Source organism: Hemitrygon akajei, chromosome 5, assembly GCF_048418815.1.
Source record: "Hemitrygon akajei chromosome 5, sHemAka1.3, whole genome shotgun sequence".
Classification (NCBI taxonomy): domain Eukaryota; kingdom Metazoa; phylum Chordata; class Chondrichthyes; order Myliobatiformes; family Dasyatidae; genus Hemitrygon; species Hemitrygon akajei.
In genome coordinates, this window is record NC_133128.1 from 40283466 (window position 1) to 40342028 (window position 58563).

Sequence of the window (58563 nt, forward strand, 5' to 3'; positions counted from 1 at the left end):
ATGACTTGCACTCAACAACTCAGGTTTTACGTGAAAACTCTAAATAATTATTAGCACCACCTACTCAGGTGGCTACAAATTAATCAGGCAACAATGAAGTGACTTATATCAAACACTAAGTCTTAAAATCATTCATTGAAATTAATTATTCACCCTTGCACTTTGTTATTAGTGAATTAATTTAACTCTTGCAGAGACTGAACTCTGCAGGGCTGGATGTAACTTGTGAAAGTTGATTGCTGGGCATTCCAGACCCTTTCCAAATGCAGACTGTTCTCTTGCTGACCAATCACAAACTGCCTATTTCTCTTTTAAGAGGGTTTCTAGAGGTTCACCTAAGTTTAGTCCAAGCAGGCTTCAGTTAGTATTTTGCAGGATCACCTGTAGGTTACTTAGAGGCATTTTTTAAAGTTTGATCATAGTTGTAGTCAGTGCACTGCTCTCTTCTCCACACTCATGACTGTGTACCTAAGCACAGTTCAAACACCATCTATAAATTCACAGATGCCACCACTATTGTTGGTAAAATCTCAGATGATGATAAGGAAATGTACAGGAGTGAAATGGATTGACTGGTTGAGTGGTGTCACAACAGCAGCCTTACACTTCATCATCAGCAAGACCAAAGAGTTCATTGTGAACTTCAGGAAAGGGAACTTGGGAGACCACATACCAGTGCTCATCGAGGGGTCAGCAATGGAAAGGGTGAGCAGCTTTAAGTTCCCAGGTATCAACATCCCTGTGCCCAACACAGCAATACAATCACAAAGAAAGAGCCCCAGTGGCTCTGCTTCATTAGGAGGTTCGGTAAGTCACCAAAGACTTGCAGATCTCTACAGATGTATGTTGGGGAGCATTCCCAACAGGTCCCATCACCGGCTGGTATGGAGCCTCCAAAACACAGGCTGGCAAGAGCCTGCCGAGGATTGCAGACTCAGCCAGCTCCGTCACTGGCACAGCCCTCCACACCATCCTGATGAGGCAGTGCCCCAAGGAGTCAGCATTCATCATTAAGAAAGCTCACCACCCAGGACACGTCCTCTTCTTGCTAAACAGGTCTCAAGACTTGCACTCAACAACGCCCTGCACTATCAGATTCCAGAATCGTCCATGAATTCATGAACACAGTCTATTTGAGCCATTTATCTACCCACACCTGATTCCAATTCTGATATCCTGAACATGTGGCATCAGAGCATGTGATGAGTGATCGCATTGTGTCCTCTAATTTTACCGCATTTATCTGAAAACATTTGGTCGACTTTATTTCTTTTTATTTCTCGTCTTGGTAGTTTCACACCAATAACTGACTTGTGAGAAATTCAGACAGAACTGAAGAAAATTGAAGTATAGGGAATAGGAGTGCATTGTATTCAATGTCTCTGGTGTATTGTTGCAGTATCATATAACTCACTTAAACCAGGAGAGTGAAATGTCTGTTTATTGAGGCCGTCAGCAAGCACAGTCCACCAGTAACCCATGTGACATAGTCCTTAAGGTGAAAGCACTTCAATTAAAAAAAACTACATAAAGGTGAAGAATCCATACCCATACAATGCTATCGTTCTGAAGGAGCCTCTGTGATCTCCTGATTCATGCTCCTAAATAGTGTACATGGAATCGTCTTCCTCTGGAAATCCCTGAAAGATGGCTGCAGTTATAAAGTCAGTGTCCAAATCAGGATACTTCAGCAAAAGGAATGATTTTGCAGCAAGCCAAAGCGACATTATGCAGGTACGCGTTTGGGAGCTGATGTTTCGTGAGCTATTTTTGCATCGAGAGGGATTAAGTTGACAGCAGAGGCCCCATCTGTTGCTAGTCTGTGGGTAAGTTTTAACAGCTGAATGCATGTAAATTCCACCCCGCAGATCAGCCTAGCTGTGATACTTAAACACTGTGTGGCCTTTCCTCTGAGAAAAGCTGCATGAAAACACTATTACCTTTTAAGTACAATGGAAAGAAATACCACTTTTGTGTTATTGAAGATGTCGCAAGAGACCACAAATGCAAAAAAAAAACACCATGTTCTTGGTTTGCAAGATCTAATCTCCATCAGGTCATGATGGTGTATATTTAGTTTAGTTAAGGACTTTATCCCAAACTGCTCAGTTTCGGTTTCTTAATGTGCTGGAAACACTGCTTGAAATAGAAGGTATATTGATGCAAATTATGGAAAATAGGTTATCTTAACTTTTCTGAGGTTCTCTTCCAGTGAAACAGGACTGTAACAAGGATCTTCAAGAAAATACAGGCATTCCCAATGTTTGGCATCTTACTCAAGTGAATGTTCATCATGAAGTTATTTTGAATATGGGTAATCACCTCATTACAGTCATTGGGTAACAGAAATTAGTTCTTACAGAATTCACAAATCACTATGCAAAAAAATTAAGAAATTTGCACTTTATTGACACATGCACAGATGATGCAGCTTTGCACTATGGCAAAGCACAATATGATTTCCTCAGAATGCTGTCCTACCACACAGCACACAACCCCCACCTGCCCCAGCAAAGCTGCAGTGAGGCTTGATAGGTTTTAATTTTTGGTTTAAGTATTAATTCCAGGTTTGAAAGCATTATCCGAACAAAGGAAATGGAGAAGAATAAGCCTCTCCTATAGAGCTCAGAAGAATGAAAAGTGATCTCATTGAAACATGTGTTTTTGAGAGGAACTGATAATTCAGATTTGATGAGACTATTCACTTTGGTTGAGGGTGCAGAGCTAAGGATGATACAGTTAAATGGTGTCATCTATATAGAGTTGAAGAGAAAGACTTTGGAATTCCTTAATGAAAAAGGCTGTGGATGCCTGTACTCAGGGCTGTGATTGATGGAGTTTTGAACATGAAGCAGATTTTTGTGTAAACAGACAATTGAGTCAATACTGAACTTCAGCCATGATACTAAGTGTTGGAGAAGGTTTCATGAACCAAAAAGCCTTCTTTTCATATTTCTATTGACAATAATGCTTTATTTTTATTCAAGTGAGCTTGTATTATAGGACCATAAGACATAGGAGCAGAATTAGGCCATTCAGCCCATCAAGTCTGTTCCACCATTCCATCATGGTTAATTTATTATCTCTTTCAACCCCATTCTCCCACGTTCTCCCCATAACCTTTGATATTCTTATTAATCACAAATTTATCAACCTCTGCTTTAAATACACCTAATGGCTTGGACTCCACAGCTGTCTGTAGCAACGAGTTCCACAGATTCACCAATCTCAGCCTAAGGAAATTCCTCCTCATCTCCGTTCTAAAAGAATATCCTTGATTTGTGAGTCTGAGCCCTCTAGTCCTAGACGCCCCCACTACAGGAAACATCCTTTCTACATCCACTCTATCTAGGCTTTTCAATAATTGATAGGGTACAATGATATTCTCCCCACCCCTCCAGTGAGCACAAGACCAGAGTCATCAAATGTCCTTCATACACTAGCCCTGTCATACCTGCAATCATTCTCGTGAACCTCCGCTAGACCCTTTCTAATGCCAGCACACCCTTTCTTAGACAAGGGAACCAAAATTGCCCACAATATTCCAAGTGCAATCTGACCAATGCCTTATAAAGCCTCAGCATTACATCCTTGCTTTTATACTGTAATCTAGTCCCCACAAAATTAATGCTAATATTTCATTTGTCTTCTTTATCACTGACACGACCTGCAAGTTAACCTTTAGGGAATCCTGCATGAGAACTCACAAGTCCTTACAGTCTATTCCATCTGCCACTTCTTTGCCCATTACCCTAATTTGTTTAAGTCCTTCTGCAGACTCACTGCTTCCTCTACACTATCTACCTCTCTACCTATTGTTGTATCTTTTGCAAACTTGGCCACAAAGCAATCAATTCTGTCATCCAAATCATTGACATATAACATGAAGCAAAGCAGTCCCAATACTGACCTGCAGAACACTACAAGTCACTGACAGCCAATGAAAAGGTCTCCTTTATTCCCACTCTTTGCTTCCTGCCAGTCAATCTTCTAACCATGTTACAAGAGAAAACTTACAGATGCTGGAAGTCCGAGGCAATGCACACAAAATGGCTGGGGGAACTCAGGCCAGGCAGCGTCTATGGAAAGGAATAAATAGTCGACATTTTGGGCTGAGACCTTTATCAGGCCCAAAAATCAACTGTTTATTCCTTTTCATAGATGCTGCTCAGCTTGCTGAGTTTCTCCAGCACTTTGTTGCTGTTGTCTTCTATCCATGCTAGTATCTTTCCTGTAACACCATCAGCTTTCGTGTCAAGAAGCCTCAGGAGCAGCACATTGTCAAAGGCCTTCTGAAAATCCAAGTGACCAACCTCCACAGACTTTCCTTATCTAGCCTTCCTGTTATTTCCTCAAAGAATTCCAACATGGTTTCCCCTAAGGAAACCATGCCAACTTTGGCCCATTTTATTATGTTGCTCCAAATACCCTGAAACCTCATCCTTAATAATATACTGCAACATCTTCCCAACCACTGAAGTCAGGCTAACAGACCTATAATTTCCTGTCTTTTGCTCCCTCACTTTCCTAAAGCATGAAGAGACATTTGCAATTTTCTAGTCCTCTGGAACTAGTGAATCTAGTGAATCTTGAAAGATCATTACTAATGCCTCTTCAGCTACCTCTTTCAGAATCCAGCAGTGTAATCCATCTTAGAAACATAGAAAACCTACAGCACAATACAGGCCCTTCGGCCCACAAAGTTGTGCCAAACATGTCCCTATCTTAGAAATTACTAGGCTTACCCATAGCCCTCTATTTTTCTAAGCTCCGTGTACCTATCCAAAAGTTTCTTAAAAGACCCTATCATATCCGCCTCCACCCCCGCTGCCGGCAACCCATTCCACACACTCACCAGTCTCTGCGTAAAAAACTTACGCCTGACATCTCCTCTGTACCTACTCCCAAGCACCTTACACCTGTGCCCTCTTGTGGCAGCCATTTCAGCCCTGGGAAAAAGCCTCTGACTATCCACACGATCAATGCTCTTGTCCAAGTGACTTGTCTACCTCCTGATGTTTCAGCTTCCCATCCACTTTCTCCTTTGTAATAGCAACTACACTCACTTCTGCCCCCTGACACTTGGATTTCTCACATACTGCTAGTGCCTTCCACAGTGAAGACTACTGCCAAATATTCACTCTTCCCTTGTCACCCATCACTACCTCTCCAGTGTCATTTTCCAGTGGTCCGATATCCACTCTGTACTTCACTGTATTACTGGTACATCTGATTTTAACTTCTCCCTCTCAAACTACAGGGTGAATTCTATATTATGATCGCTGTCCCCTAAGGGTTCTTTTACCTTAAGCTCCCTAATCAAATCTGTTTCATTACACAATACCCAATCTAGAACTGTCTTTTCTCTAGCAGGCTCAACCATAAGCTATTCGTGAAAAAACATTTCATTGGCATTCTACAAAGTCCTTTTTAGATCCAACATCAACGTGATTTTCCCGATCTATCTGCATACTGAAATCCCCCAAGACTAACCTAACATTATCCTTTTCACAAGCCTCTTCCATTTCTGATTGTAATTTGCACCGCATATCCTGGCTACTGTTCAGAGGCCTGTATATACCTCCCATCAGGGCCTTTTCACCCTTGCACTTTCTGATATCTGATAGCTACATGATATCTAATCATACACATTTTCCAGCAGCTATCGCTGGAGTAAATTCAAGACACTCCTTCGGATCACTCAAGGAACTCTGCTATTCTGCTGGCTCACTCCTGTGCTGAAGCAGGAGATACAGAAGCCTGAAGCCCCTCACCACCAGGTTCAAGTGCCATCAACCATTCTGCTCTTGAACCAACGAGCAAAGCCCTCATCGTTGCAGCACTATGACCAGCTTGATCATTTTGCAGCAAAATGGACTTTGTGTTTTTTTTTTGGTTTTTAGTTGTGTCCTTTCTGGCAAATAGAATTTGTAGGGTGTGAGATTCAAAATTAAGATGTGCGTTTCTGAAAGAGGTCTGGGTTAAAGTCAGAGGACAAATGTGATTTACCGTAGATTCCGGACTACAGAGCGCACCTGATTAAAAGCCGCTGGCTCTAATTTTAGAAATAAAATCAATTTTTTAATTGTAAAGGCCGCATCGGATTTTAGGCCGCACCGGATTTTAGGCCGCACCGGATTTTCGGCCGCAGGTGTCCCACGTTGTAATATGAGATATTTACACAGAAAGATATTACACGTGAGGATTTTTTTAACTTTTAATTAAATCCATATGGTAACAAAAACAAATACATATTGCAAATGCTTTTTTTCGAACCGTGCCCGTACGCGGCTACTTTTAAATATACGTTGCGTATACTTCTTTACTGAACAACATTCCAATATCTCCTAACGACTGGTAAAAAATATATATATTGCAGCCTACCAGGAAAAGTTATTGATCACCTTTAACTTAAAAGCAGCGTTCGCTCAGATCCAAAGCCGCTCGCGTAATGCGCTCCCTCCCTCCGTCCCGTTTCATCGCAAACCGGCATTTTCCCACAAGACACCGCGAAACCGGGTGTGACGTCATAGCATCCCGCGATGTAGTACAGAAAACAAATATAGTTAAAACTCTTCTAACTTTAACTAGAAAATGAATTACTAAGCGAAAATATTATAAACTAAGTAACTGCACAATGCTTCGAGTGTTTTCCATGTTGATGAGGGTGAGTACAAATGACTGATTTACAATAATTTAATTGTGAAAGTGCGCTTGATTTATCGTACAATTTCATTGGACCTCTGTGAACTACTCATCAATTTTATTGGTCTACTGTTACGAGGCAAAATGTTTACGAGGCGGCATGAAAAAAAACCATGTATTAGCCGCTCCGTATTAAAGGTTGCAAAGTTCAAAGCTGTTCAAAATGTGGGAAAAAAGTAGCGGCTTAAAATCCGGAATCTACGGTAATTATGTCTGGGTTAAAGTCAGAGGACAAATGTGATTTAATTACGTCTGGGTTAAAGTCAGAGGACAAATGTGATTTAATTATGTCTGGGTTAAAGTCAGAAAACAAATGTGATTTAATTATGAATGCAGAAGTCCTGACAAGATTAACTGTTTGTGGAATCATTGAAGTCCTGAGATATGGACTATTGTTTTACAGAAATGTGTAAAAAAACAACTCCAAATATGGAATGGGAAAACACTGTACCTCCCGAGTCAGGGAGGGGAGGGGTAAGGAAGAAGGATAAAATCTGCTGCCCTGTAAGGTTCAGGGTTCCCTTCTCTGAGGGGGCCCAGCTCTGCAGAACTGTTAATAAACTTTGTTTCCTTGAATTTGTCTTGAAGCCATTATTCGGGAGCGTGGCTCGTTTCTGACATAGGGTTTATGTGTGTTTATGTTTTCTTGTGAATGCTGCTTCCATGGTGCTATGTGACGCTGCTGCAAACTGTGCATTCATTTACTTGTACGTGTGACTACAACCTCATCCACGCGTATGATTTCCCTGGAATCAATCAATCCTGTTGTCAGCAATCACAGAGCTGATTTGTTCCGATTCCTGACAACTTTTCACAGAGTTCCCTTGAGGGACCCTGAGCTAAGATATCATCTTTGGATGTGTTTCGGGACTCCCTTTCGTTGCCATAGCAGTATTCCCAGAAGCCCACCATGTACACCGAGCAAGCATAAGCTGAGGAAAGTGGGTAGTGAATGTACATATTCCAGAGGGGGTGCATATAAATATAAATTCTAGCACAGCTAAACTTCGTCCCGAGAGATGAACCTGTCCATGTGGTCAGGAAAGAGGTTCAGCAAGCAGTGTTCAAATGGCCACAAAGTTCAATCCTGATTCCCAGACCAGTTCATTCATTCTCCCTGTAACAGCGCTGGGTTCCCCTGGCAGCTGAGGTTTCCTCCCACATCTCAAAGACATGCTTCTTGGTAGATGAATCAAGCACACTAAATTTCCCTTCGGATTAGCTGTGGAAGGAGAAGCAGGTTACAGAGGATTAATGGAAAGAATGGGGTTACTCTGAAAGCTGGCAGAGGGGCAACGAGTGAAAGGGAATCTCATCAGAAATATGAAATAACATGACATAAAACATGAAATGATATATTGACAGAATGTCAAATATATGCATTACTGATGTTGCTGCAATCTTCTTACAATGTAGGAAAGTATTTCTGTCCATCAAGTCTATTCTGGCTCACAAAGCAATCCCATTCCCTACTAATTTTCCCTGTAATCTATATTCCCCATATTAATTCACCAGCCTCCACTGGGGACAACTGACAATGGCCAAGTAACTTCCAAGCTGCGTATCACTGGGATGTGAGAGGAAGGCCGAGCAGCAGGGGAGCCCACTGCGGACATACAAATGCCACACAGACAGAATTAGAGGTCAGGATTGAAGCTGGGACACTGGGGATGTGATTTATCAGAAACATCCGCTCGATTCACTGCATGACTGTGCTAACCTTGTTTAGGGATTCCCTTGTTTTCAAGGACAAACTTGAAATTATTTGGCCATCATATAGAAAGTGGAACATGTTGGCTTCTGAGAGGTAAGTTCTGAATCTGGCTCTCTCAGGTGCTCTGTTGGAGTTAAGTTTTATTCTGAACTCGTCCTAATCTGGCACTGTTTGATGCTGACGAGTGGAAAAATAGGCTGAATATTCTGTCCTGTTGTACTAACATGCCCCATCTTGATGAACTAAAAAAAATCCAAGTATCAGCACTGATCAAGTATGGAACGTACTGTTCTGAGGCACAAAGGATTTTAATGAAAATTTGGATAAGCAGGAAAGGGAGAAAGTCCAATAGAGGATTAATCCAATCATGTTAGATAAAGAGAAATGGAAGGAGGCTGATGGGGAGAAAAAATGAACATAATGACTTATTTCTGCAATATAGTCTCTGATATTTTAGGGTCAAATTTTGTTCAGTGTTGCAGACAATCTACATGAGCCAGCCAATTCACTGCAGCTAATTCAAAAATACTTAAATTCATCAAACTCTACAATCAAAAAGGAAGTAGGAACACAACCAAGTTCACCACAAGTCACATATTATACCAGTTTGAAATCTGTCACCATTACCTCATCGTTGCTGGGTCAAAATTGTAGAAGTCCCTAAAATATTGTAAGAGTACACAGATGACGGTAACTTGGACAGAAGGTAATCATTTTTTTGCAGAAGTTTGAGCAATAAATGCTGATACTGCCCTCCATGCATACATCCAGTCAGTAAATAAATATAATTATCTTCACTGGTAAATCAGCATATATGTCACTCCATCAGTCAGTTGGACACATATTTTCAACGGATCAACAATAATAATATGCATTCTAATCAGCTGGAATCAATGGAAAATAGTATGAAGTGATAAAGAAACTTAACAGTCCCATTCTAACTGTTTGGTGTACATCTATCATATATCATAGTGTTTGTATAACCATTTCTTGTTTACTCTGAGGTCATTTAAACCCCATTTGTCCATATCCCAACTCATAATATCTGCTCATCAAACATCATTCTGCTTGCTGACCTACATCAGCTCTTGGTTACCTGATGTCAAGTTTTTAAAATACTCAGTTTTGCTTTTAATCCTTTTATAGTCTCAGTCCCTCATTATCCATGCAACTTCCTCCACCGTTACAAATATTGCTTTGGTCAGAAAGGCAACTTCACTTTCTCATGATCAAGCAGAATTCTAAAGGGCACTACATGCAAACCTTAAAAGCTGAGCCTATGCCAGATGTGCACCTACACCCTTCAACTCTTTCAAAACCAAAATTGCTTCTGCCACTGGCTGAGATAACAGAAGTCAACAGTGACGAAAATAACAAATCATCACACTCAAACCCACAACCATAGCGAAGAGGTTAACAATTGCTATATCAGGAACTACATACATATGTATTTATTCTTCCTTCCTTTCTTTGCCACATTTCAAAAAGTTCTGTCTTTGTTTTATTACTGAGAGCACAGCAAATGCACAGCATTTGGCTAGAAAATTCTTGAAAATCAGTTTGCATTTGCAGCACAAGGCTTGTGAAATTTAAGAAAGCATTTATTCATAACTATGCAACATTGAAATAAGTTTAATGAAACCTTGCACATATAGATGCTATGTCTCTGCCAGGTGTATCAACAGAATCATAACTGAGCAGACTAACTGCTGATGTTTTTCAGATAGTGCAAGTGATGCTGAATCAAACTGCAGACTTCTGAGGTTTTGGGTCATGTTACTAAAAGTCATGCCATTGACTGCACTCATTTTGTAAGCTGCTGAAGATTTCTGTCAACTATGAAAATTGCTAGGTAATCGTCATTCCTATCAATTTTTCTGTTTTGTTTGTGGGATGTGGGTGTTGCTGGCAAGGCCATGCTACTTACTGCCTTCCCTGACTGCCACTGAACCAACTGCCTTCTGAGACATTTCAGACAGTAGTTAGAAGTGAAACGCGCTGGTGTGCTACTTACAAAATGTACAAGTCATACCAGCAACTTTCCCTCTCTGTTACACTGAAGGCCAATGAAAGGCTTGTATAGCATGTTCAATAGGCACATCCATCTGTAAAGGGAAAACAATCTCTGAGTCAGAATTCCACCCCAATTTCAGACAGAAAGTTCCCAGGATCTGAATCTATGAAGAGACCAGTCAACAGTATTGTACCTTTCTCACCTAATCCACTTTCACTGCTTGTACTTCTCTTCAACCTCACAGGTGCATCTACATGTAACTTTGAACTTTGAATTTTGGTGTATCTGCTAATATTCATGCACAGGTTGCCTAGGGCTTCCTTGCCACTGGATCAAGGACGTGGATGTGGTGAGGACCTACAAGTACCTGGCGGTGCACCTGGAAGGCAGACTTGAGTGGAGCACCAACAAAGAGGCTGTGTTCAAGAAGGGCCAGAGTCGCCTCTACTTACTGAGGAGACTGAGATCCTTTGGAGTAAGCAGACCTTTCCTTCACGTGTTCTACCAATCTGAACATTGCTGAACATGTTCTTCACATGTTCTACCAATCTGCTGTCGGCAGTACTATCTTCTATGTGGTGCTGAGTTGGGACAATGGTGTCAACACGGGTGATGCCAACAGGCTCAATAAACTGATTAGAAAGGCCGGCTCTGTTATAGGAGTCAAACTGGACAGACTGGAGGCTGTGATAGAACAAAGGACGCCATGGAAAATCCTGTCAATTCTGGACAATGTTGTCCAGAACATTGTCCTGTCAATTGTCCTGTCATTGTCCAGAATCCTGTCAATTCTGGACACCCTCTGCATGTCACCTTGGCTGAACAGAGAAGCACTTCTACTAATAGACCAAAACAACTGCGCTGCTCCAAAGAGTGCTATATGAGGTCATTCTTACCCTCAGCCATTAGGCTCTAATGAGTCAACCTATAGCTGGAGAAGTGATGGCCCCCTCCTGTTAGACTGTTTGTGGTAAGTTATTTTTTTCTACTTCTCTTCTAATATTTATATCTGTGCACTTGAAATGCTACTACGACACTGTAATTTCCTTTGGGATCAATGAAGTATCTGTCTATCTATTTATATAGCTGGAGTTTTTCCACATTATAAGGAACCATGGATAGATGACTTGCTTTACCAGAATGGGATCAGGTATGGGATCGGGAATGTCAGGACTCCGACAGACAATGCTTAGGTACTTAGATACTTCAACATTAACAAAGTGGCCCTGACAGAGATGAGCAGGAGGAGTCTATTTTGAAGAACAACATGCCATCTAAAACGGCAATCTTGGAAGAGAAAGAGGAACACTGTTACCATGGGATGAGTTTTATCATAAAGAAATAAGCTAATTTAATGTCTCAGTGACTGCTACAAGATAAAGAAAATCTTGTGACCCTCCATCCCTCTATGGATAGAACAGGACCCCCCTCAAAGACCAAAATGGACATCACTATTTGGAGCTGTGGAAGGTGGGCAAAGTCCTTAATGAATAATTCCCATCTGTTTTTACCAAAGAGAAAGACTTCAGAACTAGCAAAAGTAAATTGGTAGGTTTAGGGACAGTTCACATTACAGCAGAGTAGGTGCTGGATCTTTTAAAAGGTATAATATTAAGAGAGACAAATGTCTAAGGCCTAAGAATGTGTATTCTTTTACACTGTGGGAGGCTAGAGGACAAAATGCAGGATTCCTGGCTGAGATATTTGAGCCAGTGGTGAGGCGCTGATATACCGGAGGGTAGCAAATGGAGTGCCTTTGCCTGAGAAGGGCAGCAAAGAAAAATTTGAGAACTATTGAGCAGTGGGTCTAACTTTTGTGGTAGCTAAGTTACTGAAGAGTATCCTGAGGGATAATATGTACTACTGGTAGTATCTCAAAGCTTTAGAAAAGTTTCTACAAAATCCTCCAAATCTACTAACATCAGCACCCACTCCCAGACCAACATTTTCTGCACTGAGGTGCTGATATTCAATTGATACTGATGCACAGGCATCGTTCAAGTTCCCAACACAAAAACACCCTACATATTTGCTTAAGGCAAGTAATAATTTGCAACAGAGGAAATGAGTTAAGGATGTTATCAAAACTTCTATGGAAGAATGTAATTTCACCACTTACTCCTGGGAATCCCTTTCCTGGATGAACACGTGGGATGGCATTGAGTGCCTTGAGTTGATGCATCAGGAGCACACAAAAACTAGATTTAAAAGGTGGAATTAGCTCCAAGAACCCACCTGACAAACACCATATATGGCAGAGTTTGTAGTCCCCACCTCAACCACCAGAGAGGCTACTGAAATGGAATGGAAACAAATTATCCTCGTTGCTGAGGAAATGCCCAGGAAGAGTAAAAGAAACACACTTATTGTGTGCACCCAGGTGAATGTAAAAATTCTTCCTAAAGTACACTGAGAAAATTGAGCAGTATTTTGAAGCAAATGAAATAGCCAATGAGAAGCAAGCCCTAATTTTGCTGAGTGCATTGGATCTGAAGGCATACACATTTGCTTCAAACTTCAACTGCTCCAACCAAACCAGCCAAAATGAACTTTGCTGAGATCATAAAAGTAATGCAGGACCATTTAGAACTGAAACTATTATTGATTGCATGATTCATAAGCAGAATCAAAAGAAAGGGGAGTCTATTTCAGCATATGTGGTTGGATTGGAAAAGTTGTCTTGAGCATTGTCAGTTCAATGACGGGCTTAATAATGCATTGATTGATTGTTTAATTTGTGGAATGTTAGAAAACTGGCTCCTAATTGAAGCATATTTAAAAGACCAGTTGAAGTAGCTATATCAATGGAAACAGCAGACAGACATACAGCTGAGTTGCAATCAGAAATTAAATGAGCATGAACAAAATTGCAACATGTAGACAGAAGCCTGCCAGGCCAAACAATTGTGTTACCATTGCAACAGGGACTCACTTACACCAAATTAATACAGATTGAAAGGTGAAACGCAGAAAATGCAACAAAGACACATACAAAGAACATATCAGGCAGACAAAAATAAATGGACTGCTGGGGAAGAGAAAAAGATAAAAAGTCAATTTGCAGTTTCAAAAAGAGCAACGATTGGCATGCTGTTGATGGAAGATCTGATAATGATGAGAGAGATGCAGGACTGGGTACTCCTGAGATTTGAAGAGTGAAACCTAGCAATACACAAGCAATATGACTCACACCAAAAGTGAATGGCAAATTAATTTAAATGGAATTGGACCCTGATTCAGCAATGACATTCACAACAGTGAAATGCAGCAACCAACAACCCACATTGGGTTTGCATGTGGTAAAAACAGGAGGACCAGCATTGTGGGGTTGTGATTGGCTGAGACGACAACTTGATTGGAGATCCATCCACCATTTGCATGCTACATCTCCTGCAAAGAAGCCAAATGAAACCGAATTACTGGATGATGCCACAACTGTCTCTATACTGTACATGATGAACTGTTACTCAACACAGGGCAAACAGCTATTGGTGCCAACCTCTGAGCCTCTGGTTGGAAAGTATATTGGGCCAAGGAAGGACCATGCTGCTTAGAGAGATTGTGACTACCACAGTTTTTGCCGGCAACATATGAGGGGTGATTGATAAGTTCGTGGCCTAAGGTAGAAGGAGTCAATTTTAGAAAACCTAGCACATTTATTTTTCAGTATAATCCCCTCCTATGTTTACACACTTAGTCCAGCGGTCGTGGAGCATACGGAGCCCTTCTTTGTAGAAGATGGTGTCTTGGACCTCCAGAAGTGGTCCACAGCAGGGGTGATTGATAAGTTTGTGGCCTAAGGTAGAAGGAGATGAGTTATTAACTTCAAACTTTCTGCATAATCACTCGAAGAGTTGAACTGCATGTGCATTTAACGAGAGCTGTATAACTCATCGCCTTCTACCTTACACCACAAACATATCAATCACCCCTGCTGTGGACCACTTCTGGAGGTCCAAGATCTGTATGCTCCAAGACCGCTGGACTAAGTGTTTAAATGTAGGAGGGGACTATGTTGAAAAATAAATGTGCTAGGTTTTCTAAAATTGACTCCTTCTTCCTTAGACCACGAACATATCAATCACCCCTTGTATCTAACTTTCAGTTCCCTGGCCCTGACCACCTGATCTTCACCATGGATGTGCAGGTATTTCAACCCCCATCGTGAAGGCCTTGAAGCTCTCCACTTCTTTCTCAATAAAAGGACCAACTAGTTCCCCTCCACCACCCTCCTCCATCTGACAGAACTGGTCCTCACCCTCAGCAATTTTTCCCTCGGCTCCTCCCACTTTCTCCAGACTTGAGGGGCAGCCACAGGCATCTGCATGTGCCCCAGCTATGCCTGCCTCTTCATTGGCTACATAGAACAGCCCATATTCCAAGCCTTCCCCGGTAATGCCCCCCTAACTCTTCTTCTACTGTATTGATGACTGCATTGGTGCTGCTTCAGGCACCCATGCTGAGCTCATCAATTTTATCAACTTTGCCTCCAACTTCCATCCGGCCCCTAAATTCACTTGGTCCATTTCAGACACCTCCCTGAGCTTTCTCAATCTCACTGCATCCATCTCTGGAATCAAACTGTCAACCAACATCTTTTATAAACTTACTGATTCCCACGATTACCTTGACTAAACCTCTTCCCACCCTGCCTCCTGTAAAAATGCTATTCCCTTTTGTCTCCACCATATCTGTTCCCAGGATGCAGCTTTCCTTTCCAGGACATCAGAGATGTTCTTCTTCTCCGAGAATGAGGTTTCCATTCCGCACCATTGATGCTGCCCTCACCTGCATCTCCTCCATTTCACCTACATCCATGCTCACCCAATCTTTCCACCACTTAACAGTGATGGCATTCCTCTTATCCTTACCTACCATCCCATGAGGCTCTGCATCCAACACATCATCGTCTGCAATTTCCAGTATCTCCAAAGGGATCCTACCACCAAAGATATTTTTACCTTCTCCCCCTCCATCCTCTTGCCCTATGGATCACTCCTTCCATGATTCCCTTTTCTATTCGTTCCTCCCCAATGATCTCTCTCTCTCTCTCTGCATGTATCCCTGCAAGCAGCTAAAGTTCCACACCTGCCTTTTCAGCCCTTCCCCCACCTCCACTCAGGGTCCCAAACAGTCCTTCCAGGTTAAGCAACACTTCACTTGTGAATCTGCTGAGGTTGTCTATTGCGTCTGGTGCTTCCAATGCAGCCTCCTCTGCGTTAGTGAGATCTGTCGTAATTTGGGGGAACACTTCGTCAAGCACCTCCACTCCATCTGCCATAAGCGGAACTTCCCGATGGCCAAACATTTTAATTCCAATTCCCATTCCTGTTCTGACATGTTAGTCCCTGGTCTCCTCTTGTGCCAAGATGAGGTTATCCTCAAGGTCTGGGTGGCCTTCAAAGGGATGGTATGAATATAGATTTCTACTTTTGGTAAAAAAATCCTCTCCCTTCCCTCTTCTTGTATTCCCCACTCTGCCCTCTCACCTGCCTATCACCACCCCCTGGGTCCCACCTCCTTCCTCCCTTTCTCCAATGCTCCACTCTGCTCTCCTTTTCCAGCCCTTTATCTTTCCAACCCACCTGGCTTCACCTAGCACCTTCGAGCTATCCTCTTCGCCTCCCTCCACCTTTTATTCTGGTGTATTCCTGTTTCCTTTTCAGCACTGAAGAAGGGTGACTGCTTACTCATTTCCGTAGAAGCTGCCTGACCTGCTGAGTTCCTCCAGTGCTTTGGTTTTCCAGCATCAGCAGACTTTCTTCTGTTTACACTATCTGAAAAAGCTTCTGAGATGTTAATCAGACAATTACTTACAAAATGTGGCTTGGTTTTAAGCTGGAAGAGAGCTCAGGGAGTTTCAGGAAAGTTGCAAACTTTCGGCTTTTGTGAATATGAAGAACCAGAGCCTACTCTGCATGCATGAACTTCAATTTTGGGAGGAAAAAAGCTGCCTTTAAAAGTAGATGCAAAGAGCAAAGCCCAGCTGGATGAATGGAAGGCCAAAAAGAAAGGAGTCCATGGAGATACAAAAATGGAGAATTTATCAGATGATGTTGTGAATGTGGAAAACAACAGGAGAGATCAGATTATAAAGGGAGCAATAGAAGGATTAATAAGAGAATACTCTTATTACTGTCACCAACATGGTGGTTTTGTCAAACTCATGTTCCTGCAAGCTTGAACACCTATCGATCAAATCCCATCTGTTCTATTTATCAAGGGAGTTTTCCTTCATAATCCTGACCGCAGTTTACATACCACCAGCGGCCAACTGTAATCAAGTGTTTGAGAAACTGCATGATGCCATCTCCAAACAGGAAAAAGTCCATTCTGACACATTTCAAATCATAGTCAGTGACTTCAACCAGGCTTGTTTGAAGAAAACCCTGCCCAATTGCCATCAGCATATAATCTGTAGCACCAGAGGTCCCAACACACCAGACTACTGTAATACTAAGATAAGGAATGCTTACTGCTCCAGGCCCAGACCGCATTTCGGTAAATCAGAGCACTTGGCTGTCCTTCTCCCACCTGCAAAGGCTAAAGCGCAAGCTCCAGAGATTATGACAGTAAAGAGGTGGTCACAGGAGGCAGAGAAGAGGCTTCAGGACTGGCTTGTGTTCAAGGACTCACCTGTGGATCTGAATGAATACACTATGGTTGTCCCGGATTTTATAAAGCAATTGTATGTGAGTGTGTCCCCACGAAATCATTCCGAGTCTTCCCCAACCAGGAGCCCAGCATGAATCGTGACATCCGCAGTCTGTTGAGGGCCAGGTCAAGTCAAGTCTGGTGACCAAGAAGGTTACAAGAGGTCCAGTTATGATCTCCAGAAAGCCGTCTCATGGACGAAGTGGCAATTTTGGACTAAGCAAATCAACAAAGGATGCTCGACATTTGTGGCAGAGCTTGAACACTATCACCTCTGAGAAAGTTAAATCAAACAACATGGCGTAGCTTCCAGATCAGTTCGATGCCTTCTATGCTCGCTTTAGACAAATAAAGACAAGGAGGAAATATCATAGACTCCCAGAGCCCCTGATGATCCTGTGATTTTGGTCTCTGAGGCTGGCGTGCAAGCAGCCCTCAGGAGGGTGAACACACGAAAAGCATCCAGCCCAGAGGGGTACCTGGCCCAGTACTAAAGACCTGTGCTGATCAACTGGCTGGAGCGTTCAATGATACTTTTAACCTCTCACTTTGGCAGTCTGAGGTACTCACCTGCCTCAATCAGGCTTCAATTATGCCGGTGCCCAAGAAGAATGTGATAACCTGCCTTAATGACTATCATCCAGTAGCATTTTCATTCACTGTGTTGAAGTGTTCTGAGAGGTTGTTGATGAAACATATCAACTCCTGCCTGAGAAACAACTTGGATCCACTCCAACTTGCCTATCAGAGCAACAGGTCCACACCAGATGCCATTTCATTGGCTCTTCATTCAACCCTGGAACATCTGAACAGCAATGATGCATACATCAGGGTGGTCTTTATTGACAACAGCTCTGTATTCAAAACCATCATCCCCTCAAAACTAATCAATAAGCTCCAAGACCTTGGCCTCAGTACATCCTTGTGAAACTAGATCTTTGATTTCCTCACTTGCAGACCCCAGTATGTTTGGATTGGCAACAACACCTCTTCCACAATCTCCATCAGCGCAGGCATATCACAAGGCTGTGTGCTTAGCCCCCTGCTCTAGTCATTTTACACTTATGACGGTGTGCCTAAGCACAGCCCCAATGCCAGATTCAAGTTTGCTGATGACACCACTGTTATATGCCAAAGATCAAAGATGGTGATGAATCAAAATATAGGAGGGAGGTTGAAGAGTGGTATTAGTAAAATTGAAGCCTGCTTGAAACAGCAATCTCTTACTCAATGTCAGCAAGACCAAGAAGCTGATTGTTGATTTCAGGAGAAGAAAAGCAGAGATCAATGAGCCAGTCGTCATCAGAGGACCAGAAGTAGAGAGGGTCAGCAACTATAAATTCCTTGGTGTTATTATTTTGGAGGACCTGCCCTGGGCCCAGCACGTAAGTGCGATTATGAAGTAAGCTTGTCAGTGTCTCTAATTCTGTAGCAGCTTGCAAAGATTTGGCATGAAATGTAAAACTTTGACCAACTTCCAGAGATGCATAGTGGAGAGTATATTGACTGGCTGCATCACAGCCTGGTATGGACACACCTATGCCCTTGAATGGAAAATCCTACAAAAAGTAGTGGATATGGCCCAGTCCATCATGGGTAAAGCCCTCCCCACTATTGAAATGCTGTTGCAGGAAAGCAGCATCCATCACTGTCCAGGCCATGCTCTCTTCTCACTGTTGCCATCAAGAAGGTGGTTCAGGAGCCTCACAACTCATACCACCCAGGTTCAGGAACAGTTATTGTCCCTCAACCATCAGGCCCTTCAAACAAGAGGGATAACCACTCAACTTCACCGGCCCTATCATTGAAATGTTCCCACAACCTAAGAACTCACTTTCAAGGACTCTTGATCTCATGTCTCAATATTTATTGCTTATTTGTTTATTTTTATTATTTCTTTTTTCTTGCATTTTCCCAGCTTGTTGTCTTTTGCACAGTGGTTGCATGCCCAGGTTGGTACAATCTTTCATAGTTTCTATGATGCCTATTCTTCAATGGATTTATTGAGTTTTCCCTCAAGACCATGGACCTCAGGGCTTTATATGGTGACAAATCTGTACTTCAATAATAATTGTACTTTGAACTCCAGTGAACGAGAGAGAGAGGGGGGGGGGAGAGAGAGGGGGAGAGAGAGGGGGAGAGAGAGGGGAAGAGGGAGAGGGGAAGGGAGAAAGAGGGGGAGGGAGAGAGGGGGCAGAGAGAGGGGGCAGAGAGAGGGATAGAAGGGGAGAGGGGGGGCAGAGAGTGGGGGAGGGAGAGGGGAGAAAGGGGAGGGACAGGGGGCAGAGAGAGGGGGAGGGAAAGGGATAGAAGGGGAGAGGAGGGCAGAGAGTGGGGGAGGGGAGAGAGAGAAAGAGGGAGAAAGAGAGAGAGAGAGACCTACTTAAAGTAAAAACAAAACTGGACTTGCATTCTGGGCTCTCTTTTTTACCTTTCAACTAGTTTAATATATTGAATTTACTAACATTATTGACCGGATATAGGTAGATGAGACTAAGGAAGAAGACTAGCGGGCTTGGACAAGATGTGCCAAAGGGCCTGTTTCTGCACTGTACTGCTCTATGATTCTAAAATGCATTAAATCCCCTTCTTCTTCTTCTTCCGCAAAGAGAAATACATTAGTGTTTCAACAGGCCATATATTAGAGTTACAGTTCAGAAGAACAGCATGCAAGCTCAGAATTTCCTTGATCAAAATCAGCTACAGAAACTTGTAAGATTATTCAACTCCATCATGGATACCAGTCTCTGTAGTATCCAAAGCATTTTCAAGGAGCCATGCCTTAGGAAGGCGGCATCCATCATTAAGGATCCCCACCACCCAGGACATGTCCTCTTCTCATTGTTACCATCGGGAAGGAGGTACAGAAGCCCGAAGGCACACACTCAGCGATTCAGGAACAGATCCTCCTCTCTGCCATCTGATTTCTAAATGGACATTGAACCCATATACACAGTACCTCACTACTTTTTTATTTCTGTTTTTTCACACTACTTAATTTGACTTAACTATTTAATAGAGATATATATATACTTAATGAAACTCAGTTTTTTCTCTATATTTGTTTATGCGTTTCATTGTACTGCTGCCGTAAAGTTAACAAATTTCACAACATATGCTAGTGACATTAAATCTGATTCTGATGGCATTTTTTCACAAAATCCAGTCTAACAAACTCACAAGATTAAACTGTCTCTTTCCTACAAACTCTGTTCTGATACGTCATGATAAGTTTTCTTAATTGTCGATCACTTTATTAAGGCCAGATGCCTATCTGTAAAGCACACCACATCCGCTGGGTTGACCACATGACTTTTTCTATAACTTAAAAAAAAACCATATCTAATAGGTATTTATTGAATATTATTGCTTCCTAAAGAGGGCTTCTTCCTCTTCCATTACTGCCATGAGAATCTGCAAAAAATAGACATACTTTTCATTGCTTCTCTGTTGCATTACAACACCATGGCAGGAATCACAAGCCATGTATCATTTACCATACTACATGAGTTACTGGGTCACTTGAGGCTTAAGCCAGTCAGTAAGTTTATTTTCTTCTATTTGGTTCATTCATTGTCCTAATTTCCTAGAAAAATCAATTTGCTGAAGCTGCACTGTTGAAAAACAATACATTCTACAGTGCTCAGCACAAAAGATGCTCATCATGCTTTTGGCATGTCAGTCGGAACTTTAACCACTGGCTGACATGAAATCTACGAACTTTTATTTTAAGTTCTTGGACCATGTGCCCTTTACCTCCATTTTCTTTGCATTGTCTGGTCCTCAAACTTAGTTTAGCGTTGGCTGATCACAATATGAAATATCACTTTAATTCACTGTCTCACCTTTGATCTGGCCCATATCTCCTCAGCCTCTCACACTGCTGCAGTGTAAGGTCAAGTAATAACATTTCATTATTAACCAGATTTATTTACATCCTTCTAAACCCTAGACTGAGTTTAGCAGTGTAATTTTTCATTGGTTATTCTCTATTCTATAGTGAATGCTTGCAATTAAATGAATCTTAAGGGAGTATATGGTGACATATATATATATAGTCTGTAAATAAATTTACTATGAACTTTGAACCATTTCAGTTAATTAGCACGTCTCAGAGTTATATTTTTTCTTCAGCAATTTCAGGAAATGGTTTTAATTTATTTAATTGGAACAGTTTGAGTGTGAACACCACAGAACTAAAACCAGGGTCTTCAACTAAAACAAAGACAATCGTAATGGCAGCAAGATGGAATTGTCTGAGGTGGACTGGGAAAATAAATTCAGAGACAGCTAAGTAGATGAACAGTAGAAGCAACTCAAGCAGATGTACATAATGCTCAGAAGGAATCTATCCCAATTAGGAAAGGATTCCCTGAGAAAGTGGAATGATCTGTGGTTAACAAATGAAACCAAGGGTAATGGTAAATTGAAAAGTAGGACATATGAAGTGACAAGGGCTGGTAAATGTAAAAGCAAACAGTAAGAATCTCTGAGGATCTAACCTGGTCCTAACATATTGATGCAGTTATTAAAAAAGCAAGACAGCGGCTATACTTAATTAGGAGTTTGAAGAGATTTGGTATGTCAACAAATACACTCAAAAACTTCAATAGATGTACCCTGGAAAGCATTCTGACAGGCTGAGTTTCTGTCTGGTATGGGCGTGGGGGGGGGGGGGGGGGCTACTGCATAGCACCGAAAGAAGCTGCAGAGGGTTGTAAATCTAGTCACCTCCATCTTGGGTACTAGCCTACAAAATACCCAGGACATCTTCAAGGAGCGGTGTCTCAGAAAGGCAGCGTCCATTATTAAGGACCTCCAGCACCCAGGGCATGCCCTTTTCTCACTGTAGGAAGTACAGAAGCCTGAAGGCACACACTCAGCAATTCAGGAACAGTTTCTGCCCTCTGCCATCCAATTCCTAAATGGACATTGCACCCTTGAACACTACCTCACTTTTTAATATACAGTATATTATTTCCATTTTTGCACGATATTTTATCTATTTAATATATGTATACTCTGATTGATTTCTTATTCTTCTATTTTATGCATTGTATTGAACTGCTGCTGCTAAGTTAACAAATGTCACAACACATGCCAATAAACCTGATTCTGATATGTTCAAAAGGCTAAACTTTTTAAACCTCTATTTTCCCCCTTCTCTTTTACATCCATCCAAAACATTATTTATCTCTAATGTCTTTAGTTCTGTTCCCATTTAATTCTTGATGCTTTCTGACCTGCTGTGTATTTCCAACACTTTTTCTTGTTACTTAGGAGCTCTAAGAGCTAATTTCAGAAACAAAATCTTTTGAACTGTAAACTCTCAAGTTTATTAAGCTGTGAACAAGCTTCACAGAGCAGCAATCTCAAGTTAGCAGTTACAAACCATGATCTTTGTAAAAGGTTATGTTAGCTGCAACTATTTCAAATTTTTGAAAATTGATACTTTATGTGAAAATAATATGTGTGCAAACAGGGTTGTAACTAAATTTAAGCCTCTTTGAATTGTGTCTCTCTGAATTTGGAATACCTCAACAAAAAACTACAAGTAGTTAATCCCTGATAAAACATCAATTGCCAATTCAATTACAAACCCCACAAAATTTCCACTCATGCTAGTCATAGGGGCAGAGGCCAATTATAACGTGCTTGAGTTAAGACCACAAGGTAGCGTGGTGTTAATCCATTTGACGATAATCATTTTTATCTCGGCCCTCAGTCTGGAAACCATGCTCAAAGGACAGATGCTTCCGGTCTTCAAATGATCATAGATATCACATCACTTCAACAATACTCTTTAATTATGGTGTTTTTTTTAATTTCTTTGCTCCTTAAGTATAACGTTTCAAACCAGAAATGAACACTGTCTAGTGAGAAGATCTTTACAATCAGTTGGATTCCATTTCTTTGGGGAGAAACAACTCAATGGTGTGATAGATCTTATAAGTGTTGCTGTCTAGGCCCCACTACAGTCACTAATGAACAAACTGTACACCCATAGTGCTAAATGTTGAAACTTTCTTAGAATCTGTAACATATACTAATCTAGATTAGGTAACAAAATATTGCCTTGACACATTACTTTCCTGAGTTATATTTTTAAACATCTAAATTAGCTAGGTTTGGTTGACACTGGTGGTGGAATTTGAAAAGATTCCTAGTTTGCAGGATGCAGACAGAAGCATTAGTTATTTTAGCAAGGGAGTTGATAGTAATCATTTATTTTTTGATTTATAAGCATCCCACAGGCTGATATCTAGACAGGAAAATTCCACAAAGACAAGGAAGAAACTACTGAATCAGCATTCATTACATTACTGAGTAAATCAAATAATGTTGTGCAGTTAACTCCTCCATTATCCGCAGAGACAGATTTAGCAATCCCAGTCACAAAATCAAAATATTATAAATGACGTAAAGCTGAAATGAAAACAGAAAATGCTGAAAACTCAAAAGAGAAGGTACCTATTGTGGAGAAGGAAAAAGAGCTTACATTTCAGGGAGATGAATTTCTGATGAAATATCACCAACCTGACGTTACTGTTACTGGCAGTTACTGATAGTTCTGTGCCAATCCAACATTTCCATGGCATTCAAACCTGTGGAAACTCCCAGCTCCTTACTGCAGAATTTGTCCAAGGTTCAACATTTGCATTTATTCACAAAAGCTAGTGGACTGGGCCCAATCACTGAGCACATCTACATGAAATGTTTCCTTGGAAAAGCAGCATCCATCATCAAAGATCCTCACCACCCAGGCCATGCCATCAGGTAGAAGGTACAAGAGCCTCCAAAGCTTGCACCACCAAGTTCAAGAATAGTTACTACCCCTCAACCATCAAGCTCTTGAACAAAAGGGGCTAGCTACGCTCATTTAAGGACTCTTATATTGTTATTTCATGCTTGTTATTTATTGCTATTATTTATTATCTGTATTTGTGCAGTTTGTTTGCAGTTTACATTCCTGATATTTACAGTTTACAGATCCTGTTTCCAGTTACTCTTCTATAAATTTGCTAAGTACGCCCGCAGAAAAAGAATTCCAGTGTTGTCTGTGCTGACATGTAGGTACTCTGATAATAAATTTTACTTTGAATTATATCACACGTAATCAAAATGTACAGTGAAATGTGTTGTTTGCATTAACAGCCAACACGCCCAAGGGTGAGCTGGGGACAGTCCACCGGTGTTGCCACACACTCTGGTGCCAGCACAGCATGCCCGCAGTACTCACCCGAACAACACAGAGGACAATAAAACAGAATACAAACAACCAAGCAAATCCCATTCCTCCCTTCCACCCATGCACCTGCAGAGTCCTCGAACCCCAGTAAACTTCTGCCAAGTTAGACTGGCACGGGAAAAGCGCATTTGTCCCTTAAATGAAGAGCAACTGCTGTCAGACCCAAGTTAGTGTTAACAATGCCCAGTTTTGAACTAAATGGTTTGTTGAATTGTTTTCTAATGCTTTATCATTTTTTATTTTTTATTTTTTTAATTTCTTCCATTAACGAATTTGAAATGGAGTTGAAAGCTCCTGAAGGACAGTGGCATGTGAATCACCTCAGTCCTATAAGTGAAAGGAACAGGTAAGTAGGAATACTCCCCAGCCACCTTGCTTGTACGCCCGTCATGTCACATCACTCTCAAAATCTCCCAATTTCATCATATTTTAAGGTAAAAAGAAATCAGCTATGGTGAAAGCTTAACATGAAATGAATCAGTTCATAATACTTCTCAGAATTACTTTCTTAATCGTTAGTCTGTGGATTGAAGATGGCCAGTTAGCACTCCCAGGATCAGAGGCTGCCTGTATGTGGTTCACTCAGATGTGGAATAGTCACTGTACACCAGCTAACACTTTCACTTGGTCTTAATCCAATGGCAACTGGCTACTGGAGACCAGACTTAATTCAGACCCCACTGATCTCTAGAGCACATTACTCAGACCCTTTCCACATCTTTTCCTGTTCTCTCAGCTCCCTCTCTCTCTTCACTCAGCCTCTTCCCTCTCAGCTCCTTCCTCCTTGGTTCTTTCACCCTCTGGATTCACTCTCTTTGCCGGCTCACCCAGAGGCTCGTTCTCTCCCTCGGTCACTCTACTCGTCCCACTTAGGGTTGCCGTCCCGATGCTGCTCACAATCCCAGCAGACGCATCACACAAAGCCCACGGCCTGGGCCCCTCCGGGAGACCTCAGAAGAATCTTCAGCCGCCTTCCTGACGTTGCCTACTGCCGGCAGGTTGTATTGCCAGGAGCTCCGTGGGTGAACTGTTGGCTCCTGGTACATGGCTCCCCAGTAAACGGAGGTGAATGCATTCCTGGGAGCAGCAGCGCTTCATTCTTATCACCCTGATCTCAGCTGTCCTCTAAATCCCACACTGCTCTTAACCTCATCTCCTCTACTCTTAAACTAATGAAATGGACTGGCATAGCAGATCAGCAACATTGGAATGAGCAGACCAGCTGTTGGCAGAATTGTCTGATGATGACTTTATCAGCTCTTCTCATGCTGCATAGTATTTAACTGATGAACATGAACCACAAGCAGTGTAGAGTTGTACAGAACACTAACAGTCCAGTTGGCCCACCACATCCACACCAACAACACTAATCCCATTAAAATAATCTCTCCTATCCCCCAGATCCTAATTACCTCACGTTACAACATGGCGGATAATTAACTTCAACTTCCACTTAGAGGGCATCACAGACCGGACCTAGTAGCTCCACCATTTTACCCCTCCTTCATATCTTAATGCCCGTGTCACAATTTTCCACTCACCCCATCTCAACAAATCCTACTCCGGGGTCATTGGCCAAAAGGAAAATGTCAGTTAAATATTAGACCTGGGGCCTCTTTCATTCAGAAATGAGAGAACGTGCGTTGTTTTAGAAAGACGCTGACGATTTTATTATTGAGAACGGGCAACGAGGGGGCTCCTTGTTTGTTCTTGTTGGTCTGGGTTCTTTGGGTATTAGGTATCAATTAACAGGTCTCTCAACACTGGAGAGCTGGGCGAGTGCTCTGAGAATCATAGCTTCTAACGCATATATTTAGTTCATTGTATTTTGGTGTCCCCGCAGATAAACTCCAGAACAAAGGAATTTAGGTTTCAGATCACTTGTGTAGCAGCAACACAACTTTTTGTTCAACAAGATAGTCTAGAGTGGTTCTGCTAGAAAAATGCTGAGTTCTCCTGATGCGAGATAGACAGCTCTTCACGTAATTCTCCCTTACATTGACTCGGCCTGCTCTTGCTCTGAGGGAACTCTTGCCATACTTTATGGAACTAGCTGGAGAAAACACCTCGCCTTGTTCACCGCGAGCCTGGCTGCTACAAGATAGTTCAATCGTTTACCCAAATAGGCTAACTGATGCCTCCCAGCAGGTATCGCGAATGACTGTTTACCCATCATTTCCACGCCCGTGTCTTTCCACGAATGCTGTTCGAGCTATGAAGTACACAACACGTTAGAAATTTGGTGCAACCTTTTAGCTCAATGCTAAGTGCGAGAAACGTCAGCGATTTCCTGTTGCTCAGCGTGTCCCTGGAGTGGGAGAGGATCGGAGAGGCGGATGGCTGAGGCTGCGTTCGCAGTACGGAACCGCGCACGCACAATGGGTATGTGGAAAAGCTCGACTCGTTCATAGAAACTATTAAAAGCGGTTCTTGAAATATGGTTACCTCACAGAATATAAAGCCGTCCAGACTTCGTCTAATTGCGTGGAAAGATCGCGGCGTTGTCGGTACTGTATTCTGTAACTCATGAAGGAACGGAGTGGAGCGCCACTTTTAAAAAGCATCCTTCGTGACAGGGAGTGAGCTAATGACTTTGTCAAAGTATTTAGCCAAAATTGCATAAACATCGGGACCATCGTCTTTGCCTTGAGCTCGTATACTTGAGGTTATGATCCCCTCATGAAAAGTTAGACCGCTTTTTGTGAAGAGAGCCCTTCATCCCGCTCGTATCCCGCGCTTCTGAGCGGTAACTTGTTAAATATCGTAGAGGAAAATTGTATTGGTGTATACATAACACAAGAGGTGAAGACAGGGTGACCGATAGTGCAGGCAGTGCGTTTGGTATGTATTGTGTGTTCAAAATGAAGAGGTACATTTCTCACTTACTGGTGTTCTGAGTTAATAGTATTTTGCCGAACTGCACGGTACCAAGAGCGGCTGGGTCTGAAAGAACTGCAATTAATCACAGAAGACACTGTGCTGAAAACGCTTGGATGGTAGTTCATGTGGTGTAGGTGTACGGTGTTACTTGACCGTAAATCTATATTAACAACGACTTACTCTATTTGTACAGATGGACCCGCCGGCTGCCACATTGGAGTTTGGGGACTTTTGGCTGTTACTGCCCTGGCTCTAGTAGCTTCTCTTATAATGAACATTTTCTACTGCATGTCAGCGAATCGAAAAGGTGAGGATCTTTTCCAATGTCTAGCTTTAACTTTTCATTTGTACCAAGCTCCTTCGTGTACTCCTTCTTAGAAATTCTTCGGATTTCTAAGAAGTGATTTGTTGCATTAGACCTGTTACTCCGAGTAAGGTCTTCCAGAGACAGTAGTGGGCATTAATTATTATAGCAAAGATTAGTGGGAAAGTAGAGGGTAGAAGGTATAGAGGACTATGATCCAGGTGCAGGCCCTGGGAGTAGGCAGTTAAATGGTTCTGCACAGACTAGATGGGTCGAGGGGCCTGGTTTATTTATTTATAAGGATAGAATACAGAGTAGGCCCTTCCAAGCCCTTTGAGCTGTGCTGCCTAGCAACTCTCTGATTTACTCCTGGCCTAATCCTGGGACAATTTACAGTGGCCAATTAACCTACCAACCGGACTGTGGGAGGAAACCAGAGCACCCGGAGGAAACACACACGGTCTCTGGGAGAACATACAGACAGCAGCGGGAATCGCCTGTACTGCATGGTATTGTGCTAACCACTACGCTACCATGCTGTATTTTCCCATGACTCTGTAGATGGGTGGAAGGGCCGAGAGTGTTGAGGAAGCTGGGCATCTGCAGGAGGACGTAGACAGACTGGGGGAATGGGCAAAGAAGAGGCAGGTGGAATATAATGCAGGGATGTGCAAGGTCACACACTTTGGCGTGGACTATTTTGAATGGCCTAGTTCTGCTCTTATGTCTGATAGACACTCAATAAGTCGTGCCATTCCTGCAGCAATTTTCTAGTCAGTGAATCCTTTAAGACATGTGTTCTGTCAAACAGGACCTTGTATCATGAAAGTACTGATCTTCGTGCGTGAACTCAGTGCAGCTGAAGAAGGAAACCAATGGAGTAGCAATCACAAAAGACAAATCCTGAAACAGAGATGTGTCAAAAAAGGGGGAATAAAACCAGGACAGAAACAATTACAGGCTGATTGCTTTTTAAAGCTTCTTTTCACTTCCTGGGTTTGCTGATTGAATGGACATTTATAGGAGACGGACTTGACATCCATTATATAGAGTGAAACTGATTCTGGAACATTCTGTACAGGTCTGATCTCTTTGTTCATGGTAGGCTAGACAGGGACAGTACAGTGAAAATTTACAAGATATTTCTGGGGTGGTAGGTTTGTTGTACCATAAAGACTGAATAGGCCAGGTATCTTATTTAGGGGACAGAAAATGAGAGGTGAATTTATTGAAATGCATAAGATCTTGTGAGGGTTGAGAGAATAGATGCAGGTTGATATATCCCTTGGCTGGCTATACTGGAAATTGGAATATTGATCTCAAAAGAAATCTGGATGATATCTTCATACAGATTCCAGTGAACTTTGGAAACAGAGGAAGCTAGTTTGCTGAGCAGATTCAAGAGTTTGACAGATATGTTAGATTTTGAGGAAAGGAATGGATATGGAAATATTGGAAGAAAATAGTACTGAGGTAAAAGATAAGCTATGATCTTATGAAATGGAAGAGCTTGCACGAGGATACTGAATGGTCTGTTCCTACTTCTGTGTCTAAAACATTTAAAATGTAAACAAGGCCTATTTATCACTTACTTTGAGATGTTGCAGATATTTAAAATTTGACTATCTTACATCCAGTGACTATCATATTAACTATTCCTTTAACAAATTTAAATTGGGTGTTGGGATAACAATATTGAAGGTCAAAATTGATAGTTAGCTTTCAAGTTCTGAGAGAAGTGCATTTGATATTATATTTTTTCCCAAACGTGCTGAAGCAGAAAGTAATGATTAGAGAAATTAAAGCATTGAGTTAAGTGTTAAATGAGTGGTAGATAATGCAGACCTCGCTGCTCTTCCCTCCAATACATTGTCTTGAAATCATCACTGTAATGTTAGTTTTATGAGTAGCCATTTTGCCAGAGTTTAGTTAAACTCACAATTATATAGGCAAAAGTACTTCTGCAAAGGTAGTCAGAAATATTGAGTCCTAGCCCCATGTAATATGCAGACTGAATAGTTTACATGTTAAGTGTGGAATGTGGAAACCAGCCTTAACTTTGGTGACTTGAATTTCAACTTCTGGAAGAAATAAGTAATATTCTTTTCTGTTGGTTGCTCCTTCACATTCAGAACTGATAGACTTCAAGTGTTAAAAGAGCAACTGGAAGACAACAGTTCAGGAAGAGATAATACTTTGCAGATAACTACCTGCATGCAGGATATCACAACACTCCCGATCAGCTGCAATACACATACTTTGAAATATAATTCGATATATTTCTGTTGTGTAAGAAAAATAAACTCCAAGTACATAGGACTCCATCCTCTTAAGCAAACATTTGAAAAAGAGAAATAGCAGTCTAAGCTAAAAAGAAAATCTGAGTTTTGAAGGCAATTTGCTTCAATGTTGCTTGAAATTAAATCAAACAGGACGTGCTTTGTTAAATGGTTACAACTGTCAGCAATCGTTCAGATAAGTTATAGCAGTTTGTTTGGTCTTTTAATGATATAGTAGTTTAACATAAGAATAACTACTCCATTCTCTTGCTTACAGCACCCAGCTTAATATATCGAAATGTCAATGTCAATCAATTGCAGAGGTATGGCCTCGGAGTTTTTTTTAAACATTTAGATATATTTATGAAATTATTGAATAAATGAATTTTCCTTTGCTCTGATATTGCTTAACTAAAATTACATTTATATATTTTTATCAAAGTTTGTCAAGCAAATTGTCCTCACCTTGTTTTATCTGAAATTCAGACAACTTAGATATATATACATAGATAGGCAGATAAATAGATTGATAGAAGTGGCTGCTATTTCTGAATATTTGCATGTTACTCTAAATTTTGAAATATCTTCAAACTTACATGATTTAATAATTTTACTTTATTTAATGTATGTTAGGATATTATAATTTATTGCAGATGTGTTCAGATATGGCAATAGAGAAGCTGAAGTTTTTGAGTGAAGGTACTGCTTTTATAATGAATTATTAGACACAGTTAGCTATCTTCAAACAAACAAACCAAAGATTATAAATCTGGTAGGGCCCAGAACAATCTGTATTCTATTAAAAATGCTATTGCTTTCTTCAAAACAACATATTGATGTGCAAACTATATCTGAAGTAATCTAAGTCTTGTCAAGTGTTTCTGAGTAATAATTTGAAGTAATTTATGGTGACAAATTTACTTTTTATTAATACTAGTTTTCTTGACCATATTTGAATGTAGAATTAATTTGCCCAAAAATCCCCTGCTCAGACTGGTATTGGTATTGAGTGCAACAAAAGGATTACTCGTAGCCATAATCTTTGCAGAAAAACTGTAATCTAAGTAATACAAGATGTCACAAACATGAAAAAATCTGCAGATGCTGTAAATCCAAAATAACACGCACAAAATGTTGGAGGAACTGAGCAGGCCAGGGAGAATCTATGGAAAAGAGTAAACAGTTGATTTTTGGTCTGGGACTCTTCATCAGGACTCATGAAGGGTTTCAGCCTGAAACATCAACTGTGTACTTTTTTTCATAGATGCTGACTGGTCTGCTGAGTTCCTCCAGCATTTTATGTGCTTTATGCAAGATGTTTTCTGTACAAGATTACTGGCAGCTTCTAGTCTGACTATATCAAATGTGTTAAGAAAAGAAGATTACATGGAAAGGAGGAATAATTTTCCCAGAGGTTTTTTTTCTTTAGATTAGGAAATTTAAATTAAGAGCCAAATCTTGAAGGGACAGGGTAGAATAGAGAAGCAACAGGTGGTGGCAAATCTAAACTCCATTTTGGATCAATTATGTGGGAATGGAAATGAGGACAAAAAGAAGTGGTCAAGTGTATTTTGGCAGGAATATTTAGAAGGCAATGTGATGTGTTCACTTAAGAATTTGAAGACGCTTTTAAGTGGACAATATAGTACTAAGACGGCTGTTACTTAAAAGTCTAAGTTTCAGAAATGGGAAGCGCACTAACAGGCTATTTAATGTTGGCTATCTTCTTCAACGAAAGATGGGAAATCTTCTGAGGTGAATCTAGCCTGAAGCATAGAATCCCTGGGTACTGATGTTAGACTTTCAGTCCCATTACTCTTATAGTCGTAGAATGATACAGCATGGAAACACTTCAGCCCAACTCATCCATGGCAACCAGGAGGTTTACGTGAGCTAGTCCCATTTGCCTGCATTTGGCCTGTATCCTTTAAACCTTTTTTTGTCCATGTGCCTGTCAAATGCCTTTTAAACATTGTAATTGTCCACGCTTCCTCCAGTATCTCGTTCCTTATACCACCACCCATTGTGTGAAAAACCTGCCCTCAGTATGCTTTAAAATCTTTCCACTTTGATCTGAAATACACGTTTTCTAGTTTTAGACTCTCCTTCCCTAGGTAAAAGAGAGTGACCATCCTTCTTATCTACTCTCTTCACTTTGTTCTTTTATACGGCCACAGCTCAACCTCCAATGCTCCGAGGAAAAGAAGTCCCAGCCTCCTTATAACTCTTGCCCTCTAATCCCAGCAACATCCTTTTCTGCATCCCTTTCAGTTTAAAGACATTCTAGTGCTCCACGGGGTGGGGGGTTTAAACTAGACTAGCAAGGGGAAGCAAACCAGAGTTCTAGAATGGATAGTGGAGAGTTGTGGAGACAAAATCAGGACCTCAGGCAGAATCAGGAATCAAAAGGTTGAGCATAGTGCAGCTAATGTCCTGAGCTGCATATCTCAACGCAAGAAGTCGCGTAGGAAAGGTGGATGAGCTTTGGACGTGGATCAACACCTGGAATCCTGATATTGTAGCCATTAGTACGGCTTGGTTGCAGAAGGGGCATGTTCAATGTTCCAGGGTTCTGTTGTTTTAGATGCAACAGAGCAAGAGGGGTTAAAGGAGGAGGGGTGATGTTACTAGTCAGGGAAAATGTCACAGCAGTGCTCTGTCAGGACAGACTAGAGACCTTGACTAGTGAGGCGTTATGGTGGAACTGAGGAATAAAAAAGTATGGTGATGTTCTTGGGGCTAAATTACAGATCACCCAACAGTCCGCTGGATTTTAGAGGAACTAATTTGTAGAGAGATTGCAGACGGTTGCAAGAAATACTGGTTGTTATAGTAGGTGATTTTAACTTTCCACATATTGACAGGTACTCCCATACTGTAATAAGGACTAGATGGGATAGAATTGTCAAATGTGTTCAGGAAAGTTTCCTTCATCAGTACGTAGAAGTCCCAATGAGAGAGTGTGCGATATTTAATCTGCTGTTAGAGAATGAGACAGGGCAGGTGACAGAAGTTTGTGTAGGGGAACACTTTGCACCTAGTGATCACAATGCTGTTTGTTTCAAAGTAAATTTGCAAGAAGATAGGTCTGGTCCATGGGTTAAGATTCTAAAGTGGAGAAAGGCCTATTTTGATGGTATCAGAGAGGGCCTGGCAAGTGTGGATTGAGACAGGTTATTTTCTGGCAAAGATGTACTTGATAAGTGGGAGACCTTCAAAAGTGAAATTTTGAGAGTACTAAGTTTGTGTGTGCCTGTCAGAATAAAAGGTAAAGTTAACAGGTGTAGGGTACCTTGTTTTTCAAGAGATATTGATGCCCTGGTTAAGAGAAAAAAGGAGGTACATAGCAGATATAGTCAGGTAGGAACAAACGAGGTGCTTATTGAGTATAAGAAATGCAAGAGAACACTTCAGTAATAATTTAGGAAGGCTAAAAGAAGGCAAGAGATTTCCCTAGCAGACCAAGTGGAGGAGAACCCTAAGGGATTCTACAGATTTGTTAAGAGCAAAAGGATTTTGAGGGACAAAATTAGACCTCTGACAGATCAGAATGGTAATCTACGCATGGAGCCAAAGCAGACGGGGAGATTTTTAATGGATTTTTTCATCTATATTTACTCAGGAGACGGCTAGATTCTACAGAAGTGAGGCAAAGCAGCATTGACTTAGTGGACCCTATACAGATTACAGAGCAGGAGGTGTTCACTGTCTTGAGGCAAATCAGGGTGGATAAATCCTCAGGGCCTGACAAGGTGTTCCCTCCGACCGTGTGGGAGGCAAGTACGGAAATTGCAGGGGCCCCAGCAGAGATATTTAAATCATCCATAGTGACAGGTGAGGTGCCGGAGGATTGGAGGACAGCCAATGTTGTTCCGCTGTTTAAGAAATGTTCCAAAAATAAACCAGGCAATTACAGGCCATTGAACCTGACATCAATAGTGGGAAAGTTATTGGAAGGTGTTCTAATGGACTGGTTGTATGAGTATTGGATAGACTTGGACTGATTAGGGATAGTTAGCATGGCTTTCTGGATGGCAGGTTATGTCTAACCAATGTTATAGAGTTTTCTGAGGAAGTTACTAGGAAAGTTGATGAAGGCAAGGCAGTGGATGTTGTCTACATGGACTTTAGCAAGGCATTTGAAAAAGTCCAGCATGGGAGGTTGGTCAGGTAGGTTCAGTCACTTGGCATTCAAGATGAGATAGTAAATTCGATTAGACATTGGCTTTGTGGGAGAAGCCAGAGAGTGGTAGTAGGCTTATGACTAGTGGAGTGCTGCAGGGATCGGTGCTGGGTCCATTGTCAATGTTCTGGATGATAATGTGGTTAACTGGATCAGCAAATTTGCAGATGACACCAAGATTGGGGGTGTAGTTGACAGCAAGGCAGACTATCAGAACTTACTGTGCGATCTGGACCGGCTGGAAAACTGGGCTGAGAAATGGCAGGTGGAATTTAAAGAAGACAAGTACAAGGTTTTGCAATTCAGTATGACCAACCAGGGTAGATCTTACGCGGTGAACGATAGGGCACTGAGGAGTGTGGTGGAACAAAGGGATCTGAGAATACAGGTCCATAATTCAATGAAGATGGTGTCACAGATAAATAAGGTTGAAAAGAAAGCTTTTGGCATATTGGCCTTCATAAATCAAAGCATTGAGTACAGGAGATGGGATGTTTTGTTGATGGTGTTTAAGATGTCGGTGAGGCTTAATTTGGAGCTTTGTGTGCAGTTTTTGTCACCTACCCACAGAAAAGATGTAAATAAGTTTGAAAGAGTACAGAGAAAATTTACAAAGATGTTGCTGGGACTGGAGAATCTGAGTTATAAGGAAAGATTGAATAGCTTAGGAGTTTATTCCTTGGCACGTAGAAGATTGATTGGTGACTTGATAGAGGTCTACAAATTAGGAATGGAATAATTAGGGTTAATGCAAGCAGGCTCTTTGAACTGAGGTTGGATAGTAGTACAACTAGAGGTTAAGGAGTGCATGAGGGGTAACTTCCTCACACAGAGGGTCGTGAGAGTGTGGTATAAGCTGCCAGCATAGCTGGTGCATGCAAGCTCAATTTCAATGTTGTGAGATGTGAGTAAGCCGTTTGAATAGTTCGGCAGATACTGGATGGGCAGAAGGGCCTGTTTCTGTGCTGTTCTTTTCAATGGCTCTATGACTCTAGACTTTCCTTTGGCTGGGCGATCAGAACTAGGCAGAATACTAGTCTCACCAACAACTTGTACAGTTGCAACATGACATGCCAACTCCTGTACTCAGTGTCCTAACCGATGAAGACAAGTTGCCAGACACTTTCTTCACACACTGTGTACCTATGTTGTCACTTTCAGGGAACAATGTATCTGTACCCTGAGAACTCTTTATTCTACAACACTGTCTGGAACCTTCCCATATATTCTATGTACGTACTACCATGTACTGCTTCATATTTTTATTGCAGTGATGCTCACAGTCTGTACCTGCTGAGGAATGACTGCTCTAAAACCAATATATTATTATTCAATAAAGTTAATATTTAAGTGTCCTCTGATGCACACTCAGGCTTAGGGCGACTGAATTCTCCTCTTAATTTATTTGATTAAGTGTATGTGATACAGAGATGAGTACACAAGAGATAATTGTTTCTAGTAATTAATTAATTTTCTAATCTTGCCTGGCCAGTTGTTTAATTCTGGTTCTCTTACACTATGTTGTTGAGTGTCTTCGAGTCATCGTTGACTCATGGTGACCCTATGGACAGTGTAGTTGTCCACTGGGTTTTTGTGGCAAGGTATGGAAGTAGATTGCCAGGCCATTCTTCTGCCCAGATATTGCTGCTACCCAGGCTGGGACCTGGCAGGATTTGAACTCAAGACCATCTGTCTCAAAGTCTAGTGCTGATGTGAACTACACCACTGACTCTTACATTATAAGAGTACCAAAATCATTATTATCTGTAATAAGATGATCTATTTTCGTTTTTTTGACCTTTATAAAATTGTAATACTATGACAAGATAATATCCTCTTTAAAAAATAAGGAACTTATAGAAATCAATTTCACCTAGACTCTGTGGCAGTTTTGTATGCAAAGCCATTACAGGTAAAATATTGAGTTTTTCTTAGATATAATCAATATTAATATTGGTGCATAATATCTTTGATAATACAGCATGGTATTAGGCCAGAACAAATGGAGATATAATAAACCAGTAGAGGAAAAATAATTTTTCTCACTTGTCTTAAAAAAAATGACATTATGTGTTGTAACTTGGATTTTTAATGCTAGATTTACAATATTAAATTGTGATGAGATATGTTGATTATTAGCTTCCAAATTTGGGAGTATTCTGAGTTGCTAAATGTTGGCTTACCATTTAGTGTGTCTTTAGTGAAAAGTAATGATTAAATCTGAATGAAAATGTAGTTATATGAAATAAGTAAATGTATGTGGCCATGAAGATTCTGATCAGTCATTTCAAACGGTTTCCATTGTCAATAAACCAAATGCTAACCTCTCACACACACCCCAGGGTGTGGCACCACAATAATGTTTTGGTTGCCTACATAGTAAATGAAAATGAGAAAAAAAAGAACATATGCAAGGCTTGGATGTAACTGAAAGCCTCAAAATAACATAATTTTCTATATTTTCCTGGGGCTTTTATTCCCAAATTTCTTGTGAGATGTTCTACTGTGATAGTGCAGATTTTGACCATTTTTCTTATCAGGAAAGAACCCAGAACTAGGAGCAGACAATGAACACGTTACAAGTAGCAAGTTGAAAATAAGGTGGCATCTTTTTACACTAATGTCCCCATTTTCAACAACATGATCAAAATATATTTGAGAATTGACTCTGTTCCACTTTCATATTTGAAGAACAATTATTTAGAAATTCACAGGTAGAAATTTTAAAAAATACTCTAACAATAGAAGCAAAATGTGAGCACAGTGTAAACTTTGTTATATAAACACATTATCTCATGTAAGAATTATTTCCAATTTTCCAATACTTGAAAATTTGTTCTTTCATATTTTCCAATTATTGTGTAGGCAACCACTTTAGTACCATCATGTAAATGCCCCTTATAACATGTGCAAACTATATCAATTTTCCAACTGATAATATTTTATATCATTGATTGGCAAAGTAGTTTTGCGTAACATGTTCTAGATTTTAAAGTTCATATAATCATAGTTGAGATAATAATATGTACCGTACATAAATAAATTATAGTCCTACTGACTGCAGCATTTATCTTTATTATATTATGTTGCCAAGAATATGCTCTCAAACTAAAAAAGGGAAAAGGTAGTTGTATTACTAAGCATATGATATATGAATAAACTCTTTTCGGGCTTCCAACTGGGCACAGTTCTCCATTTTAACCGATGTTTCGATGACAAACTCTGCCATCTTCATCAGGGATGATGTCTGGGCTTATCTAGTCCGGTGGTATTTATACCACCTGTCGTCCATTCCTCCTGATTGGTTACTCCTCATCCAATCAGGTTTCCGCTGTCCCACCTTGTTTACAATTAAACTCCAGTTATTACTTAGAGGGAGACCTTCGTCTTTGTTAAAATTCTTTTCCTCTATTTTTATTTATGTCAGGTAAATCCATCTCCAAGATTACTCTAAATCAGGAGACAGATAAAGAAAAAATGACAATGAAGTGAAATGGACTAATCCTCTCCGCAAAAAAAGCAACTGTTTCAAAGATGCAGTTCCAAATTAAATGGTCGAATGATCCACTAATATCCGTGGTCCAACACTGCATTGCTTTATAGAAAATTGTTTATTTGGATCAAAAGCTCTAAAAGATAAATAATAGTGAAGCATAAATACATTTCATAAAGAAATCCAAGTGAATTGCATGCCAATGACACCAGTGGACAAGCGATAAATTTATACAAACAGTATGTGAAGGAACTGTTTGGACTTTGCTCTGCTTTATACTTCAAGTGTCCATGCTAATCAGCACAATTTTTGTTTACTATTTATTTCTTAATTGTATCACCAATTAAAATTTCAGAAGTTAAATATATAAAAAATATTACTCCGTTTATTTGATTTGGTTAACTGTAGTTAAGAAGCAAACTTAAATAGTTTGCCAAATTTTGCCATTGTAGCTCAAATGCAATAAAATAAATAACCAGTGCATATAATGGAAAAGGAAAGCAAAGTTGAGCCATATCCAGAAATGGAAGGTTTTACAGTATTTCATGTAATTAAATTATTCTGTCCATATTCAGGGTCTAATGATTTTGGTGTAGAGTGATCAAGTCACACAACACAGAAATGGCCCTTTGGCCCAGCGTGCAGAGCATCGAGTCCTATCTATACTAATCCTATTTATCTGTACTTGGTCTGTAGCCTATTCTGCCATGAATTTCTAGTGTCATTCTACAGTGGTCTTTTGTAGAGAATGCAGTATCAATACATTTTTGTGTGTGTGTGTGTGTGCCATACTCTGCCAGAGCCTCGGCGACCACTCTTTTTTTCTCAAGTGGTTGTCTTGGAGGAAAGATTCTGCCAGTGGTCCCCCATGTCCTGCTCACAGCGCAGTGTTTTTTTTTTTTATGAGGCCGAGTTGCGAGCTCGACACTCAACCCGGATGGAAAGCGTGCCTGGGAGTGGCCTGACTGGGTTCGAACTCAGGAACCTTCACTCCGGAGTCCGGCGCTGATGTCACTGTGCCACCAGCCGGCTAATATCAATAAATAAGATTGGTAAAAACTGGTTGATGGAACTAAGTAGATTAATAGCTCAGCGCAGACTAGATGGGCCAAAAGGGCCTGTTTCTGTGTTGTGGTATTCTATGATTCCATGACTCTATATTAATGGATGGAGTATGGAGAATTAATACAGAATTATTCTGAAAATAATAATAAATACTTCAATGATCCCAAGAAAGAAATTTTCATTACAGCAGCAACATTTAAAAACACACTTAGCAGTGTGCAGACTTAACTAATGATAAAGTACAGAATAATAATATACAGAATAATAATTTAACAATGTGCAATAATAATGTACAAAGTAATAAAACAGACTATTGTATTATTATGTGTGCTCTCCTGTCACACAGAGATGAACTGTTGTATATGCTTATTGCATTTGAAAGGAAACATGTTGTCACAGTGGAGCTGAATAAGTCAGTTCCAATAGGTGCTCTGCTGCTTATTCAATAGGTCACGGAGCGGACGTGCCAGATTGCACATAATAGATAACACTTTGTTTAGTGACCTCCTCTCCACCACTAATTCAAAAGAGTCCGGATTGTAGCCAAGGAGGATCCAGCCTTTTTGACGAGTATTGCCATTATAACTAAAACGTCGTTAATCTTAGTGAAATTAGCACTAACTGATGTAGAGGCCCATTTGTTGCTGGTTTTTATGCCAGAATTATGATGTCAAATCAAGTCAGGTCAAGTTTATTGTCATTTAACCAGCTACAAATATATAATGTATATAGAAACAAGACAACGTTTTTCCAAACCAGGGTGGAAAGCACATGATAACTTATGAAGGTAACCATAAAATCTACAGATGAATCACCCATAAATAACAAACTAAATTAAATATTGTAAGATACGGAACAGATTAATCAGTGACATTTCAAATACGATGCAGCACGGAGCTCGGAAGCCTAATGGCCTGAGGGAAGAAACTGTTTCCGTTCCCGACCATTTCAATTTTTGTGCATCATACTCTCCTGCTTGATGGAAGTGGAAGAGAATGGGTCGGATCCTGAATAATACTAAGGACCTTATACATGCAGTGCTGCTGATAAATGTCCCCGATGGATGTTAGGGAGACCCCAATAATCCTTTCAGCTGTTCTCACAGTCCTTTGTGGAGACTTCTGGTCCAATGCCTGACTGCTCCCATACCAGATGGAGATGCAACTTGTCAGGATGCTGTCAATGGTGCTCCTGTAAAACTCAGTTATGGTGGGGTGGAGGGGGAGCTTGCTTGCCTCAGTCTTCTTAGGAATGGAGACACTGCTGTGCCATCTTGTTCAGGAAGGTGAACAAGATTAGCAAGGCCTGCAGTTTTGCTCAGCTTTTTCCAAACCTGTATTTGGAAAGTTTTCAAACATCCCAAGGTACTTTATGAAAATGAGAAGACAAAATTTAACACCAGGCTAAAGGAAGGTTCAGTGAAATCAGTAGTCAAAAGCAAGTTCAAAGTGGTAAATGCAACTAGTACCTTAAAGGAGAGAGATTCAGGAAAGGAGTTCCAATGTTTTAACTGTAGGTGACATGAGTCATGGTTGTGATGAAGAAGTACAGGATACACAAGGGGCTGGATAGGATAAACAGATTGTTGTAGAATTGTAGGAGTTATGGAAATAGGGAGATATAAGACTAAGGAAGGAGAAAAGCACAAGATGTGACATTGGAAGCCTGTATTGCTCAAGAATATAGGATTGATCGTGGGTGAGATACGGTACAAGTGAGGATTTAGGATCTCACCAATAAGATTTTAATCAGTGACCTTCAATTCAATAGTATTGCCGTTGCTATGTTCCCAACTGCTAACGTTCTATGGGTCAATATTGGATCTATGAGTCTGCCAGTGTGCTCACCTCCAGATACCTCAAAGTTGTTAGACCATCTCACAAGGTAAAGGACAGGAATATGATCCACTTGCCAGGGATTAGTGCAGCTTAAACAACTCCCAGGAACCCATCCAGGACAAAGTAGCTCACTTGATTGGCACCCATTAAGAATCCTAAACATTTTCTCTCTTCAACTACAGCACATACTATTTACAGTTACTTTGATAGGCTACTGCTTTGGCACCTCCCTCAACCTTAAACTCTATAGCCCAGAAGGACATGGGCAGTAAATATATGGAAACTTCACTACTTGACTGGTCCAAGATGGTGTCGGTGAACCGCGGCTACGTTTTGAGGATTGCTTACAAAACTTTTATATCAGGGGTTCCCAACTTTATTTATGCCATGGACCAATACCATTAAGTAAGGGGTCTATAGATGCCAGGTTGTAAACCTCTGTTCAAAATATACATCTACTGAATTACTCCCACTTGCAATCTTCAGCCTGTAATTTCCCATTAAGCAATGCACTTTTGAATTGTCTTAATGAACTAGTGATGTCACGATCTTCGGAACGACTCAGCGGACTTAACTCTCAATCATACAGGTATGGCATCATTAAGCAGACAAAGGTGGATTGCCATGCCAGAAAGAGAGGAAGGAGAGGAGGACACTAAGTTAGACTGAAATGCTGTGGAACGAAATACCCGCTACCCAGCATCTTGTTAGCAAATGTACATTTGCTGGAGAACAAGATAGAGAACCTAAGGGCGAGATTGCTGTATCAGAGGGAAATGAGGAATTGCTGTGTTCTGTGTTTCATGGAGACATGGCTCACTCTGGAATTGTTGGATATATCGGTAAGACCCAATGACTCTTGATACACTAGATGGACTGGACTACTGATTTGGGGAAGGCAAAAGGTAGGGGTACGTTTCTTGATAAACTCTTTGTGGTGCTTAGAAGCAGAGGTCTTGTTCCCCTGACTGGAAACATCTAACAATTAAGTGCGAATGGTTCTACTTAACAAAAGAGTCCTCCTCCATAATCCTAACTGCAGTTTACATACTGCCATAGGGTGTTGTTAAACAGGCAGTCAAGATATTGTGTGCTAACCTTGGCAAATAAGAAACCTCATCTTTCAGAGCTTTGTTGGGGGCTTCACTCAGGCTTGTTTGCAGAAATAAGTGCCCAATTATCATAGAAACATAGAACACATAGGAAACCTACAGCACAATACAAGCCCTTCGGCCCACAAAGTTGTGCCGAACATGTCCCTACTTTAGAAATCACTAGGCTTACCCATAGCCCTCTATTTTTCTAAGCTCCATGTACCTATCTAAAAGACTCTTAAAAGACCCTTTTGTATCCGCCTCCACCACCGTTGCCGGCAGCCCATTCCACACACTCACCAATCTCTGAGTAAAAAAACTTACCCCTGACATCTCCTCTGCACCTACTCCCCAGCACCTTAAACCTGTGTCCTCTTGTGGCAACCATTTCAAGGCCTGGCAAAAAGCCTCTGACTATCTACACGATCAATGCCTCTCATTATCTTGTACACCTCTATCAGGTCTCTTCTCATCCTCTGTCGTTCCAAAGTGAAAAGGCCGAGTTCACTCAACCTATTCTCATAAGGCATGCTCCCCAATCCAGGCAACATCCTTGTAAATCTCCTCTGCACCTTTCTATGGTTTCCACGTCCTTCCTGTAGTGAGGCAACAAGAACTGAACACAGTACTCCAAGTGGGGTCTGACCAGGGTCCTATATAGCTGCAACATTACCTCTCGGCTCCTAAATTCAATTCCACAATTGATGAAGGTCAATATGCCTTCTTAACCACAGAGTCAACCTGCACAGCTGCTTTGAGCGTCCTATGGACTTGGACCCCAAGATCCCTCTGATCCTCCACACTGCCAAGAGTCTTACCATTAATGCTATATTCTGCCATCATATTTGACCTACCAAAATGAACTACTTCACACTTCTCTGGATTGAATTCCATCTGCCACTTCTCAGCCCAGTTTTGCATCCTATCAATGTCCCATTGTAACCTCTGACAACCCTCCACCCAACCTTTGTGTCATCAGCAAATTTACTAATCCAACCCTTCACTTCCTCATCCAGGTCATTTATAAAAATCACAGGGTCCCAGAACAGGTCCCTGAGGCACACCACTGGTCACTGACCTCCGTGCAGAATATGACACGTCTACAACCACACTTTGCCTTCTATGGGCAAGCCAGTTCTGGATCCACAAAGCAATGTCCCCTAGGATCCCATGCCTCCTTACTTTCTCAATAAGCCTTGCATGGGGTACCTTATCAAATGCCTTGCTAAAATCCATATACACTACATCTACAGCTCTACCTTCATCAATGTGTTTAGTCACATCCTCAAAAAATTCAATCAGGCTCGTAAGGCACGACCTGCCTTTGACAAAGCCATGCTGACTATTCCTAATCACATTATGCCCCACCAAATGTTCATAAATCCTGCTTCTCAGGATCTTCACCATCAACTTACCAACCAATACTCACTGGCGTATAGTTTCCTGGGCTATCCTTACTCATTTTCTTGAAAAAGGGAACAACATCCGCAATCCTCCAGTCCTCTGGAACCTCTCCCATCCTCATTGATGATGCAAAGATCATCACCAGAGGCTCAGCAATCTCCTCCCTCGCTCCCCACAGTAGCCCGGGGGACATCCCGTCTGGTCCCGGTGACTTATCCAACTTGATGCTTTCCAAAAGCTCCAGTACATCCTATTTCTTAATATCTACATTCTAAGGCTTTTCAGTCCACTGCAAGCCATCCCTACAATTGCCTAGATCCTTTTCCTTAGTGAATATTGAAGCAAAGTATTCATTAAGTACCTCCGCTATTTCCTCTGGTTCCATGCACAATTTTTCCACTGTCACACTTGATTGGTCCTATTCTCTCATGTCTTATCCTCTTGCTCTTCACGTACTTGTAGAATGCCTTGGGGTTTTCCTTAATCCTGTCTGCCAAGGCCTTCTAAGGCAACATAGGTGACAACAAATCAAATACTATCATCCCCTGAAAACTAATCAATACACTTCAAGACCTTAGCCTCAATACTTTCTTGTGCAATTGGGTCCTCAATCGCCTCACTTGCAGACTCCAGCCCGTTAGGATTGGCAACATCTTCTCTACAATCTCCATCAGCAGAGACACACCACAAGGCTGAGTATTTAGACCCCTGCTCTATGCCCTTTGTATTTAAGACTGTGAGGCTAAGCACAGCTCCAATGCCATATTTAAGTCTGTTGATGATGCCTCTATCATTTGCTGATTCAAACATGATGACAATTGACTGAAGTCTAAGGCTGAGTAGCCAAACATCTGGCTGAGTGGTGCCACAACAACAACCTCTCACCCAAAGTCAGAAAGACCAAGTATTGACTGCAGGAGGAGGAACTGGAGGTTCATGAACCAGTCCTCATCAGGGAGTCAAGAGGTGGAGAGGGTCAGCAAATTTAAATTTCTCAGCGGTATCATTTCAGAGGACCTGTCCTGAGCCCAGCATGTAAGAGCAATTATGAAGAAAGCATAGCAGCTCCTTTATTTCCTGTTTGCAAAGTTTGCATCTAAAACTTCGACAAACTTCTACAGATGTGTGGCGGAGATTATACTGAGTGGTTGCATTGTGGCCAGGTATGGAAATACCAAAGTCCTTAAACAGAAAAACCTACCAAAAGTAGTGGATGTTACCCAGACCATCATAGCTAAAACCCTCCCCACTATTGAGCATATCTACATGGAGTGCTGTCACAGGAAAGTAGCCTTCGAGAACCCCCACCATACGGGCTATGCTCTCTTCTCACAGTTTCCATCAGGAAGGAGGTACAGGAGCTTCAGGACCCACACCATTAAGTTCAGGAACAATTATTACCCCTCAACCATCAGGCTCTTGAAACAGAGGGGTTATTTATTGATACTTTTTCTTTTTAACATTGGTGTTAGTCTGTCCTGTTGGGGGCAGTATTTCATTGATTCTATTGTGTTTCTTGGATTTTCTGTGTATGCCCGCAGGAAAATGATTCTCTGGGTGATATATATGGAATCTCATATGGTGAAATATATGTATTTTGATAATATATTTATTTTGACCTTTGACCTTGCAATTTCCTCTCCAAGCTTTGCATCATCCGGCTATGGACGTACTGTATATCATCAACTTTTCATCATTATTGGGTCTAAATCCCAGAGCTTCCTACTCAATAGTACTGGGTATATCTTAAGCAGTCCCAGAAGGCAGCTCACCACCATCTTTGCAAGGGAAATTTGGCATCCCAGAAAGGATGAAGTAAAAAAAAAGTTTTGATCAGCTCATGTTTATGAAATGGGAAAAATAGATCATATAGCAAAAATAGTAATAAATTAATCATTGAAGTTGCAAAAACAAAAGTGACAATTTTAGCTGAGGCAAGGGCTGCATGAGGGAGATGGCGAAGGGTAGTGGTGTTGAATGTATGGGTTTGAAGTTCAACTCAAATCAGGTAGAACTCCAAGTTCAGGTTCTGCTTGATACAATGTCCAGGATTGCTAAGAACTAGATCAGAGCATTCCCACTCAGCAGGGCAATGGACAATTGTTCGATCAGGTAAGTTCAACAGTATATAATAACAGAAAATACTATAAACATTCAGCAGGTCAAGTAGCATCTGTGGAAAGAGAAGCAGCATTAACATTTCAGTTTGAAGATCTCTTGCCAAAACTGGGAAGGAGAGAATACAAGTTAGCACGGAGTTGCAGAGTAGATGTACAGTACTTATATGCATGCCTGTGCAAGCAGCCAGAACAGAGGGAATACCTCTGACGGAGTGAGGCAGGGAGTTACTCTGGGGACAAGCTATGAGACAGGGAGAGAGAACATGGTTCTCTGTTTGTCAAAGCTATCAATTTAAGTGTTGAATTTACAGCCCATGGTATATTAGCAGGACACATCACACAGCCCAACATTTTGTAACTTTTATATTCCTGGACTGTGTTCTCACCCTCTGCCTTCATTTCCATCTTTTATAAATAAAGGTCCATGTTTTTCTTTTGTAACTGTCCCATTAATCTACCAGGATTGTTGAGGAGGGGTGACGATGCGGAGAAGAAAATTTGTACAGTTGGATGGTAGTGGAGAAAGTACTGAGTTCATCATTCAAGATTGACTCAGGAGAGGCGATTATTAAATCCAAAAGAGCAACACTTGCTATTGCTAGCAATTATTCAGATCAGGTGACAAATGGCTATGTTTCAATAATGTTCAGCCTCCATTCCTTGAACTTACTGGTTAAAAGATGGACTGTTTTTCTGAGAAGAATAGTAATTTGTTAAGGAGCAACTGTGTGAATACACAGTTTAACCTAGCGCAATGAAATAAATTTGATCAATAGTAACGCATCTTTTCTGTCTTGATTGTTGAGGGGAATTTGAAATCTTTTCAGCCTTGAGAAGGTAGAGTCAATATTTAAAAATAATAAATTACACTTAAAATTTAAAGTACCAAAACAAACTCAGAAAAATAATCAAAACCTTTTAAACAGAATAACAGGCAAAACTAATAACCTTGATAGCTTCATGAAGGAGCTAACCCAGATTCTTGCCAACAAATAGATTTCAGCATCGATCACAATGCACAGAAGGATTACTTTCAATCAATGGGTGAGCTGGAGCTCAGATATTCTTCCTGTCTTAAATCCATATCATTTTAGGTACCAACTGGTCTAATGTGTGGCTAATGAATATACTGAGTATACATACTGTAGATTTAAATCCAAAGTAATTAAAATCATCAAGTAATGGGACAGTCAGGCAAGCAGTTTTTGTATCTCTCGGGGATTTGCTGATCTAATTCTTTAATTGTTTTGTTTTGGTGTACAGTCCAATGGTCCAGGAAGTGGATGACTATCCAATATACGGCAATCTCACTCAGGATAATGCAAGTATGCTTCCTCTTCCAAGTAGATTTGACCACTCAAACATAAGTTAATTAAAGCCTGGGCATTTTCTTGAGAGATATAATTGTACATATCATGTATTCATGTCTTTTTTTTTGCACTTTAAACAGGTTTGCACCTTGGCATAAGTGTTCATAAAGAGTTAATCAAATAAAATATAAGGAGGAAACTTCATGGGTGTGGCATTACAAAACTTAAATTTTAAGTCAAAATGTTATTTGAAATATTCTTAGCTTCCTGTATTTACAATTTGACTGCACAATTCTTGCAATTATGCTTTTTAATTTTAATTTATGTGCTGAAGTGATTTGCTCAGGTAGTGTTACATTAATTTATATTTACCTCCTAACTGGGATTTTATTATTAATGGAAAATATTATGTGGTCTGGAAGTTTGGCTCATAATGGCATCTATATTCCTCAAGAAGGAAAGCAGTGAGGTGCAGGAACTGTATGGGATGTTTCATTGGTGACAATAGTAAATGTGAAAAAAAATGCAGGATCTCCAGGACTAATCTGCTCCAGTAAATTCTCCAATGGTAGAATTCTGTGCAATTAAATCCGTCTCTATTAAGTAATAGAAGCATTGCAATAGATTACAAATTGTGAAGATTTTCAATGAAAAAAACTGGGTTTTTGTCTGAAGAAAATAATCACCATTTGCAAAATTATATATATTTTTTGCTTTATTTACAAGTTGAAAGCGAGTTCTGTTATGAAGCCATGACACCAGCAAATAGATCTGAAGATGAAACAAAGGTATTTCTGCCAAGAAGATTGCTTGTTATTTATCTTAATTCACTACTCAGTTGGTACTATTAAAAATCATTCACTATTCAGATTCCCATTTCATTCTACATCACTTCTTTTACAAATGTGCACTTTTTGCCACATTCAGAACTGTTGTATTGATTTCAGTGTTACCTACAAATGGACATGGCTGCCGTAGTACATAATAGAAAGAACAAGTGTATGGCTTCTTAATTTATAGCAACAATTTGCTGCAAGGCCCCCAAAAACCATTATAATACAGGCAAAACCTCAGGACAAACCAGTCTGAAGTGGCAGTAGACTGTTTTTCAAATCACTAAATATACAGTGCCTATAAAAAGTATTCGCCCACCAGCCGGTTATATATTGGCTATATACAGTATCTATAATATCGTAACTTGGATGGACAGCAGTTGAAGCAGAGAAATTAATGCATTTTAAGAGAAAAGAAACCAAAATCATTGAGCAAAACATATCAGATATGATATTGTGACAATTTGTGAAAAGCAGACAGACTAAATTGGCAATGATCTTTAAGCCTTTATTCCTTAAATAAATGTATTCATATATTTTAAAACTAGTCAGCCTTATAATCGTTTAACCTTCAAGTTTTGATTCTGCTATATTTTCACTAGATTTTTCCAGTATATCGTCACTTATATATTTGAATTATCTAGAATAGCTACGAAACAGAAACTTCAGAACTACTTATCCACTGACCTTAAGAAAACAGTGAAAGCTTATCCATCGGAAGTGTGCTATCTCAATTCCTTAAACTAGGTTTTGAATTTTAAATAATCTCCATGTCTGTTAACAGGTGGCGATTGAAAATCAGATGTGTTATGCATCTCTAGATCTCACAGATGAACAGAAAAAACGACGCCGGAAGATGGAACAAAAGACGAACAATGAAAAATCAGATACAGATGGAAATTTACCTACTCTGACCTCACAGCCAAGCTTATATCTGAACAGTGACCAGATTAATTTTAATGAAGGCAGAAAAGAAGAAGATATTCACAATGACTCCACCATCTTTTATGGCAAGATAAATACATCTCATAGTAAATTGACTATTAACACAGCAAGAGCATTTGATAGTGCAAGTGACTTTTAAATTGTGCTGATGTCATTATTGGTTAAACATCATTCAGGAAAATGTACAAATTGGCAAGCTTATTGTACAAAGTCTTTACTTTGAAAGTTGTCTTTGCCTTCAGTAGAAATATGGGTAAACAGCTAGCTTCTGTTGTAATTCTTATCATATATTCAGCTTATTCATATTGGGACCTCCATTTTGTATTGTGCAGAGTGGGATCCTCAGTGAAGTATAAAGACAAAATGAAAAAGATGTTGGAAATGTAAAATAACGTAAAATAAAACGTAAAATGAAAACAGAAAATGTTAGAATTACTCAGCTGTTCAGACAGCAGAGAAGAAAAACAGAAAGTTTCAGCTTCTCAATTCATATAAATAATGCGTTTCTCCATAATTTACTAAATTCATAAAATGCAGTTTTCAATTCAAATAGATTAATAACCCATCAGAGTTTAAGTTAATTCCTACAGCTTTTCTCACCTACACGACAGAACTTCCCCTCTGCCCATGCTCATTTAAATGGCAAATTCCAAATAGGTAGTTGGAAGATTAAACGAGGCATGCAGTTAATTGTTTGAATGTTGAATATCAAAATGGTTCTACAGTTTTAGTTTTCTATTAAGAGATATTTTTATATTGCATTGCCAAATATGTTGAATACATGTCTAATTTAAGTTATAAATTGATCATTTACAATACTTCATTACTCCTTACATTTAAAATCAACCCTTCTGCTACATGCCAAAACACATCCTTACAATACTGCTGATACAGGTCACAGAAACTATGGGGCACACCGATAAATATTAATTTTAATTTGTATTTAAGCTTAAGACTAGGTAGACAGGTGGAGATACATGTAAGATCCAGATACATATTCTTGGGACAAACAAAATGCCCATTTTTGTTCTTATCTATAGTCAATCCAAGTTAAGCATTTAAAAGGGAAGCATCAGAAGCAGCAATGTTTTAATCACCCTCTTTCAAAATGTTTCAAGATTCAATTACACCTATTACCAATGTACGTACGTACAAATTATACAACCTTGAGATTTGCTTGCTCACAGGTAACCACAAAGAAACTGAAATAACCCAATTAAAGAAAAAAAATGAAAATAACAATAAAAGACCAACACTTGACGTGCAAGAGAAAGACGTAGACAATTAAAGCAAACAACAGTATTCCGAACTAAAAAGGAGCCCTCGGATCTGAACCCTGGAGCAGCCTGGAGCAGGCCCAAAGCCTTGCTTATCAGTTCATCATATTAGCAGGCATGGAGCACAGCAGCCAGGGCAGTCTTCATAGCCTCAGCGCTAAAATGGTGTTGGCTTTAGAAAGGACACAGCACTTTCTTCCCCTCTCATCCTGTAAATTCCCTGACTTTCATGTGAAAATGCTGATAATAGGCTAGTATTGTTTAAAATTAGCCGAAATATAACAAGAAATCTAAAGGAAATATTTGAACCTAATTTTTGAAGAAAAAACCTCAACCGTTACTTCACTGCTGAAGCAACAAACAGATCAGTGGGCTATTAGCATAACCTGGAGACAATGAATGATGTCAATTATTGTGCATTTATATATTTTTTTGTATTTAACTTAAGAAAAATCACTTTATCATTTAATAATTACATGCAGAAGCTGATTCTAAAGATTGTTACCTGTAATCTGTGGCATAATTAACAAAGTGCAAAATCAATCTACTCTTTGCAGATTTGCTTACACAATGGTAATACAAATAACTACATTCTTGTATATATTGTTGTTATGGTTAAGATTTTAACATGGCAATATTTAATATTAATTTAAATAGCATTAGATCTTGACATTGTTTGCTGGGCTACAAAATATTTGAAATAATGTGAAATTTTCAATGATCTACTAGAAATTATCTGTATAATAAATCATTACAAAATAGATAAAAATGCCAAAAAATTATTTTCTGTTGTAAAATTTAACATGTTTTAAATTACACCATAAGATGTAGAGCAGAATTAGGCCACTCGGCCCATCTAGTCTGCTCTGTCATTCTATCATGGTTGATTTATTAACCCTCTCAACCCCATTTTCCTGCCTTCTCCCCATAACTTTTGACACCCTTGCTAATCAAGAACTATCAACCTCCATTTTGAATATACTCAATGACTTGGCCTCCACAGCCATATTTGGCAATAAATTCTATAAATTCATCACACTCTGGTCCCAAACCAATTCCCCCTCCCCCACCAGCTATTGAAACATCTTCTCAATGTCCACTCTAGGCTTTTCAACATTCAATGTGTTAATCATTAAACCTTTCATACCTGCAATCATTTTCATGAACCTCCTCTGAATCCTATTTAATGCCAGCATGTGCTTTCTTTTTTTTTTAAAGATAATGGGCCTGATTCTGCTCACAGATCATTGAGGGATTAGTGGTGAAAAGGGTGAGCAGTTTCAAGTACCTGGGTGCCAACATCTCAGAGAATCCATGTAGGGCCCACCATATTGGTGCAATCACAATGAAGGCATACCAGTGGCTGCATTTCGTTAGCAGTTTAAGGTGATAGGGATGTCTAGGTTTTGATAGATGCACAGTGGAAAGCATTCTGACTGATTGCTTCATTGCCTTAAATGGAAGCTCCAATGTGCAGGACTGAAATCTGCTGCAGATTCAGCCAGCTTCATGGACAACACCTGCCTACCATCGACGGCTTCTTCAAAAGGCCAGTGAATGCCTTAGAAAGGCAGCATGCATCGTTAGACTCCCATCCGGAATATGCCCTCTTACTATTCCTCTTTTCAAGTTCATTTATTATCAAAGAATGTATAAATTATATAACCTTGAGATCTGCTTGTTCACAGGTAGCCATAAAGCCAGAAACCAGAAAGAAACCAATTAAAGAAAAAACATCATACTAACATTTTTGCACTATTTATTCTTATAATATTTTTATATCTTACAATACAGCCACAACAAATGTTATCATGTTAAGGATAATAAACATTCTGATTATAATCTCTTTACCTGGAAAATATTTTCCAGTTCTGGTTTTTTGAATATACCAAATTTAATAACAATACAACACACACAAAATGCTGGTGGAACACAGCACACCAGGCAGCATCTATAGGAACAAGCACTGTCGACTTCTTCCTATAAATGCTGCCTGGCCTGCTGTGTTCCACCAGCATTTTGTGTGTGTTGTTTGAATTTCCAGCATCTGCAGATTTCCTTGTGTTTGCACTGCTTAATAACAATACAGTTTTGTTTTAATAACTATCAGCTTTTTATCTAATAGGTGATTCCCTTAGACGATAGAACCTAACCTTCTGAAAGAATTAAATATGTTATGGGTGAAGAAAGGAGTTACACTACTGATTGGAAAATATCACAGTGGTAGTTAGATAGGATATTCCAGAGGGAGCATCTAGAGAGGCCATAGGTGAGAATTAGAAATAAGAGCGATCACTTAAAACAGATTATTGAGTTTGAGAGCTGCTTATCCAAAATGCTTGGAGCTGAAAGTAGCTTGGGTTTTAGAATATATAAGATAAGCTTAGGATAACCATCATTTCCAACTCTCAATTTATGTGCTACCAGTAAGTAGTCTTTTGTCTTACACTTGTTCATCACACATACAGTGCCCATAAAAAGATTTCACCTCCTTTGGAAGTTTTTGTGTTTTGTTGTTTTACAACATTGAATCACAGTGGATTTAATTTGGCTTTTATGACACTGATCAACAGAAAGGACTTTGTGTCAAAGTGAAAACAAACTTCTATAAATTGGTCTAAATTTATTACTATTATTAAACACAAAATAATTGATCACTTAACTACTCACCCCCTTCAAGTTGGTATTTAGTAGATGCATCTTTGACAGCAATTACAGCCTTGCACATCAGAACACTGCAATTTCCCCCCATTCTTCTTTACAAAACTGTTCATGCTCTGTCAGATTGCATGGGGATCATGAGTGAACAGCCCTTTTCAAGTGCAGCTGCAAATTCTCAATGGGATTGAGGTCTGGACTCTGACTTGGCCACTCCAGGACATGAGCTTTCTTGTTTTTAAGCCATTCCTGGTTAGCTTTGGCTTTATGCTTAGCGTCATTGTTTTGCTGGAAAACAAATCTTCTCCCAATTTGCAGTTCTCTTGCAGACTGACAGAATCAGGATCTCCCCCAGGATTTCCCTGTATTTTGCTGTGAAGCATCCCCACAACATGATGTAGGCACCATCATGCTTCACGGTAGGGATCGTGTGTCTCTGATGATGTGTAGTGTTTGGGTCACACCAAACATAGCATTTAGTCTGATGGCCAAAAAGTTCAATTTTGGTTTCATCAGAACATAGAACCTTCTTCCAGCTGACTTCAGAGTCTCCCACATGCCTTCTGGCAAACTCTAGCTGAGATGTCATGTGAGTTTTTTTAATAGCTTTCTCTTTACCATATTCCCATAAAGCTGCAACTGGGTTACAGTCATCGTATGCACAGTCTCTCCCATCTCAGCCACTGAAGCTCATAACTCCTCCAGATTGTCATAGGTCTTTTGGTGGCCTCCCTCACTACTCCTCCCTCTTGCACAGTCACTTGGTTTTTAAGGAAAGACTGCTCTAGGCAAATTTACAGCTATGTCATATTCTTTCCATTTCTTAATGATTGACAACTGTACTCCAAGGGATATTGAGTGACTTGGAAATTTTCTTGTATCCATCTCCTGACTTGTGCTTTTCAATAACCTTTTTGTGGAGTTGCTTGGAGTGTTCTTTTGTCTTCATGGTGTAGTTTTTGCCAGGATACTGACTCACCAGCAGTTGGACTTTCCAGATACAGGTGTATTTTTACTACAATCAATTGAAACCTCTTTTTCCCTTATTAGGGTGATAGAGAGAGCCTGTGGTATGTCAAATTACCAGGTGAACAAGTAGTCTTTGTCTTTATTGATACTTTGCTGCATGCCTGAGTGCTCAGTGGGGGGACTGCTAAAGCATTTTTGCTGGTGGGGGAGAGGGGTTGTCACCCTGCTCTTTATGCATGGGTGGTGGGAGCTGGGGGGGACTTTGGGGTTCTAACATTTAACTGTCATTCATTCTTTGGGGCACTCCTCTGTTTTCGTGGTTGTGTGCAAAGAATTTCTCTGATTCTAAATGTACCTTTGAAACACCTTGACTGCACACAGGTGATGTCCATTTAACTAATTATGTGACTTCTGAAACAGATTGGGTGCAGCAGTGATGATTTGGTTTGTCATGTTGAAGGGTGTGAATACTTAAAAAAATAATTGATTGCATATTTGTAATTAATTTAGATCACTTTGTAGATCTGTTTGCACTTTGACATGAAAGTCTTTTTCTGTTGATCAGTGTCAAAAAAGCCAAATTAAACCCATTGTGATTCAATGTTGTAAAACAATAAACATGAAAACCTCCCAGGGAGGTGAATACTTTTTATAGGCACTGTATATACTTAATAATAAAAATTATTACACAGCATTAATATAATGAAAATGTAATGTGTGCAGGGTAACAAAAGCACAGCAGCACCGGAAGAATATCATACCAGCTGTTAAACAACAACAACAATGGAAAGCTTTCAGTCTCCACCTACGATTCTGTGTTTTGATTAAAAGGTTATGGAACACTATTTGTATTTTACTTTTTAAAATTATGTTTATGCAAGGTATAAAAACAACCAGCATTGTAGGCTTGTTCTGGTGTTAGATGTTCATCAGCGATGATTTTGGCAAATTCATCAGTGAAGTTCTCTGCTGCTCCCTGATCAGTAGATGTTTTAAAAATTGAAATGCTGCACTTTTTCTTAAATTTCTGCAACCAGTCTGTCAGCAATTACCTTCAATTGTCAGTTCATCATGAAAGATCTTTGCTTGATTCATGAATAGTATCCGGTAAGTGGCATACGTTCACTCTGACGCTGATGAATCCAGTCTTCCAATACACAAATGAGATCTTCATTTTTCACTTTATGCACTTTTTCTATTTACTTAGTAAATCTAATTAACTTCTGTTCATTACATATGTGAGGTTACCTCTCAGAACCGTCTGTGGTCCGCATCACCCAGGAACATTCCCAGCGCCTTCGGTGGTTCTCTAGTTGTCATGTCATGTTAGCGCTCCAAAAAATTTCAGATTTCTCAAGTTTTTGAATTTTGGATTTTCCAGTAAGGGGTTCTCAACTAGTACTATATATCACTCCCTAAAAGGAGAAGCTAACATGGAGCAAAATCACAGAAAGGTGTATGAATAATTAGGTTACAATAGGCAATTTAACTTCCCTAATATTGATTGGTGCATCCTACAGATGGAGCAGAATCCAAGCGCTCGCATTATGGTTTCTTTTCTTTTTGTAATTTATTTTTTATTGAAGTTCATCATCAAACAAACATTGCCATAAGATGTATTTCAGATATTGTACATATATATCACAAGTCATATATGCCACAAGTATTTATCTGAGGTATACACTTATAGAAAAGAGAGGAAAGAATGAACAAGCGAAAAGAGAAAACTATGTACAAGTAGGGAATGATCTTTATTTTACAACATATTCATTGATTTGTGAGGATAAAATCAGGCCTATGAGGTGTTATGCTGTTAAACCATTTTTCCCAGTATGAATCAAATTGTTCCAACTTATGATTAACAGATGCTGTTATCTTCCCAATTTTGTAAACGTCCATTGTAATTTCCATCCATGCATTTAAGGTTAGGCTCTCCTGTGATAACCATTTCCTGGTAAGAGTCTTTTTACCAGCCACTAGCACTATATTCACTAAATATTTATCTCCTTTCAACCATTCTTGAGGTATATATCCAAAATATATGGTCTTACTTTCTAAGGGTATTTCACATTTAAAGATGTCTTGTAGGGCATTGTGTATCCCACTCCAGTAGTCTTTGATAACAGGGCATTCCCAGAAAATATGATAATGGTTTGCATTTTGATTTCCACAATTTCTCCAGCAAACAGGGAGGTTACTATCATAATGGGATTTCTGAGAGGGCGTAATAAAATATCTTATCAAGTTTTTCCATCCAAACTCCCTCCGTTTCTGTGAACTGGTACACTTCCATTGATACCTCCATATTATTGTCCATTCTTCCTCAGATATAATTATTCCTCCTTCCTTCTACCATTTTGTTTTAATGTATGAAGTTGAATGTGTTTTAAGACTTGATAAACCCTTATACACGCTTGAAATGATTCTACTACCATTACCTGAGTTATATGCTTTTCTAAATAGCTCTATCAAACATGTTCTTGCCTTGGTTACATTTTTAACCGTCCTGTTAACATATGGTTGCATCTGTAAATACTGACAAAAGTCTTGTTTTTCTAATAAGTGTTTCTCTTTAAGCATTTCAAATCTGAACAGTGTTCCTTCTTTCATTATATTGCAAAGAACTGTTATTCCTTTAGCTGTCCAGTCCTTAAATCTAGCATCCAGTTTATTCGGCGTAAAATTGGAGTCACATGCACACCATTTAAGAATTGCAATATCTCCCTCTAGTTTATATATTTTTTAAGTTTTCCATATTTTAAGAGTCCATTTCACCCATGGGTTATCTATAGTATTTATGTACCTTTGCAGGTTGTTATCAGCCAAAATTGCCTGTATGGGGATGGGAAGTATCCTCTCTTCAATGTTTTTCCATTGAGCCTCATACGATGGGTTGTACCAACATATCACAGCTCTCAACTGTGCTGCAAAATAATAATCTCTAAGAGAAGGTAGCCCCCCCCCCCCCTTTTCCTTAGCTAATTGCAAAGTTTTGATACAAACTCTAGGCCTTTTACTTTGCCAAATATATCTTTATAGCATTTTGTTTCATTCATTGAATTGATTTTGATTAATCTCTATTGGTAGGGTCTGAAAGAGATATAATAATCTGGGCAATGTATTCATTTTAATAGATTCAATCTTTGAACTGAGACTAAAAAAAGATATTTGAAAGACTTTGTGTGCCATGTCCAAGGGTATCAACTTTCAATTTCTCTTGGTGGGCTATAGTAATATGAAAGTAATTGGGTTTTATCTATGTTGATTTTGTATTCTGATAATTGACCATATTGTTCAAAGGATTGCATCAATTTAGGCAAAGAGTATGTTGGTTGCCCTAGATAGATCAAAATGTATCCGCATAACAAGCTAATTTATGCTCTGTCCCTTTAATTGTAATTCCCCTGATATCTTCATTTTGTCTGATATATTGAGCTAATGGTTCCAGATATAACACAAAGAGTAGTGGTGACCATGCACAACCCTGTCTTGTGCCCCTTTCTAGGGTAAGACTATTTGATAAATATCCATTGATTTTAATCCTAGCAGTAGGATTGTCATATAGTGTTTGTATAGTTTTAATAATTGTGGAAACCAAATCTAGGTAAAACTCTGAATAGAAATTAACCAAATCAAATGTCTTTTCAGTGTCCATGCTTATCACTATTGCTTCGATTTTATTTTTTTGTATATGATCCATAATGTGAAATGTCCTTTGTATATTGTCGTGTCTGGCATTGTCGTATAAAACCTGTCTGATCGTTACGTATCAGTATGGGTAGAAAGTCTTCCAAACATTTGGCCATGATGGAGGTAAATAATCTATAATCTACATTAAGAATGGATGTTGGTCTAAATGACCCACGTTCCATTTTATCCTTGCCGTCTTTCAGTATAGCTGAGATTATTGCTTCCTTCCAGCTGGGTGACATTTGTGGCTTTTTTAGAGCCCAGTTCAGTGTGGGGAGTAAAACAGGAATTAACTCATTTTTAAATTCTTTGTACCACTCTGCTCTATACCCATCTGATCCTGGTGACTTGCTTAATTTAAGCCTACTAATTGGAGCTTTTAGTTCAATTACGTCAGCAGTCATCGTTCTATTTTGTTCTTCGCTTAAAGTGGGTAACTCTAGAGAATTCAGTAAGGTGTCAATTTGGGTTATGCTTCCCCCTGGAACTTTGGAATATAGAGTTTTGTAAAACACTTCAAAACCTTCTTGAATTTCACTTAGCTTATCTTTTATTGCTTTTGTTCTTGGATCCCTAATTCTATGAATTGTATTTTCTGCTTTTTTTTTTCCAGTTTCCATGCCAGTATTTTCATAGACTTAGATCCACTTTCATAATGTCTGTTTCAGAAACATTAATTTTTTCCTGATTTCTTGTGTAGCCAAACTATTAATTTCATTCCTAATTTTTAAAATTTCCTCACTGGGATTCTGTCAAATTCAGTTTGTGTTTTTTCCCTAGTTCCTTCAGCCTGTGGTGGTGGCATCCGTCAGTCTCGAGACCATGGATCTGCGCCTGGAGTTTCCAGGGTGCAGGCCTGGGCAGGGTTGTATGGGAGACCGGCAGTTGCCCAAGCTGCAGGCCTTCCCCTCTCCACGCCACCGATGTTGTCCAAGGGAAGGGCACTAGGACCCATGAAGCTTGGCACCGGTGACGTCGCAGAGCAATGTGTTGTTAAGTGCCTTGCTCAAGGACACAAACACGCTGCCTCAGCTGAGGCTCGAACCAGTGACCTTCAGGTTACTCGTCTGATGCCTTGCCCACTAGGCCACACGCCAACACTCAGCCTATTTTGTAATTTATCTAATGTTTTATTCCTTATATGAAGATATCGCTAAAATTTTCCCTCTTAAAACAGCCTTCAGCATATCCCGTAGAATGGGAGGTGAACCCTCTCCATTATCACTGAATTCTAAGTAAAGATCAATTTCTTTTTTAATTTGTTCCTTAAAGTAGGGATCATTGAGTAGACTTGAATTTAGTTTCCAAATAGTATTCTTTGGTTGTAGGTCAAAATCAACAGATAAATATATAGGTGCCTGGTCATTTGCATCTATTGTCCCAATTCCACAGGTGTTTGTCTTTGTCTTTTCCAAATGTTATGAAATAGTCTATGCTTGTATACACAGAATGGGGGGGGGGGCAGAATAATGTGTAATCCCTTCTGTTGGGGAAGAGGTCCCTCCTTATCAATTAGACCAACATCCTCAAAAGTGTATTAACTTTCTTATGTAAGGACTTTGTTTCATAGGTTTTCTATTGAAAGAGTCTAACTTTGGTTGTAATTGTAAATTTAAAGTCTCCCCCACATATCAGGAGACCTTCTGTTTCCGTTACCATAAACCATATTAGAAATTTTCTGAAAGAAACTAATATCACTTCCTGGGGGTGCGTATATATTCAATAGAGTAACTGAATTTCCTTCTATATTCCCCTTACCAGAATATATCTGCCCTCTTTATCTCCCATTTCGAATAAATTTTGAAAATTTTGCTTGCTTGTTATAAGAATAGCAACTTCTCTCTTATGCCCTGATTTATATGAGAAAGACAAATTAGTGAAGCCC

General features: G+C 39.9%; 1 protein-coding gene across 2 annotated transcripts; it reads left to right on the forward strand.

Moving 5' to 3' along the window:
* The first annotated feature begins 26550 nt into the window (after nucleotides 1-26550).
* Nucleotides 26551-50248, forward strand: LOC140727665 (T-cell receptor-associated transmembrane adapter 1-like). 2 transcript variants are annotated; one of them, XM_073045304.1, is made up of 6 exons: nucleotides 26551-26718; nucleotides 27410-27523; nucleotides 30077-30122; nucleotides 46260-46321; nucleotides 47033-47094; nucleotides 47924-50248. In XM_073045304.1, the coding sequence occupies exons 1-6, from the start codon at nucleotides 26673-26675 to the stop codon at nucleotides 48221-48223; spliced, it is 630 nt and encodes a 209-aa protein (XP_072901405.1). In that variant the 5' UTR covers nucleotides 26551-26672; the 3' UTR covers nucleotides 48224-50248. The 2 variants fall into 2 exon arrangements, with proteins under 2 accessions (XP_072901405.1, XP_072901404.1); XM_073045303.1 differs by lacking the exon at nucleotides 26551-26718 and adding an exon at nucleotides 26726-26843.
* The last annotated feature ends 8315 nt before the right edge of the window (nucleotides 50249-58563 follow it).

Coding starts and splice junctions, on each gene's coding strand:
- LOC140727665 (XM_073045303.1), top strand. CDS start 26,774: ATGGTTACCTCACAGAATATAAAGCCGTCCAGACTTCGTCTAATTGCG. Junction 30,123..46,259: donor AATGTCAATCAATTGCAGAG/GTATGGCCTCGG, acceptor TTTGGTGTACAG/TCCAATGGTCCAGGAAGTGG. Junction 46,322..47,032: donor TCTCACTCAGGATAATGCAA/GTATGCTTCCTC, acceptor TTTATTTACAAG/TTGAAAGCGAGTTCTGTTAT.